Source organism: Alnus glutinosa, chromosome 8 (genome assembly GCF_958979055.1).
Source record: "Alnus glutinosa chromosome 8, dhAlnGlut1.1, whole genome shotgun sequence".
Lineage (NCBI taxonomy): Eukaryota > Viridiplantae > Streptophyta > Magnoliopsida > Fagales > Betulaceae > Alnus > Alnus glutinosa.
In genome coordinates this window covers 9,767,140-9,839,228 of record NC_084893.1, presented here as the reverse complement: position 1 = coordinate 9,839,228, position 72,089 = coordinate 9,767,140, and the positions used below count along the sequence as shown (strand labels likewise).

The following is a 72,089-nucleotide window of genomic DNA, read 5'->3' as shown; positions in this document are numbered from 1 at the left end:
AGAAAATTCATCCTATGTGCTTACAATAACAATTCTCTTAGAGTTTTTGTTCAAAGCACACCAAATCACACATCTCAAACCTTCAGCCGATTGAAGTTCGGGTAAAGGAGATCAAGATTCAAGAAGAAGAATTGCTATAAGGTTTTGGAGCTATTGCGGTAGGAGGGAAGTGGGTCGCTTGTCTGGTGCAAGGGAAGGGTCAATTAGAAAAGTTTTGTAAGTGTTAACTGCTTACACAATTGAATTCTTTTTAGTGGATTGATTTCCCCAAAATGTTTTACCTATGAAGAGTTTTTCAAAAGGTTTTACTTTATCAATAAAAATATGGTATTGATTGTGTGAATGCCTCGCTTATATTTTTTGTGGTTTGATATTGTGATATATTATACTGCATAAACTTTTAATTGGATATTTATTGTTACACATCACCTATTCACCCCCTTTAAGTGATTACTTTGGGGTCAAAACCATTTTTTACAATCCATAGAGCAATCAACTTGCATACCCCAAATGGAATATCAATTCAAGGAGTAAGTCAATCAAATTCTATTTTGATAGTCCAAGTGAGAGCCAATGTGATGGATCTAGGGCTAGCAAAACGGGTCAGCCGACACAACCCATTTACGACCCGTTAAGACTCGCGACCTGTTTAGCCTAGACCCAGACACGACCCGTTTATATTAACGGGTCGGGGCTCCAGACACGACACGGCACGATAATTTCACGGGTCATCCGACACGACCTGTGAGACCCGTTTAACATAATGGGTCGAATCGGGTCAACACGACCCGTTTGACCCGTTTAGCTTAAATTTTTTTTATATTTTATATTTTATATTTTATTTTTAAAAAATATATATATTATTATTATTGTTTTGGGGGGTTTTTTGTTGGTATTTAAATGAAATAATAATAATTTTAGTAATTCATCTTTAAACTCCTACTCCTAGTCTCCTAGTAGGCTAGCACCAAATCACTTAATATGTTTAATTGTCTAATCAAATAACAAAAAAAAAAAAAAAAAAACACTACATCATCATTACAAATTTACAAATACAACAAACTGCATTATAATTGTCCATCAAATTGAGTCCAACGCATGTTAGTTTGACATGCCCATCTTTGTCATTCAACTCCAATACCTAAAGGAAAAAAACAGAATAATTACATTGTGAGGTGAAAAAGTTTAAGATGTCAACTAACATCATTTACTTTCTACAATTCAATATCAATCTAACAGATTGTACCATTCTGCCTCACAAGCTAAAATACAAACAGTAACATAAGAACAAAAGAAAAAATAAGGGATCTCACAGGAACTGCTACTATCCAATGTCAAAACATCCTCTTTTTCGTTATCCACCTTCATTGAAGTTTGTTCTATATCAAAAGATAAAAGAAATTAATTTCATTAAAATAAGATGAAAAAATACAAATAAATGAAGAAATTAAATATGCAAATAACTTTTATTACCTTGCTCTCCATATAACCAATTTCTAGTGCAAACCAATGCCGCAACAATATCAGGCTTGAGTGAACTCCTATATTGATCAATCACACGTCCACCAATACTAAAAGTGGATTCTGAAGCAATAGTAGAAATAAGAATACTCAAAACATCACGAGCCATGACAGCTACTTCAGGATAACGAAATTCATTTCCTTTTCAAAATAAAAGGATGTCAAATGTCGTGTTCTTCTCCAAATACTTGGGTTCATCCAAATAAAGTTTCAATTGAGTCTTTTGTGCATCAGGATCGACTCCATCAAATGCTAGAAAATTCTACATAAAAATAGATAAAATAAACATAAAATATTATTTAAGAATTTAAGAATCTAAGAATATATATATATATATATTTGTTTGTGTTTTCACTGTTTTGATTCTTTTGAGTTTTGAATCTTTTGTTTTCAACTTTTCACTTTTCAAATCATTCCCCCCAATTTGACAATTTCCCATTAGGCCATTCTCCCTTTTTTTTTTAAAACCCAAAAAAGAAATAAGAAAAAAAAAGAAGAGAAGAAGTTAATCGTGTCTGGCGGGTCACCCGCGGGCGACCCGCGACCCGACACGCCAAACCAAGATAAACGGGTAGACCCGTTTATGACCCAAATCCGTTTAAGGTAGACCAAAACCCGCTAATTTCGTGTCGTGTTCGTGTCGGGTTATCGGGTCGTGTCAAAATTGCCAGCCCTAGATGGATCCACGAACAAGCATCTCCTGCTGCAACTAGTGCTTTATGAAATGGGTTGTAAGGTCACCATTAAATTTGAATGGAATGAACCTCCAATGGGCTTAATGTGTAGTATTTAGAGTAAAACCTTTATTCTTTTTTTTTTTTTTTTTCTCCTCTCATGAAAAGTTATATTCAGCCTGTAGACTACAATAATATCCATAAAATAACAATTTTTTTTTTTTTTTTTGTTTTCCCCATTGATGAGATAGAGCATAATATATATTTAGAGTAAAACCTTTATTTATATATTTATTTATTTATTTTATATTCAGCCTGTAGACTATACAATAATATCCATAAAATAACCTCTCTTTTTTTCCCCATTGATGAGATAGAGCATAACCTTGAAGTTTTGAATGAAGCTTGTAATGGGCCTAGCCCAACATGTCCTCAAAAGTGGGCTTGGTTAAGAGTGGGACCAAATAAAATGGAATTTTAAGGGCCTACTTGACCGAAAGGAACAATTAATGGGCCCAAGTCTAAAATAAATTTAGCTTAGCCAAAAGATTAAACAAAATAAAAGCCTGTCAATAGGCTGAGACCAAGTAAAAAACAAAAAATGATGTCGTTTAGAGAGACAACCCAAGAGAGGTCGACCAAAATAACTTCTTGATAACCTCCTTTATTAAAGAATGAGGGTTCTTCTAATATTGAAAATAAGATACTTTTTATAAAAGAAAGCAAAAACTAAATGCCTTGGAAATTGATCCAAATTGGGAACCATTAGTGGGCACGGTCTGATCTAGGTGCCTTTAACTATAGTCCTATGGCGCTAAAGACATGAACGTGTCGACGATAATGTGTCGGTCAGCGACTCAGCACCCTTCATGCTCTCATGGCGGCTGCTCTCATCTCTCACAACCAAAAAAATAGATTATGATTGTTTATAATTATTTGTTTAAATTTAAAAAAAATTGAGTAAGCAGCCTATTTTTTATTTAGTAAGTGGGTCTTATAAATAGTCTCTCACAATCACTTGTTTGAATTCTTTTAAATTCGAACAAATAATTGTAAAAGATTGTGATCCCACAAAAGAGCTAAAATGTATTCAACTCTTTTGGAGAGAGAGAGAGAGAGAGAAATACCATTAAAATATTGATTAAATTATTAAATTTGATTCTATGTTAAGCTTTTGACAAATACTATTCTTGTAGCTGCTCTTAATCTCTTATAATAATGTATTTTTTTGTTTCCTCATCCTCGGTATTTCCTTGTCTTCTTCTTATGGCTTTGTCTGCCTTGCGTTGAGCAATGGCCACAACCCACAAAAAGAGAAGACCCAAGTGGCAATACAATGAATAGATCACCTCTTATTGTTATTTCTCGCTAGCAACAAGACAAAATGAGAAAAAGACCCAACATTGAATTCTTCAAATTCTGTTGAAGCTTTGTATAAAATCCAAACAAGTCATATATTGATTTTCTAGCACGCTTGTCGGTGTGTGTGTGTGTCACATTTTCCTTTGTAAAATCAAAATGACAAAAATAGGCAAAAGAGTAAAGAGATAATGAGATGAAGTAGAGGTCCATTTGGCGGTTTGGGCAAAGATTAAGTCAAAAGAGGAGGTATGGTGAGGAGGTGAGAAAATCATCATTGGTAGGCTAATTTTTAGATTTTTTTCTTTTTCATTTTCATTTTTTGTTTTCTTTATTCTTTTCCTTTATTTCTTCTTCTAATTTGTTTATTTATTTTTTCCATTATTCGGCCGGCACATGATTGTGCTTTGTTTGTTTTCAATAAATCTCTTACGATAATGCTAAAAGGTACTACTTTTTCTTGAACCCTATTAATCGTTTTTAATTTAGTTTTCTAGTAGTTTATATTACCATATGTTTGTCATGCCTTAAGATTAAGATTTTTGAATAGTTATTTTGATTCTTGGATTTTTTTTTTGTTAATTTGATGGGTTTTAATTGATTATTATTATTATTATTATTATTTTTTTTTTTTTTGTTTACTTGTTAGTGTAATAAGAACTATATAGTGCATACAAATTCTATACTTCTATGTATTTTTTTTAAGTTAATTCTTGACACATAAATTTTTCTTAAAGCTCAGAGAAAAATGGGCAATCCAAAAATAATTGATTCATTATTTAAGAAAACAGATGCGAATCATTCAGAGCTTAATACACCTTTAATTGGATAAACCGTTAGTAACAGATCTTGATCCTCCAGTGACTGATGAGTTCAAGCTAGAGTCCAACCTTAAAAAGTGATGCTACTTCTTTGAAACGTTATCAAGGATTATGTTTGCAGATACGAGACTTTCCAGTTAACTTATAAGATAAAATCCAATGTGCATATCTTAAAGTTGATTCATATTAACTCAAAGTTTCATAATATCCCTTATCAGAACCAGATAATCATCGTCGCAAATTTCAAGCTTCTTGGTTCAAGACATGCACTAGAAAAATATCACCAATTTGTGTCGTCTTTTAAACGACGTTAACGGTGCAAAAAAAGATGTGAATTAGTTCACATCATTTGTAAAAGGGTCGTAAAACCCATGGTCAAGAAATTTTTTGTCATCCTTAAACAGTAAACGATGTGAATTTTCACCGCTTCGTACTATACAACGTGAAATGGTTCACATCATTTACTACAAATGGCGTGAATTGTTTCATGTCATATATTTTTTATTAAAAAAAAAACGATTGATGTTAATTTGTTAATGTCGTTTATGGTAAAAATGATGTGAATTTTTTTAATGTTTTTTTAAAAAATAGATTACAAATTTTTTCTCAGTAGCCAAACACTGAAATCCCCAAATCCCACAACTAAAGTAAAAGTCCTAAAATCCTATCCCTCCAAAACCCTAGATTAACAAAAACAATTATGATTTTGCACCTAAACACTTGAACAAACAAAACTACCTATCAAACACCCAACTATCATATAAAAGAAAGAACACAGTCAAATTAAATCCAACCAAACATAAACATTTTCAACATTGACAAGGGCACTTTGGGCTAGGCCGACCTCAAGAGAGGCCTTAGGAAATAAGAACGGCATTTTGGTCCTCGAGATCAACATCATTTGAATTGATTTTGATTTTGTATTTGATGAAACAGATTATGGGAATGGCTAATTCTTTTCCAAGCTTTACAATAAAATTGTCAAGAAATTTTAAATGCCATGAATATAGTTTTAACTACAAAATCATTTCTTCAAAAGTTGAGCGAGAGATGATGAGTAGGATCCTTTGCTTGAAATTGTTAAATCATTTTGCAAACAATATGAAATTGATGTTCCTGATATCAATGCTCATTACACTAGAGCTCGAGGTAGATCTCGTTGTCAAGATGAAGAATCTTTGATAACAATGGAGCATCATTTTTGAATAGATATATTTGTTTTTGCAATAGACTTCCAATTGCAAGAACTGAATAGTAAATTTAGTGAGTATGAAATAGAACTTATTCTTAGAACTACTTTAAGCTCTAAAGATGCATATAAATCATTTAAAAATGAAGATATATGCAACTTAATTAAGAAGTTTTATCCTCAAGATTTCACTAAGAAATAAAAAATCTATTTGAAATTTCAATTGTGCGCAACATAATGAGCTTGATGTGCCAAAAGATCCAGATTTTTAATATATGTCTAATTTGTCTAAGATTCTAACTTATGTAGAAGATTAACAATTTCGCTAAAGTCAAAGATCTATCATTTGATTGACAGGTTGATTCGTCTAGTAGTGTTGACTCTTCCTTTTTTTACTACAAATTGATAAATATAATGTACACAATATTTATAACTTCCAAGATCTTAACTATCATGATTTTCACAATAAATAGAATAAAAGAAATATACCAGAATCCATAGCAATAAAATCTTCTTAAAGGCTCAAACACTAGGAAATAGTTTCTCTCACTTGACCCTCTTAAGATATATAATGCTAATGGATATTGTACATATTTATAGGGTAGAGAGAGAACCGGTTTCCTTTGTTCTTTTATTACCATTAATTCTACTTTCCATCAAAGTTAGAATTAATTAATAAGAAACATTAACTTCTCGTAGTTAATTAACCAACACTTTATTAAGGTGTATTAATTAACCATTAACTAACAATTAATAAAGGAGGATTAATTAACCACATTAAGATCGAGTCTAATAAGTTGTCTTATGTGTCAGGTCATGTGGGACATTGAATTCTTACATTCTCCCACTTGGCCCATATGACTAATACTATTTTAGACTCAATAAGGTTAACATTAGACGCGCAAAAATTTAATCCATCCTTCAATTTGGTAAGCATAAATACCTTAATCAAACAACCTACTAGTTTGAGTCATGGTGGTTGTATATCAAAAGGCAACATAGTCCCTTCTATCTACCACAACACTAGCAACTTGTTCAATCAAGGTTCATAAATGAAAAGTGTCCAAAATGTTCCAACGAAAATGACTTTTGTCAAAGACTATTCCTGTTGTCATTCATCCAATCTTATATGTACGTACAAAATGGATAAACAGGAAAAATCATAAACATATTTAATGAGATCTCAAAAGTGTCTAATAAGATAAACAAACACTAGGCAATTCATAAACATTATGGGCACAATGGGTTACAAGAAAGACCCATTTTGTTAACATGTCCCTTAAAGGTCTTTGGTGGTAACCCTTTTGTTAATGGATCTGCAATCATAAGCGTTGTAGTAATATGTTCTATAGACACTCGTTGTTTCTGAACTTCTTCCTTAACGGCAAAATATTTAAGCTTCATATGCTTAGCACCATTAGAATATCTGTCGTTCTTGGAGAAAAACACAGCTGCAGAATTATCACAATAAATTTTCAGCGGCTTGGCTATAGTGTCGACAATTCCAAGTCCTGAAATAAAGTTTCGCAACCATAAACCATGAATTGTGGCCCCAAAGCATGCCACAAATTCAGCTTCCATTGTGGATGAAGCAATGATGGTCTGCTTTGCACTTTTCCATGAAATTGCTCCTCCAGCTAATAAAAATAGATAACCAAAAGTTGATTTTCTACTATCAACACATCCGGCAAAGTCTGAATCGGAGTAGCCAATCACTTCTAAATGATCAGACCTTTTAAAAGTAAGCATATAATCTTTTGTTCCTTGCAAATACCTCATCACTTTCTTCGCAGCTTTCCAATGATCCATTCCAGGATTGCTTTGGTATCTGCCCAGCACACCAACTGCAAAACTGATGTTTGGCCTAGTGCATGTCTGTGCATACATCAAGCTTCCTACAGCAGAAGCATAAGGAATTCTTTCCATCTGTTTACGTTCCCATTCATTTTGAGGGCATTGCATGAGACTAAACTTATCCCCTTTTTGAAGTGGAGCAACACTAGCTGAACAGTTCTCCATGCCAAATCTCTCTAAAACTCTTTCAATATATTGTTTTTGAGACAATCCTAACAGCCCACGTGATCGATCTCAGAATATTTCTATTCCTATCACATAAGTTGCCTCACCCATATCTTTCATTTCAAAGTTTTTAGAGAGAAATTCCTTAGTTTCGTGCAACAAACCAAGATCACTACTGGCAAGCAATATGTCGTCGACATATAGAATCAAAAATAGAAACTTGCTCCCACTAACCTTCAAGTATATACACCGATCAACAGTGTTTTCCTTAAAACCGAAGGAAGTAATAGTATCATTGAACTTAAGATACCATTGTCTGGAAGCTTGCTTAAGTCCGTATATTGACTTATTTAATTTGCAAACCATGTGTTCTTTTCCCTTTAATGAGAAGCCTTCAGGCTGGTTCTTATATACTTCCTCTTCTAAACTCCCATTTAGAAAAACAGTTTTCACATCCATTTGGTGCAGCTCTAAATCATAATGAGCTACTAAAGCCATAATAATTCTAAGTGAGTCCTTCTTGGATACGGGAGAGAATGTTTCCTTATAATCAATGCCTCCTTTCTGAGTAAATCCTTTGGCCACAAGTGTAGCTTTATATCGTTCGATATTGCCTTTTGAGTCGCGCTTGGTCTTGAAGACCCATTTACACCCAACTGTCTTATATCCTTTAGGCAATTCAACGATATCCCAGACTTTGTTTTGGTCCATTGATTTCGACTCATCATTCATGGCATCAATCCATTTAACAGAATTATTACCTTCAATGGCTTGTGAAAATGAAACCGGGTCCTTACTTGTCCCTATATCAAAATCAGATTCTTGTAAATAAACCACATAATCATCTGAAATAGCAGATCTACGTTCTCTTTGAGACCTCCTTAATGCAATTCCTTGCGATTCTTCTATAATTGGTTCATTGGTGATAATCTCATCATGGAGTGATTGATCAATAACTTGTTCAACGTTGTCAAATGATTATACAACTGTAGGAACAACATTTTCTTTGGAAGTTATGGGTAGTGAGACTTGTACCCTAACTTCTTGAATAACCACATTTTGTGGTTTATCACTCCCACTGATTTCGCCATTTTCAAGGAATCTAGCATTACTAGTTTCAACAATTTTCGTACTATGTGTAGGACAGTAAAACCTATACCCTTTGGATTTTGCTGGATAACCAATAAAATAACCACTAATGGTTTTAAAATCCAATTTCTTTTCATGTGGATTATAGATTCTAGCTACCGCTGGACAACCCCAAACATGTAGGTGTCTCAAACTTGGTTTCCTTCCAATCCACAATTCAAAAGGAGTCTTTGGAACTGCTTTAGAAGGAACTCTATTCAGTAAATATACAGCGGTCTTAAGAGCTTCCATCCATAATGAAATGGGTAGAGAGGAATTACTTAACATACTTCTAACCATATCCATTAAAGTACGATTACGCCTTTCAGCTACACCATTTTGCTGAGGCGTACTTGGCATAGTGTATTGTGCACATATGCCATGTTTTTCAAGGAGTTTAGCAAATGGGCCAGGGCATTGACCCAATCCATCATATCTTCCATAATACTCACCACCTCTATCTGATCTGACAACTTTTACTTTTCTATCTAGTTGTCTTTCAACCTCAGTAATGTATACCTCTAAGGCATCCACTGCTTGAGATTTTTCATGCAACAAATAGATATAACAATAACGTGAAAAGTCATCAATAAAAGTGATAAAGTGTTTTTCTCTACCAAAAGACGGTGAGTCAAAAGGTCCACAAATGTCTGTATGGACAATTTCTAGAAGTCTACCACTTCTTGTAGCACATTTCTTTGTGTGCTTGGTTTGTTTTCCCTTAATACAATCCACACACACATCAAAATCAGTAAAATCTAGACTCGGAAGAATCTCATCTTTTACTAATCTCTCTAATCTTTCTTTGGATATATGACCCAATCGTCTGTGCCACAAGATGGATGAATTTTCATTAATCAGGTTGCGCTTAGTTCCAACATTATGATGCAGGGTTAGGAGGCTTTCAACAAAATGACTATTAAGATTCAATTTATACAAACCATCACATAGATTCCCAGAACCAATAAAAAGGGTATTTTTAAACAAATTGAATTTTTTATTGCGGAATGTAAAGTAATAGCCATCAAGATCAAGTTTAGATAAAGAAACCAAATTACGAGAAATTGAAGGAACATAAAGTGTTTGAAACAAATCTAAGTAACAACTAGTTTCTAGAAACAAACGAAAGGTTCCGATGGCAACAACTTGAACTTTAACCCCATTCCCCATGAATATGAAATTTTTATTTGGGTTTAAAGTTTGGATTGTAAGAAAGCCCTGCATTGAATTAGAAACATGAACAGTAGAACCTGAGTCAATCCACCAAGTATTGGAAGGAACTACAGTAAGATTTGATTCGAAACATACGCAAGCTAAATGCTTACCTTTCTTTTCGAACCATGCCTTACGTTTGTGACAATCTTTCTGAACATGTCCAAACTCTCTGCAGAAATGACACTTGATATTGTTTAATCATTTCTCATGAACCTCAATTGCTTGAGGAGGTCCATTAACTTTAGATGGCTCTATCATTTTGCCTTTTTTAGGCTTCTTCCACTTCTTTTTAGCTCCATGGCTTACAAGATGAACCGAATGATGTCCTTGTTGCTTAATCCTTGCCTCTTCTTGAACAAGCATGCTGGCCAATTCATTTACATTCCACTTATCCTTAATAGTGTTGTAATGAATTTGAAATGGCCCATATTGAGGAGGCAAGGAATTCAAGATAAATTGCACGAGAAAGAACTCATCCACATTCATCCCAAGAGCCTTTAACTTACTAGCTAGATTTGTCATTTCAAGGATATGCTTGTAATACCCGGGAAAGACAACCCACTTAAGTTATCAATATGTGCATAAATATAAGACTTAAGAATTGCTCTTAGTTTAATTAAGATTACATAGTTATGCATGTAGAGAATTGGATCACTGAGGTTAGTCGATCGAGCGACTTTCTGGTCGATCGAGCGACTATAGGTCGAAGTCGATCGAGTGACTTTATTTTCGATCGAGTGACTTCGCCCAGTGCAGTGCAGTTTCCGCCAGCTGCGAAAATTGATCTTTCCACCTAATAACTTGGGACCCACACGTGGTAGTTGATGCCAAACGATCATGTCCACATTTAGTTAGCCTAGTTAGTCCATTTTGGTTGAAGCCCAACTAGATTTCCTTAGATATCATGCAATCATGGGCCAAGATATGGAATAGTAACCTAGGAGATTTGAGCTAAGAATTTGAGGTGTTGGTTGGCTCAAATCTGGCCATTGAGATGATGATTTGTTGGTTAAATCTCAGCCCTTTAAGAGTACTATATATAGGTTGCATGGGGAGTTGATTTTCATGAAGGAGAAACAAAACTATAGCCAAAACTCTCCCTCACTCTAGTGCTGAAAGAGTAGCACGAAAATCCCCCATTTTCACCCCACTTTCCAGCACCTAGCAAACCCAATTAAGCTCCAAAAACCACCCTCATTCTCCCACAAATCAGTAGTAGAGTGTGAGTGGAAACCTCCTTTGTTTTGAGACCAAGAAGCCAAGCTTTGCAAGTGGAACTTTCTTGGACAGCAACTCTCCTTCATTCTCTAGGCCATTGATGAACTTTGGGTGAGTATTTTCTCCCTCGAACTTCTCATAAGATCAAGTAGTTCTATTACTATTTGAAATCATGACTTGTTCTTGTTTTTAATTATGCATGTTATATGGAAAGTTGGCTAGCTTACATGTGAATATATGTGTAAACATATGGATGAGTATTTACTACATGAGATTAGTAATTTAGAATGGATAAATTGTGTTTTAAAAATGGATCAAGAAATGTAAGTGTGAGAGTAATTATGTTGAGGTTTTGATATATATATATATATATATATATATATATATATATATATATATATATATATATATATATATATATATATATATATTAAGAGAAAAGAGGTGAGCAATATTTAGGTGTGTTATAAGGATGTGAATTAAAGAAGAGTAAAATCATATGTGTGCTTGATTGTATGACAATGTATTCTTATTTTTAGAGTATATTATGTGATGGATAATTCTAGTAGTACAAGAGTTGGTGTGTGAGCATTAAAATAAATGAATAAGAGATCATGTTTAATTCGGTAGCCGTTGCGATTTCTAGGAAGAAATATGGTAGTAATAATGATTTCATAAGAATACTTTATTAATTCGCTATCATCATATAATGATTATTATGCAGTTGTAAAGGAAAATATTTGGAGCAGAAACTAGTAAGTATCTCTCTACTTACTGAGGACGAAGCTGGTTGATTTTCCTATAATATTATGTTTACTGTTTTATTTACTTGTTTGCACATGTGATTTTGCATATTTTATTATTTCTAATAACCTGTCTAATAACAAGCTGTTGGATCAAGATCCACCGTGGGTATGCGAGGCTTCACATGAGTTCCAAGGTTCTCAGTGAATGAGGAGATACCTGAAAAGAATAATAAATACAAAAACTGGTGTACCAAGGTCACCAGGGAAACCAAGGTTTCCAGGAGCCAAGGCTCCCAAAGATTATAATTAAAAGTTAAGTGAGGAAACCAAGGTTTCAAATAACACGCTAACCGGGCCAAGGCCAACAGAGTAGTGGAAAAAGGGAAATACCTAAAACTCTACACTTAAGACTGTCATTGCCTTATGATTACATCTATGTTCATTTTATGTCAATGACTCGCGATCATGGATTATATTTTGTATATGCATGTGATTATATGGCCATTGCATTATGTTGCATTAACTAAATAAACCAGCACTCGTATTATTATTGGAAACAGCGGACTTACTTTAGTGTTTGTGTTGTTTTCTTCTCTTTGTATGGTACTTGTAATGGTTCAGGCTATGAAGAAGAAGAGGATGATCAGGACTATCCCGACACATAGATGGTTCCTGGTTCAGTTTTGTAGGGCTGGATAGCCTATATTTTGGGACTACCCTGTTATAGTCCATTAGCCTATCTTAAGACAACATTTATAATTCTCCGGTTATATATAGATATTTGGCTTGTATAATTATTTAGCCCTGTGTGGCATGACTGGTATTACTGTCTGTATAATTATGCTAACTGGCTCATTATATATATTTTGAGGTATTTCAGTAGTAGCTCTGAGGTGTCAACCTATTCCCAATTCATATTACATTTATTCCGTTGCCAATAATTACCTCTGATAAGTTAGTAATGTCTTGTGGAAATTCGAAAATTTTCACTGACGCTTTTTGTAAAAGCGGGGCGTTACAATGCTCATGCATTCTACGTGTACCATCAAATTTCATGGTGGTAAGTTCAGCCATCAAAGTCCCAGCAAGAGACTTATCAGCTGAACGGAAACGTTTTTCCACAGTTGTTAGGAATTCTTTAGCACTATCACATTTAGGAAGTGTTGACTTAATATTACTCGCTATGCTCATTCGCATAAACATAATGCTCAGTCTATTTGATTTTTCCCAAGACATGTATAAAGCCTCTTCTTCCGCACTACTTGAATCAATAATGGCAGGCGGTTTCTCAGTTCTGAGTGCCAAATCAAGATCCAGAACACCAAGGTGAAACTGAACTTGTTCAGCCCAGTCTGAGAAATTTGTTCCATTAAGAATTGGAATAGATGAAGTATGTGAGTGTAGCGAAATAGGAACTGACACTGCAATCAAATTAATGCTCATTATATTAATGCTTTGAGTTATCAAACATAAAATATTTAATAAATAGTAAGTAGTACTATTGCAATTCACCTTTGGGTGGAAATTACAATATACTAAAAATACAATCATTATGGTGATTCCCATTCACCTATTAGGAATAATTAATAATACACTCGTAATTCGATAGGTCCGTTACCTTTGGGTATCTGGTTCCAACTCTCAATTAAGAATACAAATTAATTATCCTATTTCAGTTTATCAATCACTTGAAAGGTGGTGCACCTTTGGGCCAATCCAAAATATTCTTGTGATTTGAAAAAACTATAAAAATTTTACAATGTCATTATCTTAATACTTGGGATTTGAGTATTAAGTTTCATACATACGACTTGAAATCTATGAATCCTTCTAGTTGGGTCACTTTGGTGATTACCAAACTATTTCATAATATAGATCTCAATTCGAAATAATGACACCGCAAAGCAAATGGTTATTATATGCCTTTAACATTGATTATAGAATATTAATGTATCTAATCAATAAAAAAATAACATATAAAATAAAATGAAATAATCAATGTTTTAAAGACAAAATAGTTATTGTCAAAACATTATCTCGATCATTTAAAGTAGCATTAAATTTTTTTTTAAATAACAAGTATGTTTATATAAACTATGCATATTAATACATAAGAATTTGTCATATGCAAAACTTAAATGTACATAAGAATTGTCATTAAAAGACAAAATCATGTTATAAATTAAATACACATAATATTGTATGGAAAATCATGAAAGTTACAACTCATACTCTGATACCACATGATAAATATAATGTACACAATATTTATAACTTCCAAGATCTTAACTATCATGATTTTCACAATAAATAGAATAAAAGAAACATACCAGAATCCATAGCAATAAAATCTTCTTAAAGGCTCAAACACTAGGAAATAGTTTCTCTCACTTGACCCTCTTAAGATATACAATGCTAATGGATATTGTACATATTTATAGGGTAGAGAGAGGACTGGTTTCCTTTGTTATTTTATTACCATTAATTCTACTTTCCATCAAAGTTAGAATTAATTAATAAGAAACATTAACTTCTCGTAGTTAATTAACCAACACTTTATTAAGGTGTATTAATTAACCATTAACCAACAATTAAGAAAGGAGGATTAATTAACCACATTAAGATCGAGTCTAATAAGTTGTCTTATGTGTCAGGTCATGTGGGACATTGAATTCTTACACAAATATTATAATAAATGAATTTCATTCCATATAATACCATTGTCGAGCATAATTCAAATGAGACACTAAGTTCTTTTTTGAATTTTTATTTTTGTATGTCTATAGCAAACTAGGAAACTTTTGTATATGATATAAAAGTTCTATTTTAAAATAATTTTATAGACATGTAATTTTTATATACAGTTATAACTTATGATTTAGTAGGAATTAAATTTAAAACTTGTCTACTTTTATTTTAGATAAACTCGCGTGCACACACATTTAGAGAGATTATATGTATCTATCTTTCTCTCTCCCTATTAAGGGGTTTTATGGAAAGTTAGCATGGTCTCACTGGTAGTGAGCACAACCACCAGGTATCGACATTTCGACCATTTTAATATGACATCAAAAGTTGGTATTATCCAACATAAGACCAACTTTCTATCAAAGGTTGGTACTATCCAACATAGGACCAACTTTCTATCCATGTTTTAAGACTATTGGTCTTCCTTAGTTTAATGGGACATTGACCTAGCTTTCTATCCTATGTTTCAATAGCAAAACAAAGAAGAAATTTGTAAAAAGAGATAGGGGATGCAACTTTGGGTCAAGGCATTTTCTCATGTATAACAATGCATTAGAAACACCAAATCCCCACTTGCCCAAAAAAAAAAAAAAACACGAAATTCTTATTCCATCCACTGCTTGAATTGATAATTTCGGTTTAATGTCTCGAAAATTTAAAACGTAATGCTAAATACTACATTTACAGTTCACTGAGATGATATGACAGTACTAATCAGCTCTTGATTTTTTTTTTTTTTTAAATAAAGACTAATTCAAGAGTTGATGAATACTATCACCTCAGCCAAGTGAAATATGAGTGTAATATGTAGCACTACTCAAATTTAAAGCATATATCTACATATTAAACTACAATAAACACGTTAAATAAAAAATTACACCATAAACCCACCAATATTATATTGTAATTAGCAAAAAGAAAAGAAAAAAAAAAAACATGAAGGAAAATACATCCTAAGGTTAGTCAATCAAGGGGCCGGAGTGTACGTTATCAACGATGTCAGCCGGAGGGATGAAGTAGTCAAGAGAGAGTCCCGGAACATTAAAGACGACATCATCGATCTTCCAGACTTCCTCCATTCTGGTCCGACTATGTTGCTGGGACAACTCCCCAAACCTGAAAACCGTGGCAATCGACCTTCCCTGATGAGCAATGAGCACGCCGTCGATGTCCTTATAGTCTCCGATGCTGCTTCCGATGCTTGTCTCCCAGTACACGGATTCGTTTTCTGTGGTTTGCACCCTTGTCAGGTGGGAGTCCTCCAGGTATACAAGGAGGCCACTCTTCTGGCAGAAATAGCCGTATAATACATGCCTGATCACCTCCGCAGGGCCCTCGTTCCTTTCCATCACGGCGGCGCGATCGGCGGATACTTTTAACACAAAGCAGTCGTCGTGGCCGATTCGTTTCTCCCCCAAGCATTGGGCATTCGCAAATAAGCTGGCTGTGGTTTTTGGATCTAGGCCCTGCAAAACATTTCAGTAAATAATTTAATAATACGATCTAATTAAGCTAATTAAATATGATAATCTCAAACTTGATTTTCATTTTCTCTTTTCACTACTTATATATATATATATATATATATATATATATATATATATATATATATATATATATATATATATATATATATATATATATATATATATATATATATATATATAGGTTTTACAAATTTGAATACAAACCATTTAACAAGTGTGGGTTGAGAACTGGTTTTTACCGTCACATCATTCAGTTGTATGACAATTGTACAAAAATCTACTAAATATACTTGAAAATGATAGTTGGAATTTAAAAAATTCTTGTTTTTCTATTATTCTAAAAGGACAAAATTTTGGTAAAATATGGTTTGTAGTTAATAGCTACAAATCAGTGTAATAAAGTGACACGTATTCTTAAAGCATATGTTTTTCACATGCAATTAAAAAACTAGACAATATCTAGAGAATCTCAATATGAGTTACAAAATAATGTTTAAAAAAAATTACTTTTTTTTTTCCCTATTTGTATAATTTTTCAGAAATAGCATTATAAAATTATTTCCTGAATAATTTTATATTTTATATGATTCTTGCTGAATTTAACCAAAATGAGAACTTATGAAAGAAAGAAAGAGTTATTTTGAAAACAAAAAGACTTTTTTGTTTCGCCAAAAAAAAGAAAAGAAAAGAAAAAGAGCGGTAGGGCGTAGGGACGGATGGATGAGAATAAGTAGAGAAAAGGAAAAAAAAAAAACGACAAGAAAAGCAGGGGTTATGATGCAATAAATGCGGCATAATTGACTAAAGTGCAAAAAGGAAAAGTTAAAGGCAAAGGGCTATATAACAAAAAATAATATAGAATACACTTTAGGAACAGTGAGCAACAATCCCAAGACGACCAACAGCTACATCTGATCGCAGATGACGTCACAAAGATAATCACGTGCTCTCTCTTACTGGGAGGTGAGTGTTTGGAAAAAGAAACCCTGTAGGGTAAAGCATGGGACAGTTTCTCTATCACTGTCAGCCCAACCTACCATTTAATCCATCTTTGTCCGCTAAAGGAATTAATTTTGAATACGATCATGATCACCTTCAATATATGCCTCTTTCTTCATTAAGTCTAAACCCTCCAAAAAAAGAAATAAAAAATAAAACAATAAGCTTTTCGTGCTGTGTGTTTAACGTTGAGGTTGCTATTCGTATTCGGGTGTTTAAGCCCATTTAATTAAATGGGTTAAATATTTCAATTTTAACTTTTTATTTAACTTTTTACTTCCATGGTTAATTCGTATTGGATTACAAAATTTTGTCAAGAATTGTCGGCCATAGACATTATTATAAGAAACTACAAAGCAAGAAAAACATAAAAAATAACTAGTTCGGAGGAGGTGGGTCTTTCCCATTACAAACGGGGATAGAAAGGAATAAGAAAAAACAGTGAAAATGCCGCCGGAGTAAATTGTAACCGCGGCCCAATATGCCAAATAGTAGACGCAGAAATTTATTTTCTTATAAACTTTTCTATCCTTCCAAAAAGAAGTAGGCCATGGGGGAATGGTAGCAACGGAGACTTAGCTTGAAAATGTGTCAAATTAAATTTCATTACTTTGAATTCAATTATCTTGATTTAACCAAACCCTACATTGATAAGTTTGGCCAAGTGTAGGCAAATGCCCAAAGGAGACCCATATATATATATATATTGATCACGCGAGTGTGAAGCTAGCCATGTTAGCAGGAATGAAATTCATGAATATGAAATAGCTAGCAATTTCTAGTACCTGTATTAAACGGCGCAGCGGGCGTTGGGGCCCTTTGGCCGCGTGCGTGCCAAGCCAAGAGGTGTGACGCCAAACAATCTTCCCATCACTACCGGCGATCACTTGATTATTTCCCACAACCAGATCCAGAGACCACTTTCCCGGCAGCATTTGCCAAAGAACAAAGCAACCGTTCTCCCCACTTCTTGTTCCCAACGTCTTCACGTTTTTCCCAGAAGAAACCTCCGTTTCACAACAAATCATCTTCACCATGCCAGTTGCATACATGGTCTTTGCACACTCTCGTTTTAGACATCCCGTCGCCGCCAAATATTGCTGTATAATGTAATGTGCAATGGAAGTTTCCTGTCAAACAATATGTAGTTCAAACGTTACAATCATACAACAGCATCAACTACATTTAAACAACAACTCCTGGATTCACTGGAGTGGCCCGTAAGTCATTTGGTTCGATTTTTTGAACATTATCAAGTAGAATAAACAATAACTCCGAGGGATTGGTTCAAGTGGGTGTCTTATATATCAAGCATCATCAGGTCTAAGGTTCAATCCTTCTTTAAGTGCAAACAATTATTTAAGATTATTCAACCCGTGTGAAAGAGGAGCTTTGTACGGTGTCAGGAAATCTCTCCGGATATCCGGTTATAAAAAGAAGAAAAAAAGAAAAGAAAAGTAGTATAAACAAACAAGAACATGACAAAACATTATATTTTTACCATACCATAGGAATGTCTTTCTCTTTCATGTGGAGGCGATCAATAGGGTCATTGAGTACTAGGGGAATTGGAGCGAGGGGACAACCTAGGACACCAAGCAAGAGCCTCAAATCCTGCTTCTTGGCCGGAATATTTCCATCCAAGGAACCCGAAAAACTACCTCCCGGAGAAGTTTTTGTTGTTCTAAACCATTCACGTATGACTTCCCAAGAACTCTCCTTTTTGCTCCCTTCTTCCTGCAGCTCCGGGTCGGGCCATTCCATCAGCGGCGTCAATGGCTGCGGGACGTACCACATCTGCTGCTTCCTTCGTATCTTGGAACCCATGATCGATCAGGAAAATGAATGAAGAAGCTAAGACGATGGAAGAGGTTGAGGAAGAAGGAGAGAAGTAGTGTCTAAAAGATCAGTGGGATCAGATGGAGTTGAAGCATTGGGAGAGACGAAAGGGGCAGCTCATCTGTCCAACAACGGAGAGATGAGATGGTATTATAAATAGACATACTCTGTACGTTGGGCTGTCCATTGCCTTTATTCTTCTTTCTGCAGGACGACTCATGTCGTTTTACTTTTATATCTATATTCTTAGAGCCACTCCAACTCAGAAAGGGACCCAGAAGCCCTTCATATAGACAATAATAGACCCTAATGCCCCTCTTCGATCTTCTTTTTCTTTCTTCTTTTTATTATTTTCTGAGCCCTAATGCCCCTCGATCTATTAGTTCATTAAATTACCCAGAGGCAATCTTTCTTGGATAATGAGCAAATTAATTGATGGTATCAATGTTAACTTCTAGACATACTTAGACTTTATGAAAAAAAAATTGCTATCTAAATATAATTAGGACATTCATTACTAAAATAGATTGCTATCTAAAATTTAGATAGTAACTTTTTCTTTGCTTCTTTTTTTTTTTTTAATTTTTTTTTTAATTTTTTAATTTTTAAAATAAAACCGCATCCAATTACCCATCTTATATTCATTATATCTCGGCCTTTTGCATCTTCTTGGAAGACACCCGATCGGCCCGAATTTATCAAAATGCCCACCACCGACCCTTCTAAGATGCCATGTAAGACGAGTTGTGGAAAAAGTGTATAAAATATGGACGTAAGAGAGAATCATTATGGTGTGTTTGGCAACAGAGTTGAATCATGATTCTTCTTTACTTTTTTAAAAAATAAATAATATTTTATTCAACTTTTTTAAATTTTTTTAAATTTTATTTCATAAAGTCAAACCTCGAAATTTGCACAGTAAATTAGAATTAAATTCAAATTTCAGAAAATTCAATTTTCAAACAGACTATTATTCTCTTATGCATATGTTGAGATTCTTGTATAACGAATAGATTGCATAATGATGACTTTGCGTTAATTAATACAGTGGTGGCGAGAAACTTGTGGTTTCGAAAAAACTCTATAGTTTATGGGGGAGCTCTTGTCATCCAAATTAGATTGTTAAAAGGGCCACAAAGTTTCTAAATGATTTTAAAAGTGCCCAAGCAAGACCGAATGGTACGCATGCACGTTGTAGTGTGGTGATCTAAAAATTGAAAAATCCAAAAAATGGTTTCGTGACGGTCAATTGAAATGCTGTTATGGATAATAGGAAGATGGATATTGACGTGATTGCAAGGGATCATGGGGGAAAGTATTCGCAACACTGATAGCACCCAAACTCAATATCATAGATTCAGCTATTGTAGAGGCCAGATCATAACAACTTTAAAAAGGTGTTGTTTTTAGTAGAGAGTTCGAGTTGTAAAAAAGGTGAAGCTTAATTGAAGAAGATACTCTTGAGATAGTGCAAACATCAAGGAGAGAATACAAGAATTGGTGTAGCTATGGTCAATTAATCAACGATGCTAGACTGTCGCTCAATATCAGTTACAAATGTGAGAGGTGTCTTATGTTAAAAGAGAGGTGAATAATGCAGCACATAGACTAACAAATAAAGTGCTTTCTCTTGTGGATGAATAAATTCATATGGAGGAAGTACTAGTCCTCAATATTAACGACATTGTATTAGCTAGACCTAGTGTTTAAGCCTGTTTTCATCAATGAAATAATTGTGTAACTGAATTAAAAGAAGAAAAAAAATTGTACTTTGTTAATATTTAATTTAGAAGTGAACTATTAATTCATTTTTGTTTCTCTTAAATGTCTGATTCATCATATTCTAATTTATTACTTATTTTCAAATTCTCTTTACAATTAAAGGTGAGGTCTGGGTTAGATAACGTGTGTATAAAAGGTTTTTTCCATCTTTTTGTAAAAAGAAAAACATTTTGGTTTTTGAGTTGAAGGGTCATTATGGTCTATTTAGTTCCAAGTGTTTTTATTCCATGTGTTTAGGGTAGAGGCACCCAGTCCCATATAGGACAAATCTACCAAATCTAGAGTTTTTTTAGGTAATTAAAAAAGGTTTGTATCAAATCCCAAACAAGAATCACGCCTAGGGTTAGTATCTTCCTTTGATCTTGATTCCTGCTTAACACACTTCCCAAAGTGGGACCCTAGACGCACATAAATCTGTCTCCAAAGTAATAATAATAAAAAAGAAATTATAATTATTTAGTATTGATGATTTGGAAAGTTTGTTAAGAGGCTCATTGCGTGTTATCCATGTGGATAACTGTGTAAGGTGGGCCGGCGTAGAGCAAGTGGGGAAGATGGTGGTGTTGGCAGGTCGGCATCAGGTGGTGGAGCGGCAAACGAAGGGATGGTGATGGCTGGGTGATCTTCCAAGCCAAGCTCTTATATTCTTTCCAATGGTTGAAGTGTGACTTTCATTAGTTAGAAAGAATATATATAATGCATACTGCTCTGCTATGGGTCCGGCCCCCTAAAAATGGGTCACACTCTAGAATTCAGGATGAAATTATATATTAGTTTCACAGCATGTAATTCACAAGCTGTTTGAAAAAGGAAAAAGAAAAGAAACCAAACTACAAACAATACTTAGAAGCAATACTTAGAAGGGTGGTTGAATAGGTGTATGCCAATATAATATGAAATTTAAAAATTATTAAGTACACAGACATTTACTAAGCATAATAAAAGTAGTAAATCAATCAACGCAATGAATTTAGTAACGAAGTGAAAACTCTTGTTGATGAACGGCTGTGGTTTTATAACAAAGACTCTAAGAGAGATGCACTTAAAAGCATGAAAACCTAAACTTTCTCTCTTCGAAAATGAAGGATTTTTTTTCTTTTTTTCTTTCTTTGGAAATATTACCTCTAATCCTTACAAAATTCGTGCTCCAAAAGCCCCTAAATAGGCTTGAAAAAGTAGCCCTAAAAACATAAAGTTGAGTCCCAAAATTGCATATTTTTGGGGCTCGTTTGTACGCAATGCAGACGAGGTATTTTACCCAAAACTCGTTTGCAATCTCGTCCGGATGAGTTTACAGCCAAGCAATTCGGACGAGATTTTTTGTCTTCTTTTCACAACTCGTTTTGACTTAGAAAACGTTGTAATTGAAAAATTTACATGCAGTATAAAGTTGTAGCATTTTTAGTCAGCTTTCCAACACCACCAAAATTTGCTTCAATCGAGGCTGGAGGCTCAGAATCAAAAGTTATGATCATTTTAATATGATAAGGTCAATGCTACAACATTCTAACGCCACGTCAGCGCTAATAAGATGGTAACACGTGTCGATCATAATATATATATAAATAAAACTTAAAAAATTATTTTTTTTAAAAAAAAAAAAAAAAAAATTGAAAATAGGAAAGCTGTAGCTGTCGATTGGGCATCCACCAATTTGGGGGTGGCCTAGGTGGCGCGTGACCACTCTAGGGTGGCTACCAGTTGGGCAACCAACCATTTGGGGGTGGCCTGACCACCTCTAGTGGCTTGGGTGGCGCGCGGCCGCCCTGAAATGCATCTAGGGGTGGCCCATAGGTTACCCCCAAAGTCATCTTAGGGTGGCGTGCACCACCCCTAGGGGCCAGGGGTAGCCGTTGGGGTGGCCCGAAGGCCACCTCTAGATGTCTTTTGGGGGTGGCTGTCCAATTGGAAGCCGCCCCATTTTATCTTTTTAATTTTATTTATTTATTTATTATTATTTTTTTTAAAAAAAAAATGTTTTTTAAGTTTTATTTATTTATATTTTTATTAAGATCGGCATGTGTTGCCATTTTATTGGGGCTGGCATGACGTTTAACGAAATTTGTCAAAAATTTTAATGGAATTTGACTCGAATGAGCGATTTGTAAATTAAGCTAACCATATGGATCTTTGAATTAATTTTTGAAAATTAAAGAGACTTCTAATTTACCGTGGGTTTGTGCAACGTGTAACAAAATATCAAAAGTGTGACTACCCGTTTTTTTTTTTTTTTTTTTTTTTTTTTTTTTATACAAACATAAAACGGGTCGTCACAGAAAATGGTATCAGAGCCATTGCTCAGCCTGAGATGGTGGGAGCGTGCACAAGCCCAAGAGGGTTGCCGGCGGGCACTTGCTGGGATGCCAAGAATGGGGTGATCCCATGAGGGTCGCCAGCGAGGACGCTGGGTCCCAAGGGGGGGTGATTGTAACGTCCCACATCGCCTGGGAATGAGGATGTGCTTATATGTATAAATGCACCCTATATGACACAACGCGTTTTAAAGCCGTGATGGCAATGAACCTATCAGAACTTCGCAGTTAAGCGAGCCGCTGCGAGAGCAATCCCAGGATGGGTGACCTCTTGGGAAGTCTGATATGGGGAGCCAAAAGCGGACAGTATTGTGTCATTGTGGATGGATCGTTACAAAAAGTGTGGAATTAAAAGAAAAAGATATTTTGTTAACGAAGTGAAAACTCAATTAAGAGAAAAATCACTCCGGAGTAGCCAAACCCAGGATATCCACTATTCAGAAGACAAAGCTAGTTACAAAGCAGTAACACTCACATATCCTTATGCAGTGGTCGTGCCTTGAACTCTGATGTGTAACCAAACACAAACGCTTCCTAACCAAGTCACCTACTTGAAGGGGTCTTCAATGAAATCCTTAACCTTAGGGCCAACCCCAAAGATAGACTTCAATTTCAGCACATCAACAACACTTGGCAATGGCTTGAGAGTGAGCAGATCAACACAATAACTCATAAAACAAACTTTCTAAGCACTACGGAATTTAGTACTGAATTTTTACAAAATACATGCATAGGGGTCTCTATTTATAGGCCACAAAAACCTAAATCGCGCCTGAGGTGATTTTTCTAGGCAACGTCTGGACGGTGGTTCAGGGCATCCGGACGGACAACTATGCAATCGACTTTCCAAATTCGCTTGAAATTCTTTCCTGAATAGGGCCGCATCCGAACGGTATTGCCCTAGCGTCCGGACAGTTGCACTTCAGCTGCACGCAATTTCCATATTTAGGCTTGAGCGTTCAGACCATGGAGACTGACATCCGGACAGTTGAACTTTGTATGTATGACTTGCCTTATCAATGATAGCATCTGGACAGGAACACACATCATCCGGACGGTTGCAGCTGTCCTCCCATATCTGTGTTTTGGAACGAAATTCTTTTCTTTGTCGAACATTGAAAAGCGTTCGGTCGTGTTGCTGAGACATCTGGACGGATGCAACCTGGAGTAGTTCGAAGCTTCTCAACATAAAGGAAGGTTCAGACAAAAAGTTCTCGTTGTTCGAACGGATGATGCTTTGACAGTTGAGCGTTCGGACAGAATATCATGTCGTCCGGACGAATGCAAGGGATCTGATTGCTCTTACTTGGAATCTGTGCAGAATCTTCTAGAAACATAGCTCTGAAATGAAGATTTTGAAAATAACTGAATCCCTGATAAAAAGCATCATTACATAGAAGTAATTTTGTCCTACAGAATGCAGCCAATCACAAACTAACAAACTCCCCATTTGGCTATTCTGGGACAAAAATTACTTGACCGGTTTAAAATACAATCCCAGTTCAAATCAAAAAATACTCCCCATTTTTGTCTCAAAATGACAAAAGGTAAAAAAGAGTATTAGAAAAATCACAAAATATTTACTCCCCCTCAATGTCTCAACAGGACAAGGGTAAACAGAATAAAAATTACCCAAGAGTTAAAAATGTTTACAAACATCAATATAATCCAGCATAGTCCAAATAAATGCTAGAGCCAGATAAGACAAAACTAAGCACATTTCATCTCAACCATATTCCACAAAAGAGCAAATGTTCTAATAGCTAAAAACACTAACAAGAATATAAAATAACTAATAAAAAACCTGGAATGGAGAGGAAAAGTACAAAAGGACAAAAATCATTGAGAAATCGTGAGAGAACACGAAAAAATTGCACTAGAAGAGACAAAAAATGAGAGGAAAATCAACAGGGTGTGCGGCGGCTAGGAGAAAACCCTGTGGGGTCCCCGTCCAGACGCATCACTAACCTGTCTGGACGCACTGTGCCACATAAGCATGCGACAATGCCGCCCATGTTCGGAGGTGTCACCTGACCGTCAGACCGTCTGAGCCGCACCCATCTGGACGCAAGAGGATACCGTCCAGACGCTTCACACTGAAAACAGAAACTGAAGGAAAATTTGCAGAAAAAATATTTTTCCTAAAGTTAGCTTCATAACACGCATGCTTAATCAACTAATAAAGTAGTCAGATAGCATCTCAAAAATATGCAGAGATATAAAAGAGAGTTAAGAGTTCAATTAGCACAAAAATTCCTTGTAAATAGAAATTTTAAATAGATTACTCAACTTATGCAATGCGTGTGTGTGTAAAGACTTTTCTCAATAAGGTATGAAGTTCACTGATATGACTTAAAGCAACTGAATTTTCTACACAAGAGAGAAAATTAATGAAAATCAGTCAAAAGTCAAACCTTATATTACTATGGCCTAGCCCTTATCTAATACACTCATCCTAAGATGCAGCACCTAATTTTTACTTGCACCATGAAGGACAAGATAAACTTTTTACTTGCATCATGAAGGACAAGATATAAAGCTGTTTTAGCACAGAAGTAGAGAATTTATGCAGATAACAATGAACACATAATTATAACTGCTTGTTTCTTTTTAGTGCTGCAACCTAGAGAAAATGCTAGAATTTTTAGACTCTATGTTCAACTTCAACTAGCATGTTGATCAATTTGAATATCTTACAAAAAAAAATCTCTCTCATAAGAATCTTCAAAAGCAAAAAGTCAAAGAGAAAAAAAAAAATGTACCTTAAGGGAGCCTTGGATAGTGTACATTTTCATCGCATGAGGAAAGTAACTATCTAGTATTTACATACACAGGAAAAACTTGGCAGATATTTAGGCATAAACTCTCAATCATATAAAAAGCACAGTCAATTAATGTGCAATGAACCGAGATATCAGATAACAACACATACAATATCTGAAAAGCTATCAAAAGAAAAAATAAGCTTATGCATCTTCTCACCCCCCACCTTTCTTTTTCTTTTTTTAATGATGAAAACAATAAAACAGTTTTTCAAAAAGTTTTTCATCCGGAAGGGAATCATGAACTGGAGTAAAGATACAATTAATTCCATTGATTTTGGGCTTAAAGCACACTTTGAGAAGACCTAGAAGATATTTGTATGCTTAACCAATCATAATAGAAGACTTATATGATGTGGTTAAGTTTACTCAAATCAAAAAAATGATTAAATCGAAATTTCTCCAATAAGAGTCGAAATTGGATTGGATTCAAATTTGGATTCTGCACATATCTCAGTGTTTTGCTCATAACTTTTTACTCAGATATTGTATTGCAATAAATTTGTTGGCGTTGGAAAGCTAATAACAAATACAACAAATATGTCAGAAATATATTTTTCCTAATTCAGACGATTACTATACTAGAATCGCCCTGCAATAAAAGACCGCAAATCTGAACGAATTTGGAATCCTTTTCGTACTTGGATTGAAGTTTCAATCTCTTACTTTGACTAGGAGACTAAGTTTTGATTTTTTTGAAATTTCTAGGGCTTCTAGGCCTCTCCTAGTCTCTATAAATAGACCCCTAAGCTTCAAGATAAGGTGTGCTTGTGTTTGTGCTTAGTTTTAGATAGAAAACTCTTCTTGGAGGCTTAACAAGTTGAAGAGGAAAAGAACATGGCAAGAGGCCATCCCAGCACCACGATGAGGGGGCTAAATTCGTAATAGGGTATTGATGTAGCCCTTTCCAAGTAATAATGGTTTAATTATATTTTAATTTGGAATTTTCTATATGCATGATGGTTGCATAACTGTGAGAATTAAACTTAATGTTTAGATTCAATCTTTATGAATTTCTTATCTTATCTTAGAAAGTCTTTTATATTGATTGAACTCAATCCTTCATATTTTCTATGATTATGTAAATGATTGTTATACAACGGTTTTAATTGATATATGATCAAGAGGGTTAGATAAGCCATGCCAAAGGAAGATGGATTGTACTACACCTTAGTTCAGTGTAATTTAGGTCGACAATTTGTACCAACCGAAGATAGGTTATACTATTCCATTGATTGTGTGTATCCTATTAAAAACGTAGCTAATCCATACCTAGGGAAGATGGGTCATACCGCATCTTAGTGGTTAAGTGGACGGTCCGTGCCAACCGAAAATGAATTATATTTATTCGTTAGAGGTAATTTCTTGACTACTCGAGTGAGACGAACCATATATCATGCATAGTATGAATTTTCCTTGTTAATTTATGATTGACCATTGTTATGCAGTAAGTGGTGAAATCAATCCCCTATTCTTCCTCTCATCCTTACTCTATTTACATTTATGTCTTTTACTTTTATGTATTTATTTTTGGAAAACAAAATCAAATTAAACATTTTCTAAATTAAGTTATATTTAATCTCGAAAAGCTTGATAATAATTCCTACGTAGTCCTTGAGGTTCGACACCCTCAATATAGTCTTATCCTACAAGGATTCGTACTATTGCGAGTGGTAATTTTATTATTGATATTTTTGTACACAAATCGACCACATCACTTACCTTTTATATGTCTCCTATGCGGAGGGACATATTTTGATGAGTACAAATCTTCAACTTCACTTTTTCTTAGAGCATCCTGCTTAATCCAAGGCCTGTAGGATTTCAACAAATAACAATTTGGTCTAATATGACCAATCTTCCCACAATTATGACGCTTAGGAATAAATTTACCATGTATTCCTGCTTCCTTGGATTTAGGCATCACATGATTAGTTAAGCAAGAATTATATAAACAAGCTGTATCTTCTATCACATGCTTAATATCAATAGAATTTAATTCAGAATCATAAGCATGTGAAGTAAAAGTACTTAAATCATCAACAGTTAAATCAAGCTTGTTAGAAACATATGAGTGAATGCAAAGTATGCTTTTCAAATTATCACTTGAGAATTTTTCCAATTTATTCTCAAGTTCATTAATAGTATTAAGCAACATGGTATTCTTGGATTTCAAAGAGTCAATCAAAACATGTGATTCAGACAATTGTATAATCAAAGGCTCTCTTTCTTGCTTTACCTTTTTGAGTTCTTTTGGAGAAACCATTTTATCCAATTTAACAAAAACTTTAGAGAGCTTAATATCATAATTTTCTTCAGATAGCTGAGAGAAATCCATGATAAAAGGTGTAATAAAAAAATAGAAGTCACAAAGAGATAAGGATTCCACTTAGGAATTAAATCCTTTAAACGGAGTGTACCCTCTCTGACACCAATTGAAAATTGAAGAGACTTCTAATTTACCGTGGGTGTGTAAAACTTGTAACAAAATATCAAAAGTGCGGAATTAAAAGAGAAAAATATTTTGCTAATGAAGTGGAAACTCAATTAAGAGAAAAACCACTCCGGGCAGCCAAACTCAGGATATCCACTCGGAAGACAAAGCTAGTTACAAAGCAGTAACACTCACATACCCTTATGCAGTGTTCGTACCTTGAACTCTGATGTGTAACCCATCATGAACGTTTCTCAACCAAGTCACCTACTTAAAGGGGTCTTCAATGGAATCCTTCACCTTAGGAATAACCCCTAAGATAGAATTCAGTTTCAGCACAACAACAACACTTGGCAACGGCTTGAGAGTAAGCGGATCAGCACAATAACTCCTAAAATAAACTCTCTAAGCACTAAGAAATTCAATACCGAATTCTTACAAAATACATGCCTAGGGGTCTCTATTTATAGGCCACAGAAACCTAAATCGCGTCTGAGGCGATTTTCCTAGGCGACGTCCGGACGGTGGCTGAGGGGTTTTGGACGGACAACTGTGCAATTGACTTTCCAAATTCGCTTGAAATTCTTTCTTGAATAGGACCGTGTTCGGACGATGTTGCCCTAGCATCCGGACGGTTGCACTTCAGGTGCATGCAATTTTCATATTAAGGCTTGAGCGTCCGGACCATGGAGATTGATGTCCGTATGGTTGAACTTTGTATGCACAACTTGTCTTTTCAAGGATAGCGTCCGGACGAGAACACACATCTTCTGGACGGTTGCAGCTGTATTTCCATATCTGTGTTTTGGAACAAAATCATTTTCCTTGTCGAACACTAAAAGGCGTCTGGCCGTGTTATTGAGACGTCCAAACAGATGCAACATGGAGCAGTTCGAAGCTTCTCAACACAGTGGAAGGTTGGGACGGAAAGTTCTCGTCGTTTGGACAAATGATGCTTTGACAATTAAGCGTCCGGACGGAATATCACGTCATCCGGACGGATGTAAAGGATCCGATTGCTCTTACTTGGAATCTGTGCAAAATCTTTTAGAAACATAGCTCTGAAATGAAGGTTTTGAAAATAACTGAATCCCTGATAAAAAGCATCATTACATAGAAGTGATTTTGTTCAACAGAATGCAGCCAATCACAAACTAACAATTTTGATACCAGAGAGAGTGATTTGTAATTTATGATAACCACATGGACTAATGGTGCAATTTTCCCTTAAAAAAAAAACGTGCTTTCATATGGTAATGACACATTTCACTTTTAAAGGTTAGTTTGTAAGAAATTTTTTGTAGGAAATTAGTGTCCATTTTTTTTTTCTAAAAAAAATATACATACCGCCTTCAAACTAGTATACAATTTGAAATGTCCCACTAAATTATCAATTGAAGTAATGTCCCCCAAACTAAAAAAAAAAAAAATGCAATGTACCCCTTTTTTCCTAAAAAGAAAAAATACCCCTTTTTTCACTAAGAAATATAAAACCCGATAAAGGCCTACGGCTACCACTGTGGGTCTAGTAACCCACCACAACTATTGTGGGTCACCATTTTTTTAAATAAATTTACCTATTTTAAGAGTATTTTTTTCATTTGTGGTACATTGCAAATTTGTAGTAGTTTGGGGGAGGGGGCATTGTTTCAATTGATAATTTATGGGAAACAATGCAAATTTCATGTTAATTTGAAAGGGTTCCAAAACAAAAACTCATGCATGAAATGCAACACCATGAACAATAGAATACATGATATGTAGAATTGAATATTTAAAAAAATGAAATTCTCTCAATAAATGTATGATTAATATCCAAGAAAACCAACACAATAAAAACAAGCCAAAGAAGGATATGGACAGTTTACACAAAAATTAACACACTAAACAGTTGTTTGGGCACACCACTAAAAAAAAAAAAAAAAAAAAATTAAGGCAAAAACAGAGTAAATTTCTCAATGAGAATCCCAAAACACGCATGTTTTTAAAACTGATAAATCAGTTAAATAGTAGGGCAAAATATCCAAACATATATATGAGAAGTAAAATAATATGAGCAAAGTTTCACTGCAAAAAACTGATACCAGAAGATTTACTCAACTCATGCCATACATGTAGTATGTGAAAGCTAACTGATAAGCAAAGAACACCAATAAAGTAATAGCAACTAAAAGGCCTGTCAAAAGAAAGTAAAAAAAAAAATAAAAAATTCCCAATTACCAAAAATCTTTTTTCCTAAAAAACGCTATGTTCTCTCTCCTCTATCCCATTCCCTGATATTTCTCCTGTGCAAACTACCATGGGAGGGAAGATCTATGCTTCCTTCCCCACCACCCATCTCCAGTTTCATTCCTACTCCTTCCGCCCCAGCACACAACCACCTTTACTTCTCACTTTTCATCATCTATCTCTTCACCCATCTAGCAACTTTCCAGTTTTTCAGGCCTTTGGAGATAAGGCATAGCTCCATCTACCCACCTATCTTACTTGCTTTTTCCTTGTTTTATTGTGTCTTGAGTCTATACACCAGCTATTCATGATCCTTTCCTCCACCTTCCACAGAATTTTTTGTAATTTTTAGCAAGGGGATTCGTTTAAATTTTTCGGATCTAGATCTTCACTCCTCCAACAACAATTACACATGCACCTTACCAACAGGTTCATCAGCGTCTCCGGATTCCACCGACGGTCGCCATTCACTCCGCCGGCATCTGCTTCCCCGCGTGTGGCACACACGCTCCAGAGAGCTCTTTGCTCTCATCGGCGCATGGATGCCATGTTTGCTCTCCCCGCTTTCCACCTCGACTGCCTCTGGTGTTTCTGGGCTTCGCCTGCGGATCCGGCTGCTGAGAGGCCTCCCTTTGGCGGTGCGTGTGACACGCCGTCGTGGAAGGCTCCCACCCTGCCTTCCTTTGGACCTTTGCTGTTTATTTTATTGTTTTTCTGTTATTGTTTTTTGGGCTTATTTGTTGTTTCCCTCTCTCCATGTTCACCTCTATTTTGGTGATTGGGTCCTTGTGACTCAATACACTTGTGATATCACTTTCATTGGTGACCCCGGCTTTGTGGTATTCGTGCCTCGAGTCAAAGGGCCCGCATCTTCGAAAGAATTGCCACCGCGTACTTACATTCATAGTTTATATTTTGAGTTGCTCAGGCCCTGCTGTGTTTGTGCTTTTTATTTTTTGTTGTAATCGGTTACTGTTGTATTTATATATATATATATAAAAAAAAAAAAGAAGGAAAAAAAAAAAAGAAAGTAAAAAGTAAAAAGTAAAAAGTATGATTTTAGTCAACAGTCAAACCTTATCTTATTAGGGTCTAGTCACCCTCATCCGATACACTCCTCCTAAGATACAACACTTATATTTTACTTAGTCCTTTAGTGACTGTCTATTTCCGCAATGATTTGGTCACTGACTATTTTTTTAATGACAAGTGTAAGAAACTTTTAAGAGCATATTCAAGAGTGGGCTTTTTATATCCATATTTTTCTAATAAATGATTGCTTTCATTCTTGGTGTTAAAAAGAATGTTAGAGTTTTTAGGTTCTAGGTTCAACTAACGAGTTGGTCAATTTGACTAACATACTAAAAGATTCTCTCAAAAAGATATCTAGATGCAGCAGAAAAAACAAAGCAGATATCAAACTAGATCATCTCAAGTATATGTAAAGATATTCCACAAAACACAGAGACTGAGATATCAGTTAAAAAGACATGAGATATTTGAAAAGCTGTCAAAGGGAAAAAAAAAAATTTGCATCCCTTTTTTATATATATAAAAGAAATAGCACAAAAAAAAAAAATTAAGAATAGCAAACAACATAAAAAAATAAATATATAGAGAGAAAGAGAGAGAGAGATGCTTAGGGAATGAGACTAAATAACAGCAGAGAGTCTATTTCTAGCATGTGAGAATACATGTTTAGGACATGTCACAAACAACAAAGTTTTTCTTAAGAAATTCAAACCTGCCTCCATTGAGAGGTTTGATATCACCTGGAACTTAACCAAAATAGAAAAGCAGTCGCCCGACGTGCTTTTTTTGTCATCCACATTACTAGCCTGTTCAGTATTAGAATAACTCTTTAAAGCAAAATTAGACATGCTAGCTATTCTCTTAAACAAGATCAAACATAATATGCATAGAGATCGGAAGATAGAAAAATTCAGATAAAAAAATAAAAAATAAAAAAAAATTACTCAAGTATTGATGCAAAGCATATGTAAACAAAAAAAATTGAAAATAACTACAAAATGCAATGCATGGAACTTGACATGCTCTAGGATATATAAAACAAACAAGGATATTGATCGTAGACATGCCAAGAGGCTACCTAACTCTAGGTGGGTCCACAACCACTCCCCTCAAAGGTTGAATGCTATCAACATTCCTAACCCAAGCCTTCTTAACCCTAGATGCAGTGTTGTGACTTTTGTCCAACCTATCTAACGTAGTCAAAACATCCCTCATCAGCTTGTATAACTCCTCATAACTTTTTTAAAATAGGAACTATCATGCTTATGCTCACGAGGTTTCAGCTTGAAGCAGTTAGATTGGTTATGACCAATTTTGCCACACAAGTAGGGACTATCCTTTGAGAATGTTATTTCCTATGCGGAGGGATATATTTAGACATAGAAGACCTTGCACCAGCTTTACATTTCTTAGGCTTCATTTGGTTCGCGGAATAAGTCATTGGAATGGAATGACTATTCCATTGGAATAGTTATTCCTTTATTTGGTAAGGATCTATTCATTGGAAATAATTATTCCCTTACGAAGAGGAATAGCAATTCTTGAGGGAATTGACAACATTTTTTTTTTTAAAAAAAAAAAAAAAACAAAATTCTTTAATTTTTCCAAACTAAACTTAAAAGAAAAATTTTAAAATTTTAAAATTTAAAAAAAAAAAATTAAAAGAACAAAGAATTTAGATCAAACCTGTCACCCACAGATCTAAGGTCCACTATTTTTTTTTTGAAAAATAATAAATTATGTGGGTTTTTTAGTAATTTGGATCAATTCTAATTGTGGTACATGTATTGTCACAAAACTAAAGAATTGAAATAATTATTTCATTCCACTCTTTCTCATTCCAAGTAATAACTATTCATTTTCCTAATGGAATACCCATTCCGTGAACCAAACGAGGACTTAGGATTATTCTTCTTAGTCCAAGGTTTTTGAGAGTGAATCTGAAGACAATGTACAGTGGTCAAGTATGACCAATATTTTCATAATAGTAATTATTGAACTCATAAGGGCTATTATATGAAGGTCAAAAGCTAAATAATTTGAGTCTTTTCCAGAAGTCTTATCAACTTTATCACTGTCAGAATCATCACTCAAAGTAGCATTAAAAGCTTTACCTTTGGATTGTTTTAAATTACCACAATCAGCACGAATATGACCATGCCATGAGCATTCATAACATCTAGGACCACGAGGATCCTTTTTGTCAAATTCAAACTTTTCTTGACTAGTTCCTGTGAAATCACCTTTAGGATTTTTAGAGGATTTAGCATTCTTATTCCTAAATTTTCCTTTATTAGAGTTCATCATCTTCCAAAAATTTCTAGCAAACACGAAAAGACCATCATCATCATTTGAATCCCCATCAGATGAATTATTAGATTTTTCTTTAGCAACCTTAAGAGCAATGGACTGAGTTTAATTTCCTAAGGGGAGGTAAAAAAAATTCATAAGTTTGAAGAGAGCCAACAAGTTCTTTAATTTTCATTGTATCAAGATCCTTACTTTCCACAATAATGGTAACTTTTATCTTAAATCTTTTAGGCGGAGATCTTAAAATTTTCTTAATGATTTTAGCATCAGAAATTTTATTTCCAAGATTAATCATAGAATTACAAAGATCACTTATCTTGATATAAAATTCATTACATGTCTCTTCTTCCAACATTCTAATTCCTTCAAATTGAGAAACCAACACTTGAATTTTTGCAGATTTAACTAGTTGAGTTCCTTCATATGTGGTTTTTAGGTTTTCCCATGCTTCCTAAGTAGTTTAACAATAAGAAATTCGTGAGAATTCTGATGGTAAAAGTGCTTGGCATATAGTGTTCATGACTTTGTCATTCATAACAGGAGTTTGTTCTTGAGGAACAGTCCATTCAACTGTTGCCGTCTCTGGTGGAGTCCATCCAGTTTCGACAATATGCCAAACGTCTATTGATTTTAGAAAAAATCTCATGCGGGATTTCCAATAGCCGTAATTATATCCATCAAAGGAAAGAATATAATTAAGAGGAAGAGACATAATAAAAAGAAGCCTAGGATCACACTCAGGAAATTAATCCAAATAGAGGGAACCCACTCTAATACCAATTGAAAATAATTATAGATTCCAAACAATCACAACCAAATAGATAACCAAATATGTAAAGCAGTGAAAACAGATAATACAGATATTTGGTTATGAAGTGGAAGCTCTTTGCATCAAAGAGAAAAACCACTACGAAGCAGCCAAACCCAGGAAAATCAATTATACCAAAGAAGTAGCGAATTACAAGATCAAAGTTTGTACTTACAACCCTTTGCAGTAGTCACTCTCTTGAATTATAACAAGTGCCTACTTATCTGCCTCTCTCCCAAACCCTTTTGGTAAGTTCTTCAATTGATCTTCCTTAATTGGATCTCCTCTCCAATTGGCTTCAATGGTTGAACAAATACAAGCAACACTCTATAAGAGATACATAAATCTATTTAAGCCTAATAAACGTTATCTTAGCACAATGGAATTCTCTATAGGAATTCTTAAACAAAGACTACCTAGAAGCCCATTTAAATAGGTTTTAGAAACCCTAAAACAAGTCAGGAATGAGTTTCTAGGCGGTGGCGTTCGGACAGGCTAAGGCGTGTCTGGACATTGATCAAAAAGAAAAACTTTTTTGTGAAGTTTGTCCGGACAGGCAACCCTAGTGTTCGAACACATGCATGAAAAATTCTTCTCGGGAAATTGTGTCCGTTAGGGTGTCCGGACATCTTGGAGAATAGGTACTCTTGGGAAGTCCCGTTCGCTAACCTGTCCGGACACTATGCAGAACATGAGCTCTTTGTGGGTTGTGTTCAGACACGGCTTCTGGCTGTTTGGACACTTGAAGAAAATTCAGACATTTAGGAACAAATAATTATGCAAAAAAAATTTCAAATCACATCTCTTTCCTTTCTTGATTAATATTCTGCAATAATCTCCTTATTCAGCTCTTTTCTTTCTTGATTAATATTCTACAATAATCTCTTTACTCAGCTCTTTCATTTCTTGATTAATATTCTTGCAATATTCTTCTTATTTGGCTCTTTTCATTCTTGAACAATATTCCTCTCACTTGGCTCTTTTCCTTTCTTGAATAAAACAAATAAGTTTTGACACCGAATTTACCAACACTAAAAAAGCTAACAACTATAGACCTGAGGGAGAAAAAGTTACTTGAGTTTTCAAAATGAAAATTCTATTGCGTGCCTGAAATTTGCACGTTTATCACTTTATTACTTCTATCAATCTTCTATCCAAGAAGATTACAATCATGTCTCCACGTGGACAAATAGCCACATCCCTATAAAATTTGGCCACTTACACACTACCCCACCTTATACTTGTCATGTCCACATTCCTTGTTAGATCACCCTTACTAGCATATGTGATCTTCAACACATTAATTACGAATTTTAAATTATAATTATGCTCTTATGTTGAAAGATTTTTTATTTTTTATTTTTTATTTTTTTTTCTTTTAGAAAAGAAAGCTAGTCATGGAGACCCACCACCGCGAATCTCTTCCCATTGAGCTAAGATTGGTCATGTAGAGCCACCCTTCTGTGCAAGGTGTAGGCGCAGAGGCATCATGAACTCCATTTGGGGTGTGTCATGGGGTCTCCACAACCCACTCCAGGAGGTTGCCTTTGTGACCTTTATGAGACATTAGTCATGAAGGCCCTACGACCCTCTTCACATAGGTCACAAACCCTCCGCAACCCCCTTTGTGAGGGGTCAATCATAGAGCCTCTGTGATACCCTTGTAGAGGTTGCGCCTCCATGAGTTATTCCTCATAGAGGTGGCAAAGGCGACCTTTGTAAGGCCTTTGCAAACTCCTCCCATCACAGAGGAGTAGGTTGACATGACTGGCCTTGAGTCTCCATGGCCAACCATGGGAAGAGACCCATAACTGTGAGTCTCCATGACTAGCTTTATTTATTTATTTTAAAAAAATAATTCTTTTAACATAAAGGTGTAATTTTAACTTAAAATACTTAATTAATCTATTAAATTTCATGATTGCTGGTGAGAGTGATTTGTGGCAAATGATACTAATGTGTCAAGTGTGAGGTGGTGTTGTGTACATGTGGCATAATCTTATAGAGGATGATGTGGATATTTGTTGTGACAGTGTGATCGTTATCTTTTTGGATGGAAGATTAACGAAAGTAATAAGTTGATAAATGTGCAAAACCTAGATTATAAAATTGTCCATTCTTTTTAGTGTGGATGCCATTTTCATAGAATCTTCAAGTACAATATTTGAATACCAAGAGCCTCCACCTCAAATGGAGGAGGTTGAAGTCATTGTTAAAAAACCATTACGGGGTGGCAACTTCAACATGGATGAAGACAATATGCTAATATCGTCATGGATTGAAGTCATCATGGATGCAGTTCAAGGAAATGAAAAAAAATATTGGCATAGAATTTGGGAGTTCTTTCATGAGCACAAGACTTTTAATTCCCATCGTAATTAGAACTCTTTAATGAATAGGTTGTCCGTGATTCAACAAGCGGTAAATAAGTTTTGTGGTTACTTAGCCCAAGTTGAATTACGTCTTCAAAGTGGTTTGACTGAGCAAGACAAGGTATGTTCTAATTATGATGATTTTTTTTTTTATCAATTTTTTTGGTCTATGTTCTATTTATTCCAAAAGATTCTAATTATGTTGAACTTTTTAATTTTTCAGATTGGAAAGGAAAAACTTATGTATCACGAGATTCAAGGAACAACATTTCACTTTGAACATTGTTGGTTATTGTTGAGGTTTCATCCAAAATGGCTGGCTAATATGGAAATTACAAAACCAAAAAAAAAATATGTTGTGACATCTTGTACTAATACTTAAGATTCAATAAACCTAGAGGAAGATGAGGCCTCGTCTGAAGTTTTTGTAAACTTTGAGAGACCAATAGGCCGAAAAGCCGAAAAGAACAAAAGAATGAATACCAAAAAAAGGAATCTAGGTGTTGTTGTGATACTGAATGATACAAATGAAGACAAGAAGAAGAAAATAAAACTATTTGAGGAAGCACGTGAGCAAGATAAAGAGATGTTTCTTTTTAAGCAAAAGGAAGTGCGCTTTAAGCAAGAAGAAGTGTGCCTTAGAGATGGAGAATCGCAATTGAGTGAAAAAGCACTTCGGTTGAAAGAAGAGAGAGAGGAAAATAAGTTTATATTCTTGGATACATGTCTATTGGATGTAGATGGGTAGAATATATTTGCTGACGCAAAAAGGCAATCCTTGAATCTCAAAAAGGCAATCATTGAAGGTAAATTTTGCAATCCTTGGCCAAAAACTCACCTTTTTTTTTTTTTTTTTTTGTTAGTTCTTTACTTTTGTAGCCACTAGTTTTAGTGTAAGTTCCATCCTATTTTGCTAGTGCGCCCTAGTTGCTTAATTTTGTAGCTACTTGAAGGTCTAATCAGATTGGTTAAATTATGTGAACGTGATTTTGTCCCATATGTGATATTCATTTCTATTGAATGAGAGACGTTGTATTGGAAGAAATAGAGCATGATGTTGAGGATATTTAAAAATGATGAACTTTTGAATTTGTTGAATATTAGACTTTGTTGAATTTTTGAGTTCCCTATGTAGTTAGTTTTGATTAAAAGTATTCAAATTTATAACCACAATTGCGATCATGACAAGGATAAACATTTAATGTTTCCCTTAGTAAAATGGTGAGACCTTCTTTGGAGATAAACATATGGCCCTTCATAAACTCTGCATGCCCTTTTTACAAATGTGATCATGGCAAGGATATCCGAGGAAGGAGTTGCAAGAAGCTCCCCAGATATGACCACAACAAGCCTACTGCATCTGTAGAGATAAACATACGGCCTACTTTAACAAAAGTTTCTCAATAACAAAAGTTTGTCTAAATAAAAAAATAAACTCAAAAGTTTGTCTAAATAACCAATAATAATGATCATGACAAGTTCCTATGCCTCACTATGTAGTTGCCATAAGTGCTCGACGAGTTCCAACTGAAGTTGAGCATGAGTTTCCCTATCTCTAATACAATGATGGCGCCAAGTAACCTCACTAAAGTCATTTGTAGGCCTAGGTGTCACTAGTTCAAGTGGTTCATGGAATTGTTCATATTCGAAGTCTTCTGCTCCAGTGTTAGTCCACTAATCTTCAACGATCGTATTGTGTTAAATTACGCATGCCATCATAATGTCTTTGAGCATTTCAAGATGAAAAAATCGTCCAGGTCCACGAACTATTGCAAATCGTGCTTGAAGTACTCTGAAAGCACGCTCCACATCCTTCCTTGCTGACTCTTGGGCTGCAATAAAGTGTTTTCTCCTATTCCCTTGTGAAGATGAAATTATTTTTACAAATGTTGTCCATTGCAAATATATGCCATCAGCGAGGTAATATCTCATTGGATAGTTATGATCATTAATTGTGTAGTAGACAGGAGAAGCACGTCCTTGAGCAAGGTCAAAAAATATAAGAGACTTATCTAGCACATTTACATCATTACGAGACTCGGTAACCCAAAAAAAGCATGCCATATCCAAAGATCATATGAAGCTACTGCTTCCAAAATAATAGTTGGTTCATAGATATGACCAAAATATATACCTTTCCATGTAGTTGGACAATTCATTTATTTCCAGTGCATGCAATCAATGCTCTCCAACATGCTTGGAAATCCACACTTTTTGCCTTCCACTAGCAATCTAGTGATGCCTTGATTGTTGGGTGACCTTAAGTATTCTTCTGAAAAAACTGAAATTGTCGTTCTAACAAACTTTTTTATAGTCTCTATTACAGTGGGTTCTCCAATCTTCAAGTATTTTTCCATAAAATCAACGATAACACCATATGCAAGCATCCTAAGTGCGGCGGTAATCTTCTAAAGGGAAGAAAATTTGAGTCTTCTACAACCATCTCTTCGTTGGTAAAAAGAAAATAAGTGTCGTGAGCTTCAACCGCATTTTGAATACGACAAAAAAGAAGACGACTCATTTGAAACCTTCTTCAAAAATATCTGTGAGGATATATTGGTCATTCAGCAAAATAGTCACAAAAAAGATCTTTTTCGGCTTGCAAGTGATCATGGCTAATGAATGTGTGACGTCGTCTAGAAGGACCATGTAATGTTGATCTTTCTTCTTCCATAGTAAGTCTTGCAATTATTTCTAACTCTTTATGAGAGTCTAACTCAATAAGAAGCATTTTTTTTATCAGGAGAGCAAGCCATAGAGAGAAAACTTAGATCGAAAGTGAAGGACGAACTCTCTAAGGATGAACTCTTGAAAGTTTGATGCTACTCTCTTTGATAAATAAAGGTGCGCATTCAGCTCAATTAAATGCAGAGAGGAGAGAACAAATGGTTGTGCACCAGAAATAATGCATTCAATTGAATTAAAGAAACCATTGAGTTCAGTTATGCATTAAATAAAGCATTCAATTCAACTCTCTAGCCATGTCTTGTCTTGTCCAATGAACCATTCAATTATGCATTAAGTCTAAATTACCATGAATATGTTTGTTGCACTAGATACGAATGGTTTCAAATTGTCATTAATTCATGGTAGTTGAGAATTGAAGACATGCATTCAATTCTTGTTTGTTCAAATGAATTGTTAGATACTCGATATGCTCCTTCACTCCTTCCTTCTGTTGAAGTGGTTGATGTTTGATGTTCAATTTTGGAAGACAGTTGAATTGATTACTCTAAATCTAATAAAAAAAAAATATTTGCTTAAAGTAGAGAAATATTTAGGGAGTTTGATGTTGATGCTTTTAAAAACTGGTTAGTTAAAATAGCAAAAGGTGATTTTTTTAGCTAAAATTAGATTTAGGGGTAATTACCTTTTCCCCCCATCAATTACCAGCCATTGTCAACATGCCCCCATGAACTGACACCTCGACCAAAAGAGAGCATCCAACTACCATCGTTACCCACTTTGCCCCCATCTGTCAGTCTAATTCACACAAAGACCAAAATGCCCTCTACAGTAATTAATAAAAAAATATTAAAATTAATATTTTAAAAAAAAAAAAAAAACTAAAAAAGTGCGCCACCCTTAGATTAATTTTTGTTTTTGTTTTTTTTTTAAAAAACAAAAAAATATATTAATTTTAATATTTTTTTATTAATTACTGTAGAGGGCATTTTGGTCTTTAAACAAAAACTAATGCCCAAAAATGGAATATTCCATTCAAGTTAACGGAATCTTCTGACGGATGGGGGCAAAGTGGGTAACGATGGTAGTTGGATGCTCTCTTTTGGTCGAGGTGTCAGTTCATGGGGGCATGTTGACAATGACTGATAGTTAATGGGGGGAAAAGGTAATTACCCCTTAGATTTAATTTTGACTAGTTCACTAAGAATGCTCTAAACAGATCTTTCATTAAAGTTGTTACTTATCTACCACTTGCTTTTCAATCATTTCTAAAACTTTTACAGAAAGACATGAAACAACGTGATATGATTGGAGCACTGCCGCATTGGGAAAGTGAATTAATTACCCGCAGTCAAAACCGATGTTAAAAACCATGGAGGAATAATTTCAGCTGGTTTTCCATCCCAAACTTCTTTCTCAAGGCTGATCTACATTAGATTTTTTCCTTCTGGTTTTGGTTTTTGGCTTCCCAAAAGGTCCGTGTTCATGGCAACTTTTTGGGTGGTGTGTCACATTTTCCTTATGTACTTAAAGCCACGATTTCTATTAAGAGTAATGCTTGTTAATAGAATATTATACGACTATTGTACAATTGAGATGAATAGCAATCATTGCTTATCATTTGGAAAAAGAAAGACAAGATGTATTCAAGGCTGAAACTTCAATGCAAACTTGTGGACGTGATATTTGGAGATTTATATGGCAATCGAAAATTCATAATACTGTAAAAATGTTTCTATGGAGAGCATGTCGCAATATGCTGCCGATTAAAGATAATTTGCAAAAGCGAGGTATTGTAACTGATCTTTTGTGTCTTTTTTTTGTGGTTTAGAGGTTGAAAGCACACATCACCTATTATGGAGTTGTCCATCTACGATGGATGTATGGGGGGTGAGCGGGATAAAGTTTCAGAAAAGCAATTATTGTGGATCTGATTTTTTTACAGGTGGTTGAGGCTATGGTGGATAAATGTGTTAAGGATGAATTTGTGTTATTTGTGGGGATAGCTAGGAAAATTTGGTATCGTAGAATTATGGTGGTCCATGATGGAGAGTTCCTTCACCCAAACTCTACTGTTAAGGAGGCTTTTAAATCAATCGAGGATTTCGAAAGAGCAAATTTGCCAGAAACTGTACGTCCAACAGAGAATGGAAGTACTAGTCAATCCAGTTGGAAGGCTCCTACCGAGTTACATTACAAGGTAAACTGTGATGCTGTTATAGACAAGTTCAGTGGGTGAATGAGAATTGGTATTGTAGTGCGGGATCATGGGGGATATGTGCATGCGGTAAGGAGCATGATAAGATTGGGTCACTTAGAACCGGTAGCTGTAGAAGTCTTAACAGCTTTCCATGCCTATTATTTTGCAAATAATAATTAGGTTTACATTATATCATTTTGGAAGGTGATGCGTTCCAAGCGGTTAAAGCGGTGAGTTCTAATGTTCGTAAAGCGGAATAGATTTGGACAACTAGTGGATGATACTCGTATCATGTTATTTTTATTTATTTATTTTTTCTATTTGGCAGATTCATCATAAGTATAATCACTAATAAGGCGGCACATGACTTAGCTTAAACTGCTGTTAAACAGTTTATAGATCAAGTTTACATTGAAGAAATTTCTAAACATATCTGTGATATTGTTTTGCTAGAGCAATCTACTCTATTTTTCTGATTAATTTATAAAAGTGTTATTGTATTATTAAAAAAACAAAAAATCAATCATTATTTTTTTTATTTTATTTTTCAAGTGCTAATCTAGATGTTGATTTTCACTGTCATATCATCAAGTTATATATCAATCCGTATAACAATCTACCAAATAACATTACTCTTTTTTTCTTTTTCTTTTTCTTTTTTTCTTTTTTTTTTTTCAAGTTTCATTACAACAACATTTAAGTGTAATGAACACAAATTCTCTGATGTAATTTTATGGTAGTTATGGAAATGATGTATGATGATTATTTGGATTGAATGATTGATTAAAGAAATTGTAGTAATTTGAATTGATTGAAATTGGGAATTTGGGAGAATACACATAACATGGGTCACAACCCATTATTCATCTCGGCACATTTACAACACATACAAACCAGTTACAAAATGCACACCTGCTAAATGACGTCATTTGATGCGGTTCTATTACAATTGCTAAATTTTCAAGTTTTTTTAATTATAGAATATTGTATTGAATTCAATTACTCTTCTTAATTATCGATCTCCATACATTTCCCTGATAAAATTATTATGAAATTAATGACACAACAAAAACTAGATACTATATGGTAAATAATTAAGAAGAAAAAGATATACAAGAAGTTATTGGTTTATTTTATCCAAGAAAAATTATAAAATTTTGCTTAAAAAAAGATTATTTACTGTTCTTTTCAAAAAAAAAAAAAAAAAAAAAAAAAAAAAAAAAAAGACTATTTACTGTTACGATCGTGAATGTCCCGCAAAGCTTAAATATTAATAATATGTATATAAATTCTTGGGTAGTCTTTTCTTACAAGCCGGTTTTCAATAGCAAATTTTACTTGAAATTTGTATCATTTGTATTAGAGCTGCCACCACATTGAGTATGAGATCAGGCACAACTAGTGGAATATGAGATCAAATGGCATTATGTTTTCCTTTTTTCCTTTTTTGTTTGTTTTTTTTTATTATTACTATTAAATATTAGGAAAAATTGCACCGTTGGTCCCTGTGGTATGCCATAATTATTTTTTACTCCCTATGGTTTAAAAAGTTACTGGGAGGTCCTCGTGGTATGCAGCAATTACAAATCGATCCCTGTCGTCAAATTCTGTTAAATTGTTTAACAGATTCCGTGAAATGCTACGTCTGCGACACGTGTCGCCATCTTATGGCGACACGTGTCCATCTTAATAAAAAAAATATAAATTTATTAAAAAATAAATAAAAATACTTATTTTTTTTTTAAAAAAAAAAATAATAATAATTCAAAAAAAAAAAAATTGAACAGGTGGCTTGGCCACCCCTTTGGGGGTGAAGGGGTGGCCTGGCCGCCCCCAGCCACTGGGGGTGGCTTGATGGCCACCCCAAGCCACTGGGGGTGGCCGCACGCCACCCCCAGACTGGCGTGCAGCCACCCCTGGCCACTGGGGCTGGCTGCGCGCCACCCCGGAGTTCCAGGGGTGGCCCGAAGGCCACCCCCTGTAGCTTGGGGGTGGCTGCGCGCCACCCCCAAAGGGGTGGCCAAGCCACCCGTTCAGTTTTTATTTTTTTTTTTTGATTTTTTTTTTTTTAAAAAAAATAAGTATTTTTATTTATTTTTTAATAAATTTATATTTTTTTATTAAGATGGATACGTGTCGCCGTAAGATGGCGACACGTGTCGTTAACGTGACATTTGACGGAATCTGTTAAAAAATTTAACAGAATTTGACGCTAGGGATCAATTTGTAATTATTGCATACCACGAGGACCTCCCAGTAACTTTTTAAACTATAGAGAGTAAAAAATAATTATGACATACCACAGGGACCAACGGTACAATATTCCCTAAATATTACACCATGGCATTGCATTCTGCTGTACGTATCAAATAAACATGCCTCCTCCGGAAGATAAGCAATCAGATTACTCATACATGAGCTTAATTATGAGCCAACCCAAGAGGCTAGGATAAAATTAAAAGTGTATATTTAACTTCTGTTTTATGGAATAACAAAAAAATTGATGAAATAAATATAATGAATGGCTTCCACCTCCTACGTCTCAGCATCGTCGATCGTCACCACTCTAAATTAAGCACAGTGCTTAATCTGATTGTACCATATGTTTCAGGGACGCGCAAATCTTACTGTGAAAGAGTAAAGACACAAATAGGTCATGTGCACTTCATTAGCAAGACTTTTTGTCCTTATAAACTGCTGCATGATTTTCTAAGAATAATGTCTTAAACTTTTTGCTAAATGTATTGTTCTAATTAAACTGACAAAGATTTACCGTAATATTTCTCTTAAATATATATAGCTTGTTCATAAATGCACGTTTAAACCTAAATTCTACTATTTCAGTATACTATTATGTCTACGACTTTTATTATCAACATAACTCGGGCTCACTACATGGGCTAAGTTTCGTTAGCAATTTAATCATTTAGAAAAGTAAAAGTGATTCTCTTAGCATTATTTTAATACAAAAAGCATTAGCTTTCGGCTCTCATTCCTTTAGCATTTATTTAAAAAAATATTTAAATGATTTATCTTTCATCGATCTCTCTTTCTCTTAACATTTAATTTAAATAATATTTAAAAAATATAAAGAAAGGATAATGAAAGCTATTGCGGAGTGCATTTAAATAGGGAGGCAAAAAGTGATTTAATTATCTAAATTAAAGAAAAGTTAAAAAAAAAAAAAAAAAAAAAAAAAAGCTGCTGCTAGTCCTCTTTCCCAGCTTAAGGCATTTTTCTTTTTTGAATGGCAAGGTTGACAAAAATGGGGAGGACATGATAGGGAACTTAAACCACATAGAGAAGAGAGAAATTGAGTAAAAAAGAAAGAAGAGGAAAATATTTTTTCAGTTTTGAAAAAATGTACTAAAACTTTAAAAAGTATCAATTTAAGGCATTTATTTATTTTTTTTATTTTTTTTTTCAATTTCAACCCTCCGTTATAATTTTTTGTAAAATCTTATCAAAATTTCCAAAAGACCCGTGTTTATTTTTTTAAAAAAATATTTATAAATTTTTTTCAAAGATTCAGACACGAGTATTTTTGCAAATTCCTTTAAATTCTAACAAATACTTAAATCCTAGCCATTTTTTTTTTCTACAAGAAAAAAAGATAGGGTATTTTAAAAATTTTAACAAGATTTAACGGAAAGTTAAAATTGAAAAAAATACATTTGGCTGTAGTGCTTGCAAAAAGTAGCTAATAAAAAAACAAAATATGTGTTTTAATTAAGGAGAAAACAAGTTACACGATGTAGAAGCTTTATAGCATATGCTGCTGGAGATACTCGAGGAGGTCTGCAGAATTAGCGAAGTCTCGCAAAAATTCTGAAACTGAAGTTCCCAGTGGGAAGCTAATTTAGCGAAGTTAACAGTTAGGACAGTGGGAATTAATGTCATTCATTTTCCAAGTCCAAAGTTTATTTCACTCCAGTGAACAGATGATATTCTGGCGGACGATAAGATAAAAAGAAAACAAAAGAAAAATATATATTTTTGTTCAATAACGTACATTACAGTTGAAAGATATGAAAGATTATTACAAGAAAAAGTATAAGAAGAAATAATTCTACAGCCTGTAGAAGGGGAAAGAAGTGAACCCCCATCAGCCAAAAAAAAAAAAAAAGAATCCTCCAAACCTGTTCGTTCCGTTCCCCTAGTACATTTGAACTTTCTAATGTATACAAATCATTTCTTTTTCTTTCAGGGCACTATGAAGGGAAAAAGAAAAACAAAAACAAAAAGAAAACCTCCTATTCCAGTCAAAACTTTCTGCTTCTGACCCTACAATAATGCGATCACTGGTTGAGTTCAAAAATTGTTTAAAAATCGCATAAATAACCTGCAATCAACAAGTATATCATACTTTTTAACTCTTGACACAATCTAGGAGATAGGGGTGGCTTTGATTTATGTACCGTTCCCATAAAGGCTTATACCTCCCAATGGCCAACTTCAGCCATGGCTTCATGTTGCCATTGAAGTGCACTACTGCTGCACTCTCAATCAAACGGTTGTCGATGTTCAAATCATATCCGAGCCCTAACACGTGCCATCTACGATCAAGTGGCTCAGTGAGACCATAAAAAGTTAGGAGACCAGCAGGAAGAGTGCCCAGCTTCCAGAGTGTCCCATCAGCGTTCTGCTCCTGCCAATAATGGTACCGTGCAGTCACATTCGCTTTCCTCCATGCAATCAAATCAAAAACGTTCATACCAAAGGCCCATCCACATGTTTGTGGATCAAACTTTGAGCTGATAATTTCGTTTGAGAAGTTGAGATACTTGTAATAACGATGAAATGCTTCAAGACAAGTTTCCACTGCTCCATTCACATTTCCATGCAAATCCAACGAAAAAAGTGGTGTCAGATCCTTCTGGACAACAACATCATCATCAAGAAAAACTACCTTCTCAAGGTGTGGATAGATCTCTGGAATGTAAAACCGAAGATGATTCAGCAAATACAGGTACTTTGGGTTCCGGAGTTTTGGCTCGACCTTTAAATCTTGATCTCCACCAAAATAGTAGCCCCATGAATTTGCATCAAGGAGCTGTTTCACAATGGGAGCATAAGATGCATTAAACCAAGAAAATTCCTCAATGTTCTGCACTTCTATGGTGGAACCTTTGAAGTCATTACTAAGGAACCAAGCCTGCATTGCTCCATGGTCGACTCCATTTGTGACAATGTGAAAGACCAGCTGCTTTGGATGATCAGCGTTAGAGACTGCAGAGCTGACAACAACAGAGGTTGCCAGCACATTATCTGAAAAGATGCAGAAGTGGTAGAGATTGTTGTCCACAAGTCGAGGAGAGTTTCTCCTGTCATCTGCAAGTTCTTGAAGAGATTGCTTTTTAAGCCAATCAGCTGTGAGTTTAACATCTAGGCAATGAAGGCTCTTGGGTAGTGCTTCGGCTGCCAGTTGCCCAAACACCGTGCTTTGAACTGTTGCTGCATTTGCACGCTCTTCAAGGGCTTGAATATGAGATTTCATTGTCATTATTGTGGTTGCAATATCATAATGGGCATCTTGTGCCTTAAAAATGAGAGATGATAGGCTTTTAATTATTGGCTCTGCTTCCTCGAATGTGATGGGCTCCCCCCTCATGGCAGCTTTTGAAAGCAAAAGTTGGCAACTTCTGATTTTTGAGCTCAGCTCCCAAGCAAGGTGAAGGTTATTGTGCTCTTTGGAAATAATGACATAAGCCTTGGCAAGTGTCATTTGCTCTGCTAATTGCCGGGAAAATGAGGTAGCACTCAATATTTGTTCAGTAAAGTTCAAATCCTTGTAAGCAACCTGTTCAAATCTTGCATTTCTCTCCTGAAAAGGGAAGCCACATGCCAAGTCAAACAGCAAATCCAAAAGGCGATGGACCATACCACACAACAATTTTGCAGTAATAACTGTCAAGTCATCATATGAAAATGCCTCGAAAGAATTTACTTTTGTGGAGTATAATTTCCCTAAAAGAGAATAGAACCATAAAGTCTGGCTTGTCCACAAGCAAATCATAACACATGATACTATATACCACAGAACAATACAACTGATTGTATCACTGAAGGTAACCAAATGAATGATCTTAGGAAGATCTAGATTTGAAGTTTCTATCTGCATGGTTGATGATCATAGACAGCCCAAGCTAAATTCTGTCAGCCTCTCTCTCTTTTCTTTTTTGCAAGAAATCTCTTTCTTCATATCAACAAAAGCTGAGGCATATTTTTTTTATTTTATTTTTATATATGTTTCAATAAACAAATTACTAAATTTTCATACAACTTGATTCCAAAAATATCTGTTTAGCATAGTTTATTTGGCTTGATATACATGGAAAGCCACTATATCATAAAGGAAATTTTGAAAGTAGGTGTCTTAGTTTTAGAAGTTGGAATAGGCTCATATGGTTATTTCCATCTCAAAGTTGAAAGATGTTTACATGTATTTTAGTGATATATGCAAAAATCATATAGGTGAAGGTTATTGGCAGCAGTAATGGTTATATTGAAGTAGTGACCACATTTGTCACCAGTAGCGGTGGCAGTGGTAGTGGGAGTGGTGGTGACAGTTCATTCACAATGCTGCGAGATTTAGACAGGTAGTTGTAGCAGTGCTAATGCAAGTGACAAATGGTGGTGCTAGTGAATGGCTGCAAAAAGATGGGCGGCATGGTGGTGAAGGTGGTGACCAATGGCTAATGTATATTGGTTTTTTTTTTTTTTCATCACAAATTATAATTCCAATGCTATATTACAACAACCAAACACATTATTCAAAGCCCCACTTTGATTCCAATGCTTCTCAATAAACCAAAAAACCAATTCACATAAGAAAATATTAAAAGACATATTTAGTTTTATTTGTACTGAGATATGGAGATGTCCATACCAGAAAATTAGCTGCATGCACACATCTCCTAGCTACTAGTCTCACTTGTAATTTAAAGAGGTTTTATGTAAATAATAATTTCTTTTATAAGGTTGTGTAAATAATAAATTATGGGAGAAACCAGGTCAGATGGTGCCCACAATAGACCATGAAAAATACATAAAAGTAAATTTGGCCCCAAAGAGCAGAAAATGACAGGTAGCACAATCCAAGCAGTTTGTTTGAGTTGAAAATAGCTTCTTATTTACGTGTATAAGTGAAGTTAGAAACTTATATTCACAAATGATACTTCCGGAAGTTCCATATCTAAATTCTGGCATCTGTGGTAAAATTTTGCAAGTTTCCACTGGAAAAAATTTCAATTAATTGTTGTATTTGGGAACGAAGAGTTTCAGGAATTGTAAATGACCACAAATTGGGATTGCGATAAGGATCACAGTTCCCAGGGCATGGGGAGAAGCTCAGCTTTTTCTTCATAGATTAGTTCTAGCAACTAATAGTTTTTTTTTTTTAGAAATAACTAAAAATTTATTTAAAGCATAAGACGCTCCTACGTACACAGGACACCAAGGCAAGAACCGCAACCTGAATAGAATTACCAACAAGGTAAAGTCCGCCACACCCGTCTAAATTTTCCACTACCCTTAAGTCCCACATAAAAACCACCTGAAGCCCCACATGATGGCACCCCCATAAACTACGCACAACGGTAAGAGACCTGAACCTTACCTTTTCCATGGCTAGAAGACTCGCCTCTGCTATCATAGTTAATGGAGCATTCCAAATTTCTTAGCTCTTTACTACCTTTAATGCCCAAATTAGAGAGCGAAGCCAACTCCTCACGACAATGTTCCTCATCAATAGCTGTCAAAGGAGCCAAAGACTGCTCCTCGTGACCCACACAAAAGATCCCCACAATAGGACAGATCTCCTTAACATAATGCAAAGCCCAATCTGAGTACCCAGAATCTTCCAACACAACAGGGGGATTGATACACAGAGGGGAAGAAAGGACCTCTCCAACCTCACCATCACCACCCCCATCCATCCCATCCAGGAACCACAGTGCAACCTCACCATCTTTCCCTTTCTCTCCCATATATTATTCAACCCCCTTATCCATCACAACCAAAGCCGCTGGCAAACACTGGGAACCTATGGACGAGTCCTGGGGATGAGCCATACCTACAGGCGATTTCTGGGAGTGAACCAGAGCTACCGGCGAGTTCTGGGGAAGAACCAAAGCTACCGGCGAGTTCTAGGGATGAGCCATACCTACCAGCGAAATCTTGGAAAGATTCCCACGATCAACCAAACCCACGATCGTCGTATTTGAGCCTCTTGAAGATGAAGGAATCTGAACCAAAGGAAAATGCACCTGAACCGCCGTCGAAGTCTCCGAGGAACCTCCAAGCAGGGCGGACGGACTTGGACGGCCACGACCCGCAACAGAGCCCTAATGGGTTGCATGACTCGGGTGACGGCCCAGCTTAGAAACCCTATTGACACTGGGCTTGCTCGGTTGGATAAGGCCTTTACCAACCCGCAACTTCACACCTTTCTTGAATAGCTTGATGGGCTTAGACAAAAACCACTAGGCTTCTGGGCAAGACTTAAGAGTTCTTTAGAGTAGAACCACTGGGCTTTAAGTGAGCCCTAGAACCCGGCCCAAAAGCCTCCAGCCCTTCAATCACATGCAAAAGAGCCCGGTGAACCTCCACTTTAATATTTTTCTAAATGACTTCTCGAAATGAACAACTAATAGTTATAAAAGAACAATCATAATCAAATAGGCACTTGGTTTGTTATCCATGTAACAAGAATACAAGTAATTACAACCAATAATTCTATGTCTATCATTAATAGTATGAGACTGGAATGTAAATAGATACTAAGTGTAAGGGAGTTGTATGAGCAAAAACAGGATCATCAGAACTGTCTCCCGAGAGCACCTTTGCAATTGACCCCAACAAATTAGCTGTTAAAATTAAACTCCATATTCAATACATGTCTTTGTCTATTTTTTAATCCTTTCTCTTTAAATAATCTTGAGAGACCCAACCGTCAAAGTTTTCACATATGTAGTCATTAAGGCCTACTTCCCATCAATATTCTTGCACAGGTGGCAGAGCATGAGCTTCATGCGGCATCTGATATTTACCAGAAAGAGAAAAATATCATCCCTTATCCTAAAATCACATAACACTAGTATGGAATTCCAAACCCTTAATCCTAAAATCAAGAACACCAGTATGGAATGCCAAACCCAATATGCAAAAATGCAATTTAACATCAAAACTAACATCACCTATGAACAAAACATGCTATGACAAACTCAATGTCAATTATTAGTGGAACGGACAAATTCTGAGGTTAAATTAGAACCGCAGTTTTTTGCCTACTTATTATCTGCCCCTTTTCCCCATCCTCGTTGAAACTTTAGCAGGATTTTGTGTGGGGTGGAGTTGGTAACGAGTTCAAATTCCATCTAGTTAGTTAATCTAAGATTTGTACTCTGATTTTCTGTGGTGTTTGAAGGTTAGAAACCTAATTCAGTTTAATCGAGCTCTATTGGAGAAATTGTTATGGCATTTTGCCACACAGAGAGAGGCCTTGTCGAGATCGGTGGTGGAAGCTAAATATTATAGCATGTGGAGAGGGTAGTGCTCCAATGAGGTTGTTGGGTCGGGGTATGAAAAAGCATCTGGTCGGGGTGGGGGGATTTCTCTAGATTTGTCAGATATAAAGTGGGAGATGGGTCTAAGATCAGGTTTTGGCATTATTTGTGGTGTGAGAACCAACCCTTGAAGGCATCTTCTCTAAAGTTATTTAGTATTGCTTGCTATAAGGAGGTTTCAATGGTGAGAAACATGTGCAGTTTTCTAACGACACTTTTCAGTGGAATATTACTTTTACCAGATCAATGCATGATTAGAAAGTTGAAGTCGGTCACTTCGTTCTTTAATCTTTCGTACTCTTTTAGGTTGAGAAGAGGTGGCATCTGGCAAGGATAAACTCTGGTGGATCCCTTCCAAAAGGCAAACTTTAAAGGTCAAATCCTTTTATCCTGCGCTCCTCATTTCTTTGGAAGAGCATTTGAAGGAATAAAGCTCATTCAAGAGTGTCGTTCTTTGTGTAGACAGTGGCGTTAGGAACCATTTTAACTTTGGATAACCTGAGAAAGAGGTACGTCAGAGTGATGGATTGGTGTTTCAAGTGCAAGAAGAGGGAGAGACCACAGATCATCTCCTTCTTCACTGTGAAGTGACTAGGGACTTGTGGGCTTTGATCTTCCATCTTTTTGGATTCAAGTGGGTCATGCCTGAAAGGGTGGTCGAGTTGTTGGCTAGCTAGAGAGGTCAATTGGGAAGCCATTGCACTTTAGACACCTGGAGGATGGCTCCTTTGTGCTTAATATGGTGCATTTGGGGAAAGTGGAAAGCTCGGAACTTCAAAAATTGTGAGAGAACAATGTTACAGTTAAAAGTTATTATGTTCAAATCTCTTTATGCTTGGATGGCAGCTTACAACAGTTTTCACTTCTCTAATTTTACATAATTTTTGGTTTTGCGTTCTTCTCTCTAATTGGGGTCTCTCTTGTATACTTCTTGTGTACTTCAGTTGTACCATTTGTGGTTGTTAATGAGATTGATTTACTTATAAAATAAAAAAAAAGAAAAAAAAAAAAGAAAAAGAAAAAAAAAAAGTGCAACAAAGACAACAATGTACATATATAACTCAAAAGGATGAAGCAATTCTTAATGCATGTAATGAAACTCATATTAAGGACATAAAAATGATGTCTTAAAGCATTAAAGAGAAAACTAAGCAAGCTGCTGTATACAACTTTAATAATTATGAGCATGCATCCCAAGTGTTTAGAACAATAGTTCTAACAAGTAGACTATTGTTGAGTAAGAGCGGAAAATAGGAAAAGAGTAATAAGATAAGAGAATGGTTGTTATAAAAAGTAAAAAGAAACGAAAAACAGTATCTTGATATGTCACCCTAACATACAAGAAATTAATATTTGAGAATGTAATGCAAAATATATAACACCAGCAAGTTGGTTAAATAATTGGCAGTAAAAATCTGAGGTCAATGAGTCTTACGTTTAGGTCATGTATCATCATATGACCTTGTTAAAGGGATATTCTACAACAAGAAATAGAACTGTTTTCAGGAAAAGAATAACTACTTCAATGGCTATTGTCAAGAAGGTATTAGTCAAAATCATGAGATAAATATTTGAAGGTTTAGTCATTTGATTTCTTCCCACACAAAACACACAAATTTAAGGGAAATTACCATAATAGGTATCAAAAGAGTTTGCACATATTCAGCAGGATATATTTTGTCGGAATTTGAAAGTGAGGAAAATTATTTAGGAGATTCAAGGAAAGTACAGTATAGGAAAATTTTCAATGACATACAGAAGCCATACTAAGTAATCTGACTACAGTAGAGAATGTTGAGCTAACAACTTTTGAAATGTCAAATTCCTAACCATGATAAAGATGCATAGACATGTAAGAACATTCTTAGTAGACTCACCAAAATAACTTTTTGACTATTTTGGTGAGTCAATTTCTTAAAATAGTCTAAAATGAGTCCTCAGTAGCCTCACCAACTTGGTGAGTGAACAGTACTCACCAATTATAATGAGCACTGTTCAGTAACCAAAATAATAAAAAACTACTAAAACTTTCTCTCTCTTCATTTTTTTTTTTAATTTCTCTCTCTTGCATCACACACAACCTCCTTTTTTAAAATGATTATTTAAATGGAATTGTGATAGTGGATAGCTAAAATGGTGAGGTTGCTAGAGGTACTTTAAAAAAGTGGACGGCTAAAATAGAGAAAAGTGGTTCTTAGCTATTTTGGCTAGTAAAATTTAGTGAGGCTACTAAGAACGCTTTAAGAGGATTTTTATTCTATTTCTCTTGAGAAAATATACATAAAGGTTTAAGTATTAAAGGAGGTGAACTGGATTCGTGCAGATCATGATAAGCCCCAATTTATGGAATTTATTTAGACACGAAACTCAAAGGTAAGGGATACTTTTCCTGCTCAAAGTAACTGAAGACTATTTTCTACTCTCTTGATGGATTAAAATAAGAAAAAGGCACTTAGACCTCCACATATTTTTCTATTTTTGATAAATATATTGGAGTACACATCGATAATAAAACCACCTAGACTAACCACTAACACAATCCCTTTAATTAGCATGAGATCATTCTTTCCCCTTCTCAACTAAAGACCCTACCATCCAAAAGAATTTTTTTGGTCAAAATACGATTTTGGTCCCTAAACTATGAATCAAAGTGTAATTTCGTCCCTATCAGTTTAGTCATTGATGTTTTGAGAACACTTCAATGTTACACTTACCCTCTCTTGCCTTCACAAAATTTTAAACTTGCAATCTAGAAATTAGTGGCACTACTTGTAAAACTAAACACAAAATTGATGTAATGTATACCAATGATTATTTGATGCTTTCTCCTCATTGTGAAACACATCACTCACAGAAATAACTGGGCCTTGAAGATTGACCCACCATAGGATCAATGGTAACAAAATTAATCCAAGAGATATATATTAGTTAAAATTTTATTTTTTATAAGTAACTGAAAATTCATTAAGAAACACAAAGGCACAACCCAGGTACACAAACTAAGCCAATTCGTTAAGAACCCTCTCATATTCCATGATAGCAGTTTAGGCTTCATTTGGAACGAAGAATAGCCCTCCCCTCAACTCTGCCTCATCTAGGATACCGCCCTTCGAATCATAGTTAATAAAACAGTGTGTATACTTCCTTGACTACACAGGATACATATAAAATACTTGCTATGTGCTTCAAGTTACATGGCTAGATATTGGTTTGTACATCGAGTTCAGAATATTCAAAGGTCTAAATCATAAAAAACCTAAAATGGAGAAGAGAACTTTATTGCACAATTCATCTTAAGCACAGTAATCAGATATCAATCCAAACCATATATATTTGCAAGGATATCAAATCAAATGGGTACGATAGAAAGCACTAAATTCAACAAACTAAAGCCACTAAATCCAAGAAGGACATGATATAAGAATAAAATACAAAAAAGCAGCGTCAGGGTCCTCTGTACTCTTACCACAACCGGCTGTTCCACCCGATCTTCTCGTTGATTATGGTGAACTACAAACAAAACGAGGCCAGCAATGGAGAACAACCCAAGAAGCACCCAGATCCAAAACGAAGGCTTCCTTCGAACCACGCGCCGCCGCCGCATCTTCTGCCGATTTCTTCCACAATTCACCACCAAATCAAGAATGCAGACTAACCAATATCCCAGATTCAATCAAAAAGCCATTAGATCACTGTCAATTCACTGCCGAATCAAGAATTCACATTGACCCAAATCCCAGATTCAATCAACAACCCACCAGAACAAGGCTTCTCAGCATATCAGACTGGTTTTGGCACACTTGGGTCAGATAAAAATGTTTCATATATGAAAAATAAACTCACTCTATATATCATATCCAAATAAACACTTCTGTGAATCAATCAATAATTGTATAGAGTAACAATAATCAGAATCTTTGGCGAAGTGAATAATGAAAATGAAAAGAGCAGGACTGATGGTGATCTGTGAGTGCGGGTGCGAGTGCAGGAAAACAGTGGGAAGAGTAAAGAACTTAACTAATAAAGGGTTTTTTCTACGTGATATGAAGCTCCGAGCAGAGTCGGGCGCTTGGCGAGGGAGAAGAAAATAACAAAGGTAAAGCCCAGCACATGAAGGTTGAAACCATGTGAGGCAGTTTTACGAGTAGTAATCAGTGACATCAAGGTTTGGTAAAAATATATTTTACTTGCCAAAACATACTTGAAAGTTGAAAGTTGAAAGTTGAAATTTACTTTAGAAATGTTTTTCCTTTTTAAATATTGGGCAAATTGGGATTTTTTCTTTTCTTTTTTTTTTTTTTCTTTTTTTCTTTTTAGTGATACGTAGCTAGGGTTGTAATTCGATTTGAATATTGAATATTTAAGCTCTTTTTGTTTTTTAAATATGAGTCGAGCTCAAACTTATTACCAAGCTAGGCAATCTGTTAAAACTCTATTTATTTATTTTTCGAACAAGTTTGAACTTGTTCACGAGTTATTCAATTAACTTATTCGTTCCATATTTAAAGTAAATAATGTGATTGTTTAAAAAAAACAAATTCATAATAATTATTGTTATGTTTTATTATTTGAGTGATTAGATAAATTAACTCTAATCTTAAAAATATAATTATTAAGATTATATGTTTATTATTAAGATTATCGTGTTTATATGTTTATTTTATAGTATGTATATACATTCATTACACACAAATGCATATATATATATATATATCAAGACTCATAATTACAATAATTCAAGTTATATCCATAACATTGCGATGATAATTCATTTTTATCTTTTTAAATAGTTAACATGTTCTCATTACAAAGTTATTTGAATTCATTAGGCCAACTAATTGTCAGAGTATATTATAGCGGAAAGCATAATTAAATAATTTGAGAAAACTTAACATAAATTAATAAACAATAACATGTATGATTAATATAGACTCAAAGTTTCTAAACAGACATTATTATAATGTTAAACAACTATTTCTATCTAAGCAAACAGGACGATGCAAGTCATTTCATTGGCATCTTTATCCCAGTGAATTTCTCACTCTACGACCTGGCAACCTCCTAATCTGCAAGACCAGAGAAGGAACTAGGGGGTGGCCGGTAGGGGCCATAGCCCCCCCAGTTCAGTTGAAAAAAATAATGGTTCTTTGTTTTTATATAACGTCCGTCCATAAATGGGCCAAACAAAAGATTATTTTTATATTCTTGAGTTTCCTATGATGCTGGTACTATAAACGTATGGTGTAGTGCAAGAAAAGTTTTATTTGGCCCAATCATATCTCTTATTAAATTATATGTGGTTTTATTAAGAAAATTAAGGTTAATTTAATCTTGTGTGTCGAGTTAATTAGGGAGCAGATTTGGTATATTGTTAGACCAGTAGTATATATAATCTTAATTTAACCTACCCGATAGAAATTTTGGCCAATTTTTGCTGTTAAAGTGTAGAGAAATAAATCTTTTAAAACTTATTTGTGTCAATTGGTTCTTTATAAAATGGTCTATAATTTGTGGAGAAATAGAAATCAATTAAAGTATGGGTGCAGGCCTAAAACAGAGGAGCAAATTTTTCAGTATATTTTTTTGGAATTTCGTTCTTGAATGCTGGAAACTTGAGAAGAGGAAGATTTAAAAAAAATTAAAAATAAAAAAATAAAAAAAATCTTGAGAATATTGATCTTTGTAGGAGTTGGAATCTTAATGAATAAATTTTGGATTAATAGGCAGTTCAGCCACGCCCTGAAAATTACTACTCCACCATATTGTGACTGATATTACCTTTTGAATGAAAGGAAATATTGGTTTATGTTGTAGATGATGTAGTGTAGAGTAGAGAAGAAGGAAAAAAAACAAAAAAAGGTATTGTAGAAAAAATGCGTTTTTTTTTTTTTTTTTTTTGTCCAAACACAGAAGAGACTCAAGAATGCGTTGAAAACTTGAAGATGAAGAGATACCGAATCCACTCAGTATATTTTGTATTTATACTTTGACTACATATTTAAATTATTTTTTGTTTGGCCCCCTCTCAACCAAATGTCTGGCTCCGTCCCTGTGAAAGACACCAAGGTGTCTGACAGGTGGAAGAAAGTAACTGCCTAAGTCCACGACTTAGTAAGTAAATTATCATAGGACCCGTTTATGTAATGAGCCTTAGGTGATAATTTATAACCCTTGAATATTAAACATGAATTTTCACAATATTTTATGTGTTGTCTCTATTATTATACCATTGAAAATATGGTTTATTTTAAGAAGTGATGTGGCTTAATTCCAGTACCAATACTGGTATTTTAATATAGAAAAATTGTGCATTATATATATACATAGTTTTTCTCTATTTGGTCTATCCAAACCCTTAGTACAATATTTGTGGCCCAGATATTTCCGCATACCGTCATATACTTCCAACCCAATTGAGTCCGACCTCGGGTGGGCCACGCAACTTGCAAATTCGTCATGGTGACCTTATCCGTACATAGTGCCTTGGTTATAAAAAACCATTATATTCAAGAGTAAACATAAAAAGTAAATCTCTTTGACCATAAGGTCAAGTCCATATAATGATAAGCCAATGACCATTCTACCACACGTACCGGTATACCATGTTATACAATGCAAATATTGTTCATTTATTTTTTATTTTTTTTAAAAAAATCATATATAAGCATTTATCCATTTGGTTTAGGACATATTATTTGAAAAGTAAAGCATGCTCAGTCTTCTAACATATTGCACGTTAGAGTAAAAATACTTTCGTAAGCATTTACTTATCTCCATTGTTTATCCACAAACTCGAACATCTCTAACTCCTCGTTACTACAAAACATACCTTAGTATTATAAACAATACCTCGAGAGTTCAAATCCCAACATGTGAAAACCCTAATCATGCAGTAGGTATACTAATCTATCATTAAAAACCCTAATTACCCATTTCTGGTCACTGTTGAATATTCAGCTTCGAGGTTGAGCGTTTGCCTATCAAGGGTCTAATGTTCGATCAAGTGCAATGAAACATTTGACAAATGGCATCATGCATATATAAAGACTAAAAACTTCTACTTAGTTCACGTTTTAACTTAACCAAAGCTTCTAATAACCCTACAAAAACATATTAAGCCATCACAACATGATAAAAGGCGAAAAACATGAACAAGTTCATAAATTTTTGGAAAATCTAGTTACCCCGTGTAATTAATCATAAACATAACATGGCATGCTAAGACTCATAAATACTTGATAAACAGCAAGGTAGTATGCTAATATTATGAAAACCAAATTTGAGGTTCAAATATTACCTTATGGAGGATGGAACTACACCAAATATCACATTTTCTCTGTATAGGTTTAGGGTTTGCTGGAATGCAAGAATGAAGGATGTGGGCTAAAGGACGTAGTGTGCTATTTATAAGAATGGGGAGTGGGTAAGATTGATTGAGGTGGTTAAAAAGTTAAAGTGCTTTACAAACATGATCTAAAATTGACATTGATCACCCTCGTTGTACTAACTCTTTTGAAGGATCACCCATTTAAGCAGCTTCCTTAAACCTTTCATCTCTCCACATCACTTTTAGGGATTTGAGTGAAGCAGCACACAATACGATAGAGCAAAAGCTAGCCATTTTTTTTTTTAATATTTTTTGCCTACTTGAGCTTGACATCCCACCAATCCTATCAGAAAGGGTGAGTTGATGTTAGGGTGGTGGCTTACCTTGATTACTCAATTGTTAATTAAGCTAAAACATTCTCTTTTGTTCGATAAGGTTTGCCAAACGTTCGGTACGAAGGTATGGAACGTTTGGGGTATTATTCGATCGTTCATCTAGGGTTAACTTTAACTTTCGAGGAAAAGACAACTCGATCGTTTGGGAGGAAACTCGAACGTTCAGAAATGGAGAAAATTAATTTAAAGAAAATTCATTTTATAACATATTGTTGGAAAACCATTTATAAGTGGCATCCCATATGGATCTTTCTATAAATCGTGATTGTTGTTAAAATTAAGGGGAAAATGCAAAATCAATTCGTGTGGTTTACCTAATTTACAATTAGCTCCATGTGGTATCAAAATGAACTTAGAAGTCCCTCGGGTATGCCAAAAAGAACAAATCACTCCCTGCAGTCAAATTCTATCAAATGCTTAACGGATTCTATTAATGTGACATGTCAGGGCTAATAAAATGATGACACGTGTCTCTCTTAATAAAAAAAAATATAAATATAAAATATATAAAACTTAAAAATTAAAGAAATTAAAACAAAGATAGTTTTTTTTAAAAAAATTTATATAAAAAAAATAGAAAAAAATGGGTGGCTCGTCAGCCAACCCTCTTGGCTGGGGTGGCTGACAGGTGGCGAGGGTGGCTCGCTGCCACCTGCAATCCATAGGGGTAGTGGTGCGCCACCCTGGTGTTAGGGGTGGCCTTCGAACCACCCCTAGTCGTGGTTGGAAGGCCACCCCAAATGAAGACGGGGGTGGCGCTCGCCACCTCAGAGCCACCGACGTCTCATGGGGGTGGCAGCGTGCCACCCCCGGCCAACCCTGAAGGCCACCATAGAGGAAGAAGGGGGTGGTGGTAGGTTCATGGGGATGGTGGCAGGCCACCACCTGCTTTTTCTAGGGTCACCTCCGGCCACCACTAGGGGTTGTCGAAGACCACCCCAAACATTGCGACCCCCAACTACCTATAGGGGTGGGTGGCAAGCCAACCCAGTCAATGGGGATGGCCAGGAGAATGCAAAATGATATTTCTCTTTTCTTTTCTTTTCTTTTCTTTTATATTCTTTTATTTTATTTTATTTTATTTTATTTTTAACTTCCCATATACTTGGGTTATTAGTTGCCTTTAGAACTTGTTACTTAAATTACACATCGCACCCTAACTTCCAAAGCATGGCGCTATTTAATTTGGTTCCCACTACTGACCTTTGCTGTGGGACATGTCATTTGCTGGTTTTCCATCCTCTCTGACAACATAGCACGTGCAATATTGAGTTGCACTGGCTATGTTTCCAGATTCTTTACTTGTTACTTAGGACAATGGATATGTTTATGGTCTGCCTTTTAGTTTTTTTTCTCTCTCTCTCTCTCTCTCTCTCTCTCTCTCGGTCTGCCTTTTAGTTTTTTTTTTTCCTCTCTCTCTCTCTCTCTCTCTCTCTATATATATATATATATATGAAGAAAATGTTAATTACATCCATCTATTCTATTATTTCAAAAAGACTTTTTTTTTAAAAAAATAATAATAATAATAATAATAATAAAATTAGTTAAAATTATAATTAAAACTCTTTAGAGTTGTCTTTCTAACCCCGGCAGCTTTGCTGGGTAGAGAAATGGCAAGCCCAGTCAACATCTTTTTGCTTTTTTCTTTTTTAAATTAATGGCATAATTATAAGTTTATATTATTTCTGCTATTGATTTGATGAAAAAGTGGACAGAGATCTTTAGATTGAAATTAATACCAAAGTTCAGGTTTTAAAATTAAAAACTTGAGTATTAAAATTGAGATGCACCAAAATACAATGGACTGTTGAATATATTCTCGCTCTCCATATTTTATTAAAAGTTGACACTATTATCTTGTTTTGTAAAATATATATATTTTATGAAAACTATTTAGGGTCCGTTTGGGTTTGCAATTTCTAAAAATGCGATTTAAAAATAGTCATTTTAAAATGTGAGATTTAAAAAATTGATTTTTAAAAATGCAGTTAAGCGTTTGACAAAATCGCAGTTTGACCTTTAAAATCGCAGGTTAGCCTTTTAAAATACTGCGTTTTCAGAAAAGCATCTTATTGCCTGCGATTTGAATAAGCACTTTTCTACATTTTCAAATCGCAATTTTTTAAAAACACAATTTTCAAACGATTCATTTTCTACGATTTGATTTAAAATCGCACTTTTTTCTCTACGAAATCGCAATCTTAAACGCACTCTTACACATGCATTGTATTATTTATCATTTCCAACTACAATATTTCTAGGTTACAATTCTCCGTTAGCCTTTAGTTGAACAGGGACATGATTTTTACTCAAACCTTAATTAGCTGATTAACAATGAATTTCAGAATTTCAATATGATTAAAATCTTCACAGGACATTTCTATATTAACACAATAACACAGGATTAAAATATTTTTGATACCACAAGGATCATATTTGATACAACTGCAAACCTCGTGAACTAAATAAGTAATTTTTCTTTTATTTATTTCTTTGTTCCCACAAGAATTGAATGGAATCTTATAGTCGCCATCCACATCTTTACTTACAAAGAATAAAAAGAAAAAGAAGATTTTTTCTAGGTCAAGATAAAATTAGTTGATTGACTAAACATGCAACTATTCATATATCAATATCTAATTCTCTTATTTTTTTTTTTTTAAAAAAAAATCCTTCACCCAGATTCAAACCTATTTGAGTCCAATAACAATTACATATTCTGGCCTAAAAAAGTGAAAAAAAAATAAAAAAAATTAAAAATTAGAAATTAAGAATATGTTAGTTTTTGAGTAATTATTCATGTCCTATCTTGTCTCCCACTCAGAAATATATAGTCAATAAAACTTACGTTATAATAATAATACTAATGATGATAATAAATGATTGTTCAAGTGATGAGATCGATGAAGAATCATCCAAATGAAATCTTTGTTTTTCCCAACATGATTTGGCATATCTGGTTAGATGATGAGGATTTTTTTTGTTCATTTTGTAAATGTTTTTGGTTTTTGGCTACACGATGAGCAATTAAAGGTATTAATTACTATTAAGCAATTGATATTTCTAGGAACCAACCCAAAGAGAGTGACTTGTACCTCTTAATTAAGAATGAAGAATGCTAAACTTTCACAAAAAATAATCTAGAAAGAGTAAAGCGAAAGACAACATAATTTAACTATAAAATAACTGCCTTGCAATAGGGCCAAGCTTTGTATAACGCTCCCAAATAATTTAACTATAAAATAACTTGGGAGTATTACTACTATACTTTAAATACGAATTATGGGACAGAAAATTGGATAATATTTATTTTGTCAAATAATGACATCAAATGCGTTACAACCAAAGCATCTAAATAAATACCATCAAACAACTTCGTTAACATATCATTACACTAATAGCCCTAAACATATATTAAATCTAAATTGTGTCCTAACTACATGCAAGCCTCCAAAACAACTGCTATGGCATTACATAAGAGATCGAATTAGCTAGCAGTTTGTAGAAATCACACTGGATCCTCAAAAGGTGTTAGCTACATTAACTCTATCAGAGAGACTCTGTTGGAGAAATAATCAGCTCCAAAGACACGTGGGCCTAAGGTAGTATCGGGGCCCGAGCCCATCGGGTTGGCCCGGCCAGATCAGACCTAAGTACAAGACCAGTCGTTATCTCCAAAAAGACGGATATTCAAAATATATCAAGATAGACTTCTATATCCCATCAAATATGGGATAATGTACCTAATAGAATGACATTAGCTAAAGAGAGTGTCATATTCAGTTTGGACTCTACTACCCAATTTGAATTCTATGAAGATAAGACTCAAGACTGTGTGATCTAGGACTCAGACTCCTAATTAGATTATGTTCCAAGCACTCTAGCAGTTTTATAACTGTGAACTGTGAGCCTATAAATAAGACTACTACGCCAGGTATTAAAGGACAGATTCTCTGAACTCTTGAGATTACTGATATTCTCCAGAAAATAAGTTTGAACTGACTTAGGCATCGGAGTGGGGGTCCGGTCGGCACCCCCGACGAGCCGTTTGTTATTTTGCAGATTATGAGGAGAACGAACATCGAGGAAGGCAACGAATCACAAGGCAACACGTCACCGTACCGGGAACTGTACCAACAGTTTGGCGCCGTCTGTGGGAACGATTATTCGTTTCTCATAAAATATATCCGCAACGGTGACTACGCGATAAATCATGGCTGAAACTGGCCTGTGGTTTCTTCCTTCAAAGATCATCACTAGACCAAGACAGATCTATATAGATCTACAGTCATACATAGTAGATCACGTTCAACTATGACGTATCAGTATTCAATTGGCATCGAATCAGTGCTCGCCTTCGTCAGAAAAACAAGATAAGTCCATACTTTTCTTTTTATTTCGATTTGTTAAATTGTGGAAAGAAATTTTGGGGTGTCAGATCTGAAATTCTCTTAAGACAAAGATCAATAATTATTGTGGCCTTGTACGTTTACAAGCGCTTCGTTAAAAAACATGAAGCCTTTCGACTATACTGTGAGTTTTGGTTGGAATGGTGTTTCTCTTCTAATACTTGTTGATTTTTGATATTTTTTATTGGTACTACAAGACAAATAATTGGGTTTATAAAAGAAGAAAAAGATTATTGTGATGATAGATCGGAATTTGATTACACCAAATCGATGCTGACAGTAAACAGATGTTCTAGATTTATATTCAGAAGTAACGACTATACATGGGTGCACAAACTCAAGAATTTTTTAGGTGATGATAGGTCAATTTATTTTTGAAAAACAAATCAAAGAGAAAGATGGGCCAAGAGGCAGGGAGTCGGCCCAAAACAAAAAAAAAAGAGAAGACAAGAAGCAACCTTGTTGCCCTGAAGCTACATCAACGGCCCAAAGGAAAAAGAAGAGAATCCACGGGTGCCTAAGTCCTAACTCGATCCGGTTCCTGTTTTCTCCTTCGAAGAAAATGATGGCTACGAGATCCAGACCCTCGTCAAAGGATGATCCACGATGGCTCATCTCAGTTCAAGTCCATAACCTTTCGGTTGATACCGAGTTAGGTAATGGAGGATCCGCCACCGTAAAGGTCCATCTTTGGATCCTCCCTGCTGACTCCCAAAAAAAAAAAAAAAAAAAACAACTGTAGAACCTCATAGAGATCTGTGGATTTCAGTAGAGCATCCGAACAGAGTGTTATCTACCTTTCCAAACAGAAAAATAATAGAAGACCTGGATGTAGACGTTCTCAGCAGCGGGCTTCATCGCTAAAGCAGCACGCTCCTCCTCGTTCAGAACCCGACCCTTGTTGTCACTAGGTACCCATCCAAGTTGGGTCTCCTCCCGTCCAAGGAAGAGCATGACCCGTCCCGGACTCCCCGATGGCCTTGTCCCTTCCGTCAGCAGAGGCCATCGACAGATCGAAGAGCACGGGCTTGCCAGCTGGGACCTTCGGCTAGACCCTATTTTCTCGGACCCATCGACTGTGTTTGGTCGAGAGCGAGTATCAACCTAGAAGCACATCAAGGCCATCATCACTAGGAGATGAGATGTCGCCAACATACCCGAACAGAGCCCGATCTCGTTCGTGGTCAACAAGATGCGGTGCTCTCGGGCCCAAGGTAGGTACTCTCGGCTGTATGTTTGGTTTGTTCGCTTGCCTGTAGACGTGGCAGAACATATGTATTGCTAGTGGCTGTTGGACAAACGACTTGACTAAAAGTCAAAGACTTATCTCCAAGGGGTCTTCAATCCCAAGGGATCCGACGCCCAAGATTCACCACTGCGGATATGTAGGAAGACATGTAGATCTACCATCAACTAAGGCAGGTCGGCACATGGAGACGAAGACCCAGAGCTGCGACACCTGCACCCGCTGATCGCTCCAGCACCACCAACCGAAGCCTTCCCGTCTGCGAACCCGGTTTGTGGTCGAACCTCCGTCATAAACGGGATCAGGCAAAACCTCAAGAACTCCATGCACGGCAGTGGCCTGAAAGGAGCAGATTAATATCTCAGAATACCGGAAGATTGTGCAGCAGAAATTCTTCACAGTCTCTTCGGTCAACGAAGATGGTGGGCCTCCTCAGCAGATGCTGAAACAACGGAAATACTCTATGCTATAGTCAAGTTTAGAGTACAGCAACGTAGTGGCCCAGTGCTGCAGATCTCGAAACAACGCCTCCTCGGCAGGCCCCGGTTCGGTCATTGCCAAAACTCTCAGAAACGCTAGGTTCGGTCTCGATTTTTTAGGCAAAAACATGAGACGACAAAAGAAATTACTATAGACTGACATGGAATCCACGCTGCTGGAGGGTCTCCCAGCACAGAGGAGGCCTACCCAACCATTCTACACTTCAATAGGGTCCAGAGCTCCACCTTGAAGGAAGCACACTTGCTTCTCCAACAAACTGTTCGGCTGGTAAATCATCGATCAAAGGCAGAGGCCGGGAGCGCCTGGCACCGGGCCACCACAAACGCCAAGCGTCTCACCATCTAGCCGAGGAATGGATTGTCAGTCCAGGTAGTTCTCCAAGATCTACACGTCGTCAGCACGAAACCAACCAAAGCAAGGGGTGAGAAAGAAAAGTTCGAGCCAAAATTCAGAACGCGAATCCCCGGTACTTCGGGTTTTACCCATTAGGACATGGAGCCCCGAACAGTTTTGTTTTCTTCTGGTTCTCAAAACTTGGCAGAGAAATAAGATCAAAAAGAATGGAGGGGAGTTATTTATGAACTCCTTTGACAGAAAGGGTCTAAGGCGATCTAGTGGCTGGTTCTACCAAGATTCAGACAGAACCGAGAAGCATCTATTTCCACCGAGGCCCACAATTCTTATGGTTCCCTCTCATCTTTAGGGAACTTGAGATTCGCAACTTACCGAGGCAGTTATGGCTTCATACTGAACAAGCTTGTTTTGAGATTGAAAGGGGTTCAGTGCGCTGTGTGAGGATTGAAGCTGTGGGTTTGGAGAAAGGCAGCGTCAGAATACTGAGCAAAAATAAAGAAGAAGAGCAACCTTTATGACCGAACTGAAGATTTCCTCTTACAGGTTGCCTTGAACAGCCCCTCTGGCACCAACGTGTCAAGATCCTCCCATGACTCTCTTGGTCAAAAGCTAGTTAAACCGGTCTTGTTTGAGAGAATATTTAAGAGCTGAGAAAAGGAGGCAAAAAGAAGAGCTCCGCAAAAAGAAAGAACCAGTAAGATGCAAAGCTGCCATTGAGAAGGCTACTGCATGAAGAATAGCCAGAGAATCTATGGAGCTTATCGAGGATGAACAACTGGAACTGATGGAACTAGCTGCTGCAAGCAAGGGTTTATCCTCGATGATTAATCTTGATCATGACAGTTTGCAAAATCTTGAATCATTCAGAGGTTCTTTGAGTGATTTCCCACCTAAGTCCGTGAAATTGAAAAACCATTTGTGGTGCAACCCTGGATCAATTCAGAGGAGAATATTGGCAACCTTCTGATGGTCTGGAGATTTTTAATTACTTTTGCTGATGTTCTCAAGTTATGGCCGTTCAATCTTGATGAGTCTGTTCAAGCTTTCCATGACTATGATTCAAGGTTGTCGAGGGAGCTAGATACATGTTGCTATTCTTAGGTTGATAATAAAAGATATTGAAGATGTTGCAAGGACACCTTCTTCTGGATTAGGAATGAATCAAAACGGTGCTGCTAATCCGGGAGGTGGACATCCACATATTGTTGAAGGGGCATATGCATGGGGCTTTGATATACGAAACTGGCAGCGGCACTTAAATCCACTGACCTGGTCTGAAATATTTCGGCAATTAGCACTTTCTGCTGGATTTGGGCCACAGTTGAAGAAAAGGAGTATCGCGTGGTCATACCTGCATGAGAATGATGAGGGTAAAGGTTGTGAAGATCTAATTTCTACTCTCCGTAATGGTTCAGTAGCTGAAAATGCATTTGTGATAATGCAAGAAAAAAGGTTTATTACTTCTGCGAGGATCAAGGCATCGCTTGACTCCTGGAATTGTCATATTTGCAGCTTTCCATGTTCTTTCACTAGAGGGAAGCAAGGGATTAACGGTATTAGAACCTGTAGACAAGATTCAGAAATCTGGACTTCGGGACCTGACAACGAGCAAGACACCGGGGGCTTCAATCTCTGTTGCTTTGACAAGGGATGCTAAGCTTTTCGAAAGAATAGCTCCTTCGACATATCGTGTGCGTGCTGCTTACATGAAGGATCCTGCCGATGTTGAGGCAATACTTTCAGCTGCCAGAAAGAAAATTCAGATATTTAAAAATGCGTTTTTAGCTGAAGAAGATGCTGAGGATGTTGAAAGAGAAGATCCGAGGAGTTTTATCCCGAGGTGGCAACCCTCCAAGAAGTTAGATCCGAGGTGTTTTACCGAGGTGAAAAGTTTAGATCCGAGGTGATTTATTGAGGCGGAAAGTTAGATCCGAGGTGTTTTACCGAGGCGAAAAGTTAGATCCGAGGTGTTTTACCGAGGTGAAAAGTTAGATCCGAGGTGATTTACCGAGTCGGAAAGTTAGTTCCGAGGTGTTCTACACAAGTGAAAAGTTAGATCCGAGGTGATTTACCGAGTCGGAAAGTTAGTTCCGAGGTGTTGTACCGAGGCGAGAAGTTAGATCCGAGATGTTTTACCAAGGTGAAAAGTTAGATCCGAGGTGTTTTACCGAGGCGAAAAGTTAGATTCGAGGTGATATACCGAGGGAAAAGTTAGATCCGAGGTGTTTTACCGAGGCGAAAAGTTAGATCCGAGGTGATATACCGAGAAGAAAGTATAATCCGAGAATTTTGATCCGAGGGTATTCTACCGAGGCAAAAAGTATGTACCGAAATGACACATACCGAGAGTATTATTCCGAGGGTACTATCCCGAGGAGACTATGCCCGAGCTCCTAGTTCCAAATAGCACACTTTGAGGACCCCTCCAAATTTGCCATCCTCCGAAGTGCACAGTCACATGCCGAGGAACCAATCCGAACCGAAGGTCCAGCTTGAGGAACTCTCCCAAAGAGCCCCATATCGAGTGGCGTGCAAGATAAGGAACTCCAAGTAAGACGGTTCATCTTCATCGAATTCACCAGATAAGTTCATACTCTTCTTTTACAAACATGATTTATGGATAAATGTTGGTTTTTACCAACCAGGAAAAAATATATATATGAATGCACTTGTACGCTTTGCCGAAATATATATATATTTTGATAAAATAGACTCATGTGTTGAGGCTTCACTCCTGTCGTGAGTGAAAGGATCACAAAATCATCCCGACGGATAAAAAGAATGTATGGTGCTACTGTGCATTCTGCTATTTTGTTTTAGTATGTACAGTGCTTCGTTAACCCTTTTTGCAGAAAAGATACGGGGAGACAACCCCTACAACAAATTAAACAAGGAAAGTCTCTCGGTCAGTCCAACACCGAGAGCCAAGGAGACAACCTTGCAGAGAAAACAAGGAAAGTCTCTCGGTCAGTCAACACCGAGAGCAGGAAAAGTCTCTCGGTCAGTCCAACACCGAGAGCAGGAAAAGTCTCTCGGTCAGTCAACACCGAGAGCAGGAAAAGTCTCTCGGTCAGCCAACACCGAGAGCAGGAAAAGTCTCTCGGTCAGTCAACACCGAGAGCAGGAAAAGTCTCTCGGTCAGTCAACACCGAGAGCAGGAAAAGTCTCTCGGTCAGTCAACACCGAGAGCAGGAAAAGTCTCTCGGTCAACCAACACCGAGAGCAGGAAAAGTCTCTCGGTCAGTCAACACCGAGAGCAGGAAAAGTCTCTCGGTCAGCCAACACCGAGAGCAGGAAAAGTCTCTCGGTCAGCCAACACCGAGAGCAGGAAAAGTCTCTCGGTCAGCTAACACCGAGAGCAGGAAAAGTCTCTCGGTCAGTCCAACACCGAGAGCAGGAAGAGTCTCTCGGTCAGTCCAACACCGAGAGCAGGAAAAGCCTCTTGGTTAGTCCAACACCGAGAGTAGGAAAAGTCCCTCGGTAAGTTCAACACCGAGAGCAGAAAAAGTCTTTCGGTTAGTCCAACACCGAATCCTTTCCTTAAATGACCCGAGAGGGTTAGGGAAAGAATACTATGGCAAGATTGAAAGTTTCTGAAAAGACAAGAAAACCTCTCGGTTGGAGGTCTCCAGACGTTAAAAGATTGGAGCATTCAGAGATAAAGAAATTAAAAGGTAAAGATTTCAAGTTATGATTTCATTTCAGTAATATATAAAGTCTTTTACAGGTCACAAAGATTTCAGAAAGGAAGGTAAAGCTCAGCGACCTGACTACCCACCTCGAACAACTTAACCTGCGGTCGCAGACTAAAGTTATGGGGGGTAGCTCATTAAGGTAAACAGGAAGGTAAAACTTCAGAATGATAAAGATTCAGAGAGAAAAAGCTCCAGTATGACAGAGCTTTAGGAAGGATCCAGGGAGATAAAGATTCAGGAAGATAAAGCTTCAGAAAGAGTTTCAGTAAAGATTCAGGAAGACAAAGCTTCAAGGATGACAAAGCTTCAGGATGACAGAGGTTCAGGATGGTAAAGGTTTAAGGAGATAAAGCTTCAGGATGATAAAGCTTCAGGAAAACAAACAGGAAGGTAAAGGTTTAGAAAGACAGACCTTCAGGAAGGAAAAGGTTCAGGGAGATAAAGTTTCAGAACGACAAAGCTTTAGGATGACAAAGCTTCAGAATGAAAAAGTTTCAGGAATGAAAAGCTTCAGGAAGGTATGAGGATAAAACCTCTTTAAAAAAATCATCAAGTTGAAGCCCTGAGACTCACTCCGAACTCCGAGATCTCTTTTACACCATCGTCCAGGATACCAAGAGGACTTGACTATCCGCCTCGAACGACTTAGCCTGCGGTCGCGGACTAAAGCTATGGGGGGTAGCTCAACAAAGTTAAATCTTCTACAAAGGGAAAATCACCGAAGCTACACCAAACTCTCAAATTAAGATCTCTCAGGAGCAACTCGAACAAAGATACGGGGAGACAACCCCTATAACAAACCATACGGGGATATCACCTCTACAAAAAATAACCAAGTAAGTTCATCGCTTCTAAAAGATTTTTTCATATCCTCCTTGGTCATAACTTACACAAACCGATTGTTTGTTCAAGTTAAGGAGGATAACTCAAAGTAAGATTTTTCTCTCCTAGTCACGGAGTTCAAAACAAAAAGATTTTTGAAACAAAAGATTTTTCTTACCCTCCTTGGAGTTAACTTACGCAAACCGATTGTTTGTTCAAGTTATTAGAGGATAAGTGAGAATTGATTTGTCATGGAAAGTTTTTCCATAACAAAGAATTCAAACATTACAAAGTTCGAAAATAAAGATATCCACAGGTGAGACCAAGCTAGATGGTATTCAGATTAGAAGATTCAGTACGCCAAGCACAAAACCTCAGGCCACCAGAAGCCCCTAGTCGTTATAAGTCTCGGACAACCAAAGCCTCAGCGCTAGTCTGGGCCTCCGAAACCCCCAAGAGAGATTTTTGTGGAAGCGGTCTACGAAGCACTACCGATGAAGAAGCTTCGGATATGTTAAGCCTCTTCTTCAATGGTTTACCATTTTTGTCAGACAGAACCTTGATCTCAGGAAAGGTGTACGCAAAGTGTTCTCTTAGAGTGGCATTTCACCACAATCTTGGTGAAATCAACTACATCAGTCCGATCCATCTCCTACCGAGAGTAGGAGATCATTTTGACAACTTTGGCCCTACCAACAATATTATGTAGAGGCATTTATGAAGAAGATATCTATGAGAAGTTGCTATTAGTACTATGACAGATCACAAGTTGGATCCACTCAACCCGATCCAAGGAGGAGATAAACATTTAGCAACTACTTCAGGGAAATCAGGTATCAGTTATCCCTAGTAGAATTGGGATGGGACTTATGGTCCAATCAGATAAGAAGAATGATCAGATCAGAAGTCTAAGAAGATATCAGATTAGAAGTCTAATAAAGGATCAGAGTCCAATTAGAACTTTGACAGCAGTTCTAGATCGACAAAGAGCAGGAATTCTAATCCTTCCAAAGATTCGAGGCATTATTCGTCATAATTACTTTGAAAGAGGCAGTAATTGTCAGATACAGATTATGGAAGATCCAGATTCAGAAATTGAGGTATTTAATTCTCTTACATTCTAAATTCAAATAAGAGAATTAGGGGGGTAACTGTTGGAGAAATAATCAGCTCCAAAGACACGTGGGCCTAAGGTAGTATCGGGGCCCGAGCCCATCGGGTTGGCCCGGCCAGATCAGACCTAAGTACAAGACCAGTCGTTATCTCCAAAAAGACGGATATTCAAAATATATCAAGATAGACTTCTATATCCCATCAAATATGGGATAAGGTACCTAATAGAATGACATTAGCTAAAGAGAGTGTCATATCCAGTTTGGACTCTACTACCCAATTTGAATTCTATGAAGATAAGACTCAAGACTATGTGATCTAGGACTCAGACTCCTAATTAGATTATGTTCCAAGCACTCTAGTAGTTTTATAACTGTGAACTGTGAGCCTATAAATAAGACTACTACGCCAGGTATTAAAGGACAGATTCTCTGAACTCTTGAGATTACTGATATTCTCCAGAAAATAAGTTTGAACTGACTTAGGCATCGGAGTGGGGGTCCGGTCGGCACCCCCGACGAGCCGTTTGTTATTTTGCAGATTATGAGGAGAACGAACATCGAGGAAGGAAACGAATCACAAGGCAACACGTCACCGTACCGGGAACTGTACCAACAGACTCTTTACTATCATTTATAAAGTTCAATTTCATCTAGTAAATAACCCATATGGGACTTAGCACCGATAAACATTTTTATAATCTACCCAT

General features: G+C 35.9%; 3 protein-coding genes and 1 long non-coding RNA gene across 4 annotated transcripts; all 4 read right to left on the bottom strand.

Annotated features, from left to right (window-relative positions):
• Nucleotides 1-1,033: 1,033 nt before the first annotated feature.
• LOC133874919 (uncharacterized) lies at nucleotides 1,034-1,572 on the bottom strand. The gene is made up of 3 exons (XR_009901407.1): nucleotides 1,474-1,572; nucleotides 1,314-1,379; nucleotides 1,034-1,141 (listed from the first exon to the last, which is right to left on the bottom strand). It is a non-coding gene; the product is annotated as an uncharacterized LOC133874919 (long non-coding RNA).
• A 5,222-nt stretch (nucleotides 1,573-6,794) lies between these two features.
• LOC133876102 (secreted RxLR effector protein 161-like) lies at nucleotides 6,795-7,583 on the bottom strand. Its single transcript, XM_062314387.1, has one exon. It carries the CDS (start codon nucleotides 7,581-7,583, stop codon nucleotides 6,795-6,797), a length of 789 nt encoding a protein of 262 aa, XP_062170371.1.
• Nucleotides 7,584-15,512: 7,929 nt separating this feature from the next.
• LOC133874484 (uncharacterized) lies at nucleotides 15,513-19,124 on the bottom strand. The gene is made up of 3 exons (XM_062312309.1): nucleotides 18,631-19,124; nucleotides 17,910-18,254; nucleotides 15,513-16,104 (listed from the first exon to the last, which is right to left on the bottom strand). Exons 1-3 carry the CDS (start codon nucleotides 18,949-18,951, stop codon nucleotides 15,598-15,600), a joined length of 1,173 nt encoding a protein of 390 aa, XP_062168293.1. The 5' UTR covers nucleotides 18,952-19,124; the 3' UTR covers nucleotides 15,513-15,597.
• A 26,790-nt stretch (nucleotides 19,125-45,914) lies between these two features.
• On the bottom strand, nucleotides 45,915-55,658 carry LOC133875538 (hexosyltransferase GAUT11). Its single transcript, XM_062313705.1, has 3 exons — nucleotides 55,534-55,658; nucleotides 54,982-55,300; nucleotides 45,915-47,773 (listed from the first exon to the last, which is right to left on the bottom strand). The coding sequence occupies exons 2-3, from the start codon at nucleotides 55,117-55,119 to the stop codon at nucleotides 46,319-46,321; spliced, it is 1,593 nt and encodes a 530-aa protein (XP_062169689.1). The 5' UTR covers nucleotides 55,120-55,300; nucleotides 55,534-55,658; the 3' UTR covers nucleotides 45,915-46,318.
• Between the last annotated feature and the right edge of the window lie 16,431 nt (nucleotides 55,659-72,089).

What these genes read in the sequence shown, in the direction of transcription:
- LOC133876102 (XM_062314387.1), bottom strand. Translation starts at nt 7,583, where the DNA reads ATGGAGAACTGTTCAGCTAGTGTTGCTCCACTTCAAAAAGGGGATAAG.
- LOC133874484 (XM_062312309.1), bottom strand. Translation starts at nt 18,951, where the DNA reads ATGGGTTCCAAGATACGAAGGAAGCAGCAGATGTGGTACGTCCCGCAG. An exon ending in AAGAGAAAGACATTCCTATG is followed by an intron (nt 18,255 to 18,630) that starts GTATGGTAAAAA and finishes ATTGTTTGACAG; the next exon opens with GAAACTTCCATTGCACATTA. An exon ending in CGCTGCGCCGTTTAATACAG is followed by an intron (nt 16,105 to 17,909) that starts GTACTAGAAATT and finishes AATGTTTTGCAG; the next exon opens with GGCCTAGATCCAAAAACCAC.
- LOC133875538 (XM_062313705.1), bottom strand. Translation starts at nt 55,119, where the DNA reads ATGCGGCGGCGGCGCGTGGTTCGAAGGAAGCCTTCGTTTTGGATCTGG. An exon ending in GGGTGGAACAGCCGGTTGTG is followed by an intron (nt 47,774 to 54,981) that starts GTAAGAGTACAG and finishes TTCCCTTTTCAG; the next exon opens with GAGAGAAATGCAAGATTTGA.